Source organism: Pinus tabuliformis, chromosome 2_2 (assembly GCF_031772625.1).
Source record: "Pinus tabuliformis cultivar Carrire ecotype Pingquan chromosome 2_2, CPIR1, whole genome shotgun sequence".
Lineage (NCBI taxonomy): Eukaryota > Viridiplantae > Streptophyta > Pinopsida > Pinales > Pinaceae > Pinus > Pinus tabuliformis.
Genome location: NC_142300.1, coordinates 351,133,033 through 351,205,121, shown reverse-complemented (window position 1 = coordinate 351,205,121; position 72,089 = coordinate 351,133,033). Strand labels below are relative to the sequence as shown.

At 39.2% G+C, this 72,089-nt stretch overlaps 1 protein-coding gene across 1 annotated transcript; it reads left to right on the top strand.

Annotated features, from left to right (window-relative positions):
- The first annotated feature begins 54,906 nt into the window (after positions 1–54,906).
- On the top strand, positions 54,907–63,435 carry LOC149192702 (double-stranded DNA-binding family protein). The gene is made up of 7 exons (XM_089404673.1): positions 54,907–55,170; positions 56,847–56,912; positions 57,045–57,094; positions 57,599–57,663; positions 58,593–58,684; positions 58,906–58,977; positions 63,204–63,435. The coding sequence occupies exons 1-7, from the start codon at positions 55,168–55,170 to the stop codon at positions 63,240–63,242; spliced, it is 387 nt and encodes a 128-aa protein (XP_089260799.1). The 5' UTR covers positions 54,907–55,167; the 3' UTR covers positions 63,243–63,435.
- The last annotated feature ends 8,654 nt before the right edge of the window (positions 63,436–72,089 follow it).

Below are 72,089 nucleotides of genomic sequence, written 5' to 3'. Positions count from 1 at the left end.
CCAATAAAGATATATGATGTGGCTACCCTGAAGTAATATCAAAGTAATGTAGCTATAACATAGTGGATTTGAAGACCCTAAGGACTAGCCCATTCTGGTGACATTGGAACCCCATGATATGCAATGATCACCATGAATTTTGTCACGAAAAATGTGTTGTGTTATTAGAGCAAGCCAGAGGGATGTCTTGGCTATAACACTCCTTCAAGGCTCTTCCTCCAGGAAGAAGCCTTGCCAAGGGATGGATCACCCAAGGGACTAAGGAAGTAGATAAGGGGACACCTGAACTTGAAAGGTGTGTGACTTCCAGGAAGAAGAGACTTCAATGAACTAGTTTTCAAATAATTCATGTACATACTCATTGGGATCAAGAATGCATTAGGTGCGTCCTAGAAAGACAATGAGATAGATCTATTCCCTGTAGATGCCATGTGGAGAAATGGAAAACCAAGATGGAATTTTTGGAATGCCAAATGGTCTAGAGGTGACTATACCATGGATAATGAATGACATTGCTTCAAATGGAAACTCACGACATAGAAAATTTCGCTGACGTAAGAGATGTAATTATAAAGCTTAGTTTTTGTTTATGTTCCCTATTTATAGAACACCAAGGATGGTGTTCCATTAAGGGGGTGGGGTTCGTAACATTCCTTTCTTCCACCCCAATTTATGTAATATTATATTATGATTGTATTTCTAGCATGGAGAGCCACGACTAACTGATATATTGATTAATATTTTAAAATTGATTAACTGGTGACTAAAGGAAGGATTGCCTTATGAATCCTCAGCCTAAGGGAAGATTTATTTCTATATTGTGTGCCTTAAAAGGTTATCCATGAGTGAAATATGAGCCACTTGTTGCGGGACAATTGAATCCCCTAACAAGAATCTAGTGAGATAATATTGGGGGAAACTTATTGCATGCCATAAACCAACCATTAGTCAACCAAATTAATTGATGGAGGTCAGTTTTGACCCATTATAGCCACTTCAATGACACACATTTATAAGATGGGATTGAGCGGTGTGGGCAAGGGATCACATCCATCCCATCTCCCTCACGCATCAAGTCCAAGGATGGCTTCCTTTCGGAAGAAAGAAGCTCATAAAGAAAAGGAGGATATTCAATGGGGAAGAAGATGATGAAAAATGGGGGACAGAGAGGAGAGGTACAATAGAGTAGTGGGAAATAACAAAAACATTGGGGAAGTAAGAAGAACATTGTTTAAGGGAGGACACAAGTAGAGGAGGGAGAAAATTTTGCACTCTCTATGAGAAGCGTAGGGAATCCCCTGGTTGTAAGTTGTAAAGCACAAAGAGATATTGGAGTAGTACAGTATAAGAGTTCATATTTTGGACCTAGTTCCTTAGCCCGAGTATAATTCAAATTGCTGGTAAATCCTTGTGAATCAGCTCTGAGAAATGAGTGGGTCATTATGGTGCTTACTTCCAGAGAGAAGTTTCTAAACCACTAGGTCAATGGGTTCCACCTCTTGAGTGTCTAGCCAAGCCTTTGGCATGAAAACCCTGAGAAAGAAACCCCTCAAACTATAGATTTGGATTGGGGGTGGTTAGCTCCATGAAAATTTTTGTATCTAACCAATGGTTGGATGGAGAGTGGAATTCCCTCCTTCAATTGCCAACCATATTAACATGCTAAAATAAGTTAATGTGGCCTTATGTTAAGCCATGAGTTGAAATTTTGTATGAATGCAAATGTTTGGTATGGGCCCATGAATATGTGTTAATGTATTGACTATCTAATTGGTGCAAGCCTTCACTAAGCGCATACTCTTTATGATATTCTATATGCTAAGCAAATGATAAATGACTATATATTGTTGATTCACATTGTGCTCCTGGTGAATGTGTTAAACTATGTGTAGTGTTTCCCTGCATCTTAATTGATAATATTTCCTATGAAGAAATGGGTCTATAATTGTAGTTCTCATTAGAAAGTTGGGTGATCTAGGGTGTCCCCTGTTAGCTATTGGGTTAATTGACTACCCTATATATGTTAACCAACTTGTAATATGGTTATATAGCTTCAGATAGTGATGTGGACTCCCATATCTTGAATGTGTTAACTGGCCAGTGTTAGATCACAGTGAAGACATGTCCATATTGATAGAGTGGCATCACCTTCATCATACCATAGAGCATTGTGTTAGGAGACTAGCCACCACCAACCACCATCACTTTAATTCTTAATAATTTGTCTCGTGTGAGCTGACAAGAATAGTTCACTTTGGCCAAGGTTTCATTTGTGTAACCATGACCTCTAGCTACCATCCACCACTCAACACCTAATTCTCTAATGCTTTGCATTGACAACCTTATAAAAGAACAATTTCCATAAGGAGTTGGTCGATCCAGCCAAGGTTCTAATTGTGGAACCATGTGGTCATGCCACCACCCATCACCACATCCATTTGCATGTTAAACCTTGAAACAGGGTTACACCAATAAGGATTTTGTTGTTCATGCCAAGGTTCCCATTATGAAACCATGTAGTCAGGACCCCACCCACAGCCACACTCCTACACATGTTAAACATTGAAATGAGGGGATGCAGAAAAGGAGTTGGATGATCTATCCAAGGTTCTAGCTATGGAACCATCTGATTGAGCCACTACCCATCACCATAGACCTTCACTTGTAAACCTTGAAACAAACAATGTTGATAGGAAGGAGCTAATCTGATGAAGGTTTCGACTTGTGGAACTATACAGTCTGATTGTTACCTAATGCCATGATCTTGTGTGTTGTAAACTTAGTATGAGTGACACTCGTAGAGAAGGGTCAGTATGGTTGTGGTTTCAGTGTGGTAACTCTTCCCATCAGGAGACCACCCACTGCATGTTTCCTTTGTTATTCATTATGTGCTATGTGTGAGCACATAAATGAGCGACCATGTTGGCATGACATGGACCTAGTATGGTGGGCCCCATAAGGATGACGTATCAATGTGACACTAGCCTAATGGAGGCCACGTGGGTGTCACGTGGCAATGGGATGAGATGCCCTCTTTTAATGGGCCTAACTTTGAATGGACATCGTTTTTTATCCAAAACTTGGATTGAGGTAAATTTTATATTTCCAGAAAACTCTTGACAAGATAATGTTATGGTGGTATCAAAATTAAATTTTGTAGACTTTAAAAATGATTTTTTTCCTAACCCCATCTTCACAAAAGGCCTTAGGGATTGAATCCAACATGTAACCCTCCGACGTCCTAGGATGGCTAGGAGTATTAAGTTGAATACGGGGAAGTATTTATTGAATAGTCCCATGATTGCAATCCAAATGGGTGGTGTTGATGTTGTAGTAGGGTTCTAATGGTTACAATAATTGGGAACAATGGCCCTTAATTTTCAAGATCATTTCATGATATTTTCCTCAGAAGGAAAGGAAATTGAGCTTAGAGGTATCCAAGGGAAACCCTATAAAGTGATAAGCTCTAATAGCTTGAAAAAATTACTCAAAAAGGGATACTAAGGTGTAATTTCACAATTGTGTTCACTACATGTTTAAACATCTATATCCTCTACTCTAGTAGATCTCCAAAAAGTTATCAACAATCATTCCATGGTATTTGGAGTGATTCCTAAGGATCTTCCACCTCTTATGAGATCATAACCATGTTATTCAATTGCAACCTAGAAGTGTACCACCTAACATTAGGCCTTCCAGTGATCCAGGTGGCTCTAGAGACACATACAGGACAAAGAGGACTCAAGAAAGCTCAAAAATAAAAATATTTGGATTATGCTCAAACCAAGACCATAGCGTAGATCTCGTTGTCCTGATCGCAGTGGTGTGAACGGTTCGTCAATCCGAGTCCAGATGAGAAAGTTAGAAGCAGTCAAAGTTGGGTTGACTTTTTGCTAATTGGGTAGGCTTAAGGAGGCCACAATTTGGACAGAACCTGGCCACCAGATTCCGGCCAACCTGGGCCAGATTCCAGGCGAATTTGTGGCCCAGTTAAAATGACTCCTATGGTCAAAATTTCAGAATTTTCAAAAATGGTGTTTAGTATTAAAAATTTTAAAATATATATATAAAAGAGGGGGGTGGTGGGCCACCACCCCACGCCTCTCCACCCCAACTCCATGTAACAACAATGTTAAATATGGAGGGGGGTGGGCCATGACCCCCGACCCCTCCCCACATCCCACGGATCGCAACAATAAATACGGGGTGGGCGGCCATGACCCCGCCACCCCAACCTTCACAACGAACAAGATAAATGGGTGGGTCGGCCCTTGGGGCACAGGCCCAACCCAAAACACACAAACAAACCAACGGCCATGGAGCGTGGGTATGGTGGGCAGGCCACCCAAGGCGGGCCCGACCCAACCACTTTTTTAATTTAAAAAAACAAATTGGTTTGTGAGTATAAAAGAAGGAGGAGGCGGGGTTTGACCTCCCAACCTCCTCCCTATTAAATCAGATCACAACCAACACACCAAACCAATTTCTTGGTCAATCTGTTGAAAATGGAAACAAGAAATGCTATAAATAGCAATTCGGGTACCAGTGTTGGACATAGAAACAATGAATGAAAAATGGAAGTGCTAAAAATAACATTGCTATAAATAGCATTTCGGGGTAGATTCCAATTTTAGTTAGTCCCTGAACTAAAATTGAGAAGTAAAATTTGAATTTGATCTTAACAGTTATTTGAAAAATAATTAATTAATTCATCTTGAGTTAAATTTTAGTTGGAGAAAATCAAACATGAGGTCTATGTGAGGACATGCAACAGTTATCCCATTGATTGAGGAATTTATCCATCAATTAAGGAGATGAGGATGATATGTACTTTGAGTTGTAATTAGTGAGCTCAGTTAATTGAGTTAAGTCGAGTTAGATTAGTTCCAATAGTTTGTGGAATTAATTGTGAGTTCAGTCAGTTAATGCTTGCATGCATGTAACTGCTGCTCTCCAGATAAATGAATATTCTCTCATAGATAACTCATGCATGTCAGTTCAGTTAGAGACCCAGTTGAGATCAGAGTAAGGGACAATGTACTATCAATTGGAGGATTTTTCCTATAAAGGAAACTCATCCATGCAGAAGGAATTATCTCCTTCAGGATTGCGCAGTTACTACTGAGCCAAGTGAGCAGTGTGAGGTGGGAATTCACACAAGTGGAAACACTAGACCCCAAGAAAAACTGCGCAAGGAAATAGGAGGCTTAGAGGGCAGAGGAGAAGGTTTGTGAGAAGCCTTTGACTGTTTATGAGTAGCAGTGGGATTGTACTGAGAGCTGGATAGCCTGTGAGCTAAAGCTTTGTGTAATCCAGACATATTTCCACTTGTAAGATAATATAGAGATCAGGGTTTTTAGCTGAGGCTTTCCCCAGAGTATTCTTCTGTGTTCATGTGTGTTTGCTTTCTCTTCATCTGTTATATGTGTTCTATTTGATCTTGCTCATCTTTGATTAAGCTTCCGCAAAGTTTGTTGTAGAAGTAGATCTAGTATTATGCTTTAGTACATTGCATTATCAGTTGATCTATAGTGTGAATTTCTACATGATACCAGAGCCAAGTTCATCAAAGGAGAGAACAATATACAAATAAGTGAGAAGTTCAAAGTTTGAGGTTCCTAAATATAGAAATCGAATTCTTATCACATTTCAATTTCACCAATGGCGTTCAACGGTTTAAGACTCGAGTATGCCCTTGATGGCAGCTCGAATTATATAGCCTGGAAGGATCGCATGGAAGCAGTATTAGAGGATAATGGTCTAAAGGACTTCATTGATCAAGAAGTCCCCAAGCCCACAATGGCTAATGCTACAGAATTGGTGGAATGGAAGAAATGTGTGGCTAGAGCAAGGAGAATCCTTCTAGAGGGAGTTCGAGACCACATAGTCTCAAGTCTCCATGGGAAGGAGACACCATTTTCGATGTGGAAAACATTGAAAGATATATATCAAAACAACAACGATCAAAGGAAGTTGGCGCTGAAAGACAAGCTTCGGAAAATCAAGTGTGAAAAGGGTGACACGATCTCTACGTATCTAAACAAGCTCACCACTTGCAGGGATGAGCTTGGAAGCATAGGGATCACGACAGCCGATGACGACATGGCGAGTCTAGCTCAGTCTTCCTAAGAGCTGGCATAACTACCAAGACTCAGTAAATGGAAGAGAAAAACTGCCAAATTGGGAATGACTTTGGTTGGATCTGATGCAAGAGGAGATAAGAAGAAGCACCAAAGATGGTTATTCATACAAGGAGGATGAAGAAAATTGTGCCTTAGTGAGTAAGGCAAAGAAAGGGAAGGAGAAGGATTCTCATCCCAAATCGAGTTCTTCCCATGGTGGGAAGAAGTTTGACAAATCGAAAGTGCGATGCTTTCATTGTCATGAGGTGGGCCATTTTGCAACAAATTATCCATTGAAGAAATCCAAGATGGGATCCAAGGAAGGATCTGAAGGTGAGGCTTTAGCCTCACAATTCGAGTTGGATTTCACCCTCTTCGCATGCATGGTTTCATCCATGGTGGGATGTGGTTGGTTTCTTGACAGTGGAGCTTCATTCCACATGACCGGCGATAAGAGTTTGTTCAGTACCTTGGAGGAGAAAGATCTCCAGATACTCATAGCGATGGGTAATGATGAAAAGTATAGTGTATCTAAAGTAGGCACAGTTTTTTTCAGAGGGAGCATGGAGCTCGCATTACTTTGACTGATGTGAAGTATGTGCCAGGACTAAAGAAAAACTTGGTATCGATCGCAATGCTGGAAGACAAAGGCTATGATGTAGTCTTCAATAAGGGAAAGGTTTTCCTTCGACACATCACCACTAGACAGGTGAATCAGATCGGTTCACGAGTCAAGAACCTATATGCTCTTGAGGTTCAAGATGCATGTAAAGCCTTGAGGAGCAAGGCAACTGATGGAGACTTGGTGATTGAGAGGGAGAGTACATTACCTCTCAACATGCAGCACCAGAAGAATTCTCAGACAATTGTGGAGGAGCCACAATTAGTGAAGCAGCTTTAGGAGATTGTGGAGCAGCTACAACTAGAGAAGCTGAGAGGAGACCGAGTGGAGGCATACACTCATGCAGAGACCTCCAGTACGGGGAAATTTCTAGCCAAGTGGGCAGAGGGATCACATGCATCCATACCTCCAGGTAGGAGGTGGGGTGATGTGGAGTGACAGTCCCAAGAAGGCTGGAATAGGGGCAACATCATTGAGGTACCCAACCTCTTTGATTAGACCTTGCTACAGGAGCCCCGATGAGGAGTGGCACGACTGGCTGAGTGGGTAGAGACAGATGCAGATGTAGCGGCAGAGAGAGCTACAGTGCAGGAATCCCAAGACAATGCAGAGTTAGCAGGCTAAAACAATGCGAGAGGCATAGGAGTGTTGCACTAGTGTATGATGGCACAGAGAGGTGTGCAACGATGTGAGATGCATAAGTGTTGCAGCAACTTAGAGGTCAAAGAGGGAGCTTCAGCATCAGAGGATGTTTCTAGCTCAACTGGGAGGTCAGTTGGGAGATTTTTTTTTTGTTTCTAGAGTTACTGGAGAAACAACACTTGGGAGAAGTGTTGCATGTAGAACATTCCAAAGGTTTAGGATCAGGTTCGAGTTGAATGCCTTTCTTGTTGAGAGGGAGTGTTGAAAATGGCAACAAGAAATGCTAAAAATAGCATTGCTATAAATAGCAGTTCAGGTACTAGTGTTGGACATAGTAACAAGGAATGAAAAATGGAAGTGCTAAAAATAGCATTTCGGGATAGATTCCAATTTTAGTTAGTCCCTGAACTAAAATTGAGAAGTAAAATTCGAATTTGATCTTAGCAGCTATTTGAAAAATAATTAATTAATGAATCTTGAGTTAATTAGTTGGAGAAAATCAAACATGAAGTCTATGTAAGGACATGCAACAGTGATCCCATTGATTGAGGAATTATCCATCAGTTAAGGAGATGAGGATGAGTTGTAATTTTAGTTGTAATTAGTTAGCTCAGTTAACTGAGTTAAGTCCAGTTAGGTTAGTTCCAACAGTTTGTGGAATTAATTGTGAGTTCACTCAGTTAATGCTTGCATGCATGTAACTGTTGCTCTCCAGATAACTGAATATTCTCTCATAAATAACTCATGCATGTCAATTCAGTCAGAGACACAGTTGAGATCAAAGGAAGGGACAGTGTCATATCAATTGGAGGATTTTTCCTATAAAGGAAACTCATCCATGCAGAAGGAATTATCTCCTTCAGGATTACGCAGTTACTACTGAGCCAAGTGAGCAGTGTGAGGTGGGAATTCACACAAGTGGAAGCACTGGACCCCAGGAAAAATTGTGCAAGGAAATAGGAGATTTGGAGGGTAGAGGAGAAGGTTTGTGAGAAGCCTTTGACTATCTATGAGCAGCAGAGGGATTGTACTGAGAGCTGGATAGGCTGTGAGCTAAAGCTTTGTGTAATCTGGACATATTTCCACTTGTATGATAATACAGAGATCGGGGCTTTTAGCTGAGGCTTTCCCCAGAGTATTCTTCTGTGTTCATGTGTGTTTGCTTTCTCTTCATCTGTTATATGTGTTCCATTTGATCTTGCTCATCTTCGATTAAGCTTCCGCAAAGTTTATTGTAGAAGTAGATCTAGTATTATGTTTTAGTACATTGCATTATCAGTTGATCTACAGTGTGAATTTATACACAATCCACCCAACAAACGTTATATGAACCTATTTGCTCAGTGTGCTCAGGCGGATGGAGGAACCAGGAGAGGGCATGAATTTCGAGACAGAGGATGTAGAATCTTGGCACGTAGTTCGACGCAGCATTTTGCAAGAGGGGTGAAATTTCACTTTGTCAAATTTTGACAAATTTTATATGGTTTCAGCACTTCTCAACATCACGAACGCAATGGCACTGTCTGTGTCTCCATCAGAGTTCTACATTTTTTGGTCATTTTTAGTATGAGGGTGGAACCATGATTGCTGCAAAAACAAGGAGCGGAATCATGATCCTTGAAATTTTCCTGAGGAGGTCATTTTTCTCCATGTCGGAATATAGTCAAGTTTACAGTCATTTTTCATGGTTTTCCACATGAATCGCAATGGAAAGGTCAAATTTTCCTTTGGAGTTGCATATTTCCAGTCCACCCATGGAGCAGAATCTTTGAGGAATCTAGGGGGAATTTAAAAGATTCCTTGAGCCTTAGATTCTCAATTTTTCAGAATTCAAAAATTAGACAGTCGATTTTTCACTATTCGACGTCACAAATCTGATGGTGCATTCAAATTTTTCATTAGATCATTCTATTCTTCAGCCACTTTTCTAAGTGCAGGTGTTAGCATTCATGTGCGAGTAGCCATTTCCATGCGATTCGATTCCGTGAGATCGATGGCACGAACAGCATCAACAATTTGACATCTGCTTCTTCAGATGGCCCTTGGTTGTGAGGTATATGCAGTATGCTCATGTACTTCTTTTACTATGCATTGTGCTGCACAAATCCCTATTTGATGTTTGATGCGGGATCTTGTTTATTACTTGTTTTCATGATTCTTGCTTGATGTGATGCAGAATCGTCTATGTGATGTACTTGTTTTCATGATTCATCATGTTATGTTTTGAGATCCCTTTTTTGTATGTTGATGGGATACTCATGTTGTCGTCATGCATGTTTGCATTGAGATCCCTTTTATGCCATGTTGGCAGGATGCTCATCATGCATGAGTTTGTGTCATACTGATAGGAGTCTTTTGATTGAGAGTTCCTATAGCAGAACATCTCTTAACGCCACTCCTGCATGAGGGCATTATCCTTGTATGATAGCGACATCACCTCTTATGTAAATCATCACTATTGACAGCACTTAATGCAGCGGCCTACACCATCTTGACACTGGGGCCCGAAGACGTAGTCCCTCCTGGACGAACTCCGTTATCAACGGCTTATGTTTTCATGTGTTGATGATTGTCATGTTCCTCTTCTTTACAACATGCACATGTATTCATTTATGTTCTTTTAAAAAATGCAATTTAACACATCACGAAAGTAAAAGGTCTTGGAAGGGTCTGTTGTCACACCCAGACCTGGATCAAGTGGTATCAAAGCGGTCTTTGCATTGATGTGAATTGCAGCGTGAACAATGGAACATGCAATGACAGAGGATGAAAAAGCGATGTACGAGACCATGCTCAACATTTCCAAAAGAGTGGAAATAATGTATGAAACTCTATAGAAAGAGATCGAGGAAAAGGAGCGATTGCAGCTTTAGTTGCAAGCCACAGAAGAGGCCATGGAAGAACTGAAGCAAAACAAACATAATCTTCAAACGGAGAATGTTGAATTGAAGATGCGTCTACATGAAGAGAAAGAGGAGAAACATAGTTTGCTACAACAGCTGCAAGCAAAGGACGAGGCCTTGGAAAAGTTGCAGCGTGACCCATGGAAGGTAAAAAGTAGTTCTCCATCTTCATGTATGTTTCCTGATGATGATTTCGCTATTTTTTAAAATCATACCACGAAATTGGCTCCAAACTGTTGAAGAAAATGGGGTATGAAGGAAAAGGCTTGGGCATTAATGGCCAAGGCATTATCAACCCCATCAAAGTAGAAGAATCACTCCATCAGGAAAGACTTGGGTATGTGAGAAAAGAAGTTGGAGAATGCGTTGAGACAACAAGTGAACCACCAACAACAGATGATGAGAGGCCCTCATCAATTCTTTCCAAATCGATAGAGGAGGTAAAAGATGTTGATTTCCTTTCGGTTTTGTCGTCACATAGTATGATTTCTATGGGAGATTTGGAGATCCCAATTACAGGGACAAACATGAGGCTCCTTACAAGGACGAGGCACGAGGAGGAAGAAAAACTTGGTATTAATAACCAATGCATAACTCAACCATTGGAGGTTATGTAGAGACCTCAATTTGAAAGCTCGAGATACACTGAGGGAGAATGCTCAAAGGTGTCAGATTCTTCCGAGACATCGTCGAAATCGTCGAAGAAAGAGAATGATCGGAACACATCCCCATCATACCATGGCAATGCCCATTGCAAGGAGAGAGCTGAGGCAAGCTCTCATCGCCATGATTACACCAGAGACAGCAAGGAAAGGTATAACCACTCTCGACATTCGAATGTTCATTTCAATTATGATCATGTTGTTAATGATGAATGTAAAACATGGCATCGAAAGACATGTACCTTTTGTGGATTACATAACCATATATTTTCTAGGCGTTGGAAAAGAATGGCAACACACAAAAGGATGAGGCGTACAAGACCCTCTCAACAGCAGGTTAAACAGATCTGGAGGAAGAAAATGTATTGCAGTCATTGCGACAAAAGTGGCCATCAAAGGGCCACTTGTTGGAGGCTCCATCTAGAGCAGCGCCTTAAAGACAAAGCGTCGGTGCATGAACCAGGTGAAACAATTGTTCGACAAGCCAAGCCACCACAAGGAGGCGACCCATTCACATTGATAAGTGAAAAATGGTTTCTAGACATGTTGTCGTTTCATGGTCATGCTTTTGTGAATCATTTGTTGCATTTTAAAATGTAAAAGTGATGATGTGTTTTCCATCACTTGTTCAACAACAATGATGTCTGGTCTTATTTTGTGTTGCATGATAAACTATGAAAGTGATGTCGTGTTTCCATCACTTGTCAAGCAAATAGTGTCTGGCCTTATCTTTGTAAATCATGTGTTGCAGTGATGATGAGTTTTCCATCACTTGTTGAAGCAACAATGATATGTTGGCCTTGTTTTCGTAGCTGGGGTATTGCGCCCATCTTGTTGTAAACTTGACCACTGAGTATGTGTTATAAACTCGTGGCAAGTGTGGGACGCTTGGGTCGTTAGTTGGTCAATTAAGACAAGCATGTAATTTGCAAAACAATGTACTACAAGTTGCAGAGGTTGCAGGTGTCGGCTCATCGCTTAAGGCTCTGAAGAACAAAGGTGAAGGAGATGGAAGCGAGACCTTTTAGGACGCTTGTGATGCAGAAAAGGTACAGAGAAGTTGCAGATTATTTTTCATGCTTTTGGAGGACCAAAAGCTCCTCAATGGGGAGGATTGATCCAAGTGGCTCCAGAGACACACACAGGACAAAGAGGACTCAAGAAAGCTCAAAAATAAAAATGTTTGGATTATGCTCAAACCAGGGCCAGAGCGTAGATCTCATCACCCTGATCGCGGTGGTGTGAATGGTTCATCAATCCAAGTCTGGATGAGAAAGTTAGAAGCAGTGAAAGTTGGGTTGAATTTTTGCTAACTAGGCAGGCTTAAGGAGGCCACAATTTTGACAGAACCCGACCACCGGATTCTAGCCAACCTGGGCTAGATTCTGGGAAAATTTGTGGCCTGGTTAAAATGACTCCTACGGTCAAAATTTCGGAATTTTCAAAAATGGTTTTTAGCATTAAAATTTTTAAATATATATATATAAAAGAGGGGAGTGGTGGGCCACCACCCCCACCACCCCACACTTCTCCACCCCAACTCTATGTAACAACAATGTTAAATATGGAGGGGGGTGGGCCATGACCCCCATACCCTCCCCACATCCCATAGATCGCAGCAATAAATACGCGGTGGGTGGCCATGACCCCGCCACCCCAACCTTCACAACGAACAAGATAAATGCGTGGGCCAACCCTTGGGGCACAAGCCCAACCCAAAAAACACAAACAAACCAACAGCCATGGAGTGTGGGTACGGTGGGTGGACCACCCAAGGCGGGCCCGACCCAACCACTTTTTTAATTCAAAAAAACAAATTGGTTTGTGAGTATAAAAAAAGGAGGAGGCAGGGTTTGACCTCTTGACCTCCTCCCTATTAAATCGGATCACAACCAACACACCAAACCACTTTCTTGGTCAATCCGCCCAAAAAATGTTATATGAACCTATTTTCTTAGTGTGCTCAGGGAGATGGAGGAACCAGAGGCAGGCATGAATTTCGACACAGAGGAGGCAGAATCTTGGCACGCAGTTCAAGGTAGCATTTTGCAGGAGAGGTGAAATTTCACTTTGTCAGATTTTGACAAATTTTATATGGTTTCAGCACTTCTCGACGCCACGAACGCAATGGTGTTTTCCATGTCTCCATCAGAGTTTTTAATTTTTTAGTCATTTTCAGTATGAAAGTGGAACCATGATTGCTACAAAAACAAGGAGTGGAACCATGATCCTTGAAATTTTCCTGAGGAGGTAATTTTTCTCCATGTCGGAATATAGTCAAGTTTACAGTCGTTTTTCATGGTTTTTCGTAGGGATCGCAATGGCGAGGTCAGATTCACCTTTGGAGTTGTATATTTTCAATCCGCCCATGGAGCAGAATCTTTGAGGAATCTAGGGGAAATCTAAAAGATTCCTTGAGCCCCAGATTCTCAATTTCTCAGAATTTAAAAATTGGACAGTCGATTTTGCACTATTCAATGTAAAAAATTTGATGGTGTGTTCAGATTTTTCATCTTCTCATTCTATTCTTCAGCCACTCTTCTAAGTGTAATGTAGGTGTCAGCATTCATGTGCGAGTAGCCATTTCCATGCGATTCGATGTCGTGAGATCGATCGCACGAACAGCTTCAGCAGTTTGACATCTGCTTCTTCAGATGGCCCTTGGTTGTGAGGTATATGCAATATGTTCATGTACTTCTTTTGTTATGCATTGTGCTGCACAGATCCCTTTTTGATGTTTGATGTGGGATCTTGTTTATTACTTATTTTCATGATTCTTGCTTGATGTGACGTAGAATCATTCATGTGATGTACTTGTTTTCATGATTCATCATGTTATGTTTTGAGATCCCTTTGTTGTATGTTGATGGGATACTCATGTTGTCGTCATGCATGTTTGCATTGAGATCCATTTTATGTCATGTTGGCGGCATGCTCATCATGCATGAGTTTGTGTCATACTGATAGGAGTCTTTTGATTGAGAGTTCCTATAGCGGAACATCTCTTGACGCCACTCCTACGTGAGGGCATTATCCTTGTATGATAGTGACATCACCTCTTATGTACATCATCACTATTGACAACACTTAATGCAGTGGCCTACACCATCTTGACACCGAGGCCCGGAGACGTAGTCCCTCCTGGACGAACTCCGTTATCAACGACTTATGTTTTCATGTGTTGATGATTGTCATGTTCCTCTTCTTTATAGCATGCACATGTATTCATTTATGTTCTTTTAAAAATGCAATTTAACACATCACAAAAGTAAAAGGTCTTGGAAGGTTCCGTTGTCACACCCAGACCTGGATCATCACACCTAGACCTGGATCATCTAGGTACCCAAGAAGAGTGAGATTGAGAATATTGTTCAAGAAATATTAGATCCTGACACCATTTAACCTAGCCAAAATGATTTCTCTTCACTAGTGGCGACAATTATAAAATGTATAGTTCAAGCTATATGGTGGATATATGTGTACATATTACAAATAGCTCAACCAAATGACAATCATACATAAGTTTAATATTCCCATCATTGATGAATTTCATGGAGAATTTTTTTGATGATATACTATTCCGGAGCAAATATGAGAAGAGCATGTACAACATGTTGACAGGGTCTTAACACTATTAGAAGAGCAAAAACTATGTGCAATGCCTTTTAAATTGTAGAAAATCTTGTAGATTCACAAGCTCATGCAATTTACTAAAAAACAGGACAAGAATCTACTTCTACTTTCAACCAACAAAAGCCAATAGATCGATGAAAACAATATGAACAAGAAGAAGATAAATTAATGGCACATAACACAATATGTATATGGGGAAAGCCACTGCTCAAAACCTCGCTATCTGTATTGCATATATCATAAATATGGGTGAAGATAAAAAGCTTTTTCTCACTAGAACAATTATGCACAAGTATGCTCAACTCTCTTAGCTCACAAGCTATCTCTTGGCCAACATTTAGCCAATTCTGCAGCTCTCCAAGCTCCTAATCTCTTGCGTAATTCCTAGGATGAATAGCCCATATTTAAAGGGAATTCATGCTTCCAAAACTGCGCAATCCAAACATAGGATCAACCTTTGATGCATACATGATATTTACACTCTAATAAATAATACCAGTGATAGTACATTATCCCTGCACTCTAGTCTCAATTGGGTCTTTCTCTGAACTGAAATGCATGAGTTTCTCATGAGGGAATCTTCAGTTAACTGGAGTAACACTATTGGATGCATTAGTGCACCAACTGACTATTAACTCTCTAGTTCCTCAAACAGTTTGGAACTAATTTAACTGAACTTAAACTCAATAAACTGAGTGATCTAATTTCCAACTCATTTTAAACTCATACTGGACCCCTAAAACTTAGGGAGAACATATACATGACTATAGAAATACTTCCAACTCGAAATTCCTAAGCTAATTAAGTTAATTAAACTTAATTAACTATTTACAAGTTGCTATGAGAATAGAATTCGATTTTAATTCTCAGTTTAATTCAAGGACAAATTAAACTAGAATTTCTTATTGTCATTTCTCAACACAAATGTACCTTTGGGGTTCAAGAAGTGGAATATTTGGGTGATATTGTAGAGGGTGTCAAATTGGAACCTAACAAAATTAAAGCTATGATGGAATGGACAATCCCCAAAAACTTGAAGAAACCCAAAGGACTTTAAGGATTGACAAGATATTATGAAAAAATTGTCAAGAATTATGGTCAATAGCAACACCTCTAATGACATTAAAGAAGAAAACATATTCTTGGACTCAATAAGAAACCAAATCTTTTGGAAAAATTAACGAGGTTATGTGTACAAATCCCATATTGGCCACACCTACTTCACAAAAACATTTCTTGTGGAGTGTGATGCCTTAGGACATGGCATTGGTGTAGTTTTCATGTAACAAGGAAGGTGCCTTATCTTTGAAAGCAACCAACTTAAGAAAAGGATGTACTTATACCCATTTATGAAAAATAAATGTTTGTCATACTACATTCAATTTATAAGTGGTGTCCATAACTAACAGGAAGACACTTCAAAACAAAAACAAATCATGATAGTTTGAAGTACTTCTTGAAACGAAGACTATATTTGGAAGAGCAGCAAAAATGTGATACAAATATGCTACTTTATGGCTTTGAGATTATCTACAAAAATGGAAAAAATGATATCATGGAAGATGCACTCTCAATGAAAGAGGAAGACACATAGGCTTTCCTATGATCTATTTCCATTTCACAATTTGACTAGGTGGAACAAACAAGGATAGGACGGAAGCAAGATGAGAAGGTATTCAAGATCATCCAACGACTATAGGAGGACCCTAATGAAATAGAAAAGTTATATGGAAGAATGATTTGTTTTGGTATCAATATTACTTACACTTATGTTAGAGTTGTCAACTCAAACAAAAGGTCATTTTGGAATTACACACTTCTCCTATAGGAGAACATTTAGGGTTCTTTAAAACATACCATAGGATCAAGAAATAATTTTTCTAGGAAGGTAATAAAGTAGTTGTGAAAAATTTTGTGGTTGAATGTGTAGTTTGCTAGCAAAATAAGGGAGATAAATTCAAGACACCAAGGCTCCTACAAGCATTAGCCATACAAAGCAAGGTTTTTTTTTGGAATCTAGATGAATCTACAACTGGGATGATTTCATACTTGTGTGAAATGGGGTCAATTATTGTCATTAACACTATGAATTACAGGTGCCTACGTACACCACTTTCACAGAGACATATTAATCAAGGGGATTTGGACCTAAAATCGCAAATTTTACATAATACTTCATAACATGTCCATTTCCATTAACCTTCCCCTAAAGGACTCATACCAAGCCAATGTTGGGAAGAATTTTCAATGGATTTGATTACAAACTTACCCAGATCAATTTACAAAGTATGCCCATTTTTTTCTCTTTTTCTCATTCCTTTAAAGAAATTACAATGGTAGAAGCATTAATGGAAATAGTCCAAAGACCACATGGAATCCCAAAATTTATTGCAAGTGATAGAGATCAAATTTTCACGAGAAATTTTTAGACTTAATTATTTTCTTGTTTGGGTAGTTGGCTCATAGCTCATCTTACCATCCTCAATCATATGGGAAAACTAATATTGTGAGAAAAAGTTTAGAAGGGTATCTTTGTTGCTTTTCATATGATAAATAGACACAATGGGTTAATTGGTTTCCCTTGGAAGAATGGTGGTACAACACATCCTTCCATACTTTATCAAAAATGTCCCCATTTATGGAGCTTTATGGATATCATCCTCCATGCATCACATCACCCTTGAAAGGAACTACAAAGATTTAAGTAGTGGATGACTGCATAGAGCATGAATAAGATGTTCTAAAACTATTGAAGGAAAACTTGGTTATAGCACAAAATAGGATGAAATGGCAAGTAGAGCAACATTGCAATGAAATAAATTTGAAGTGGGGGATTGGATATTTTCGGGACTAAAACCATATAAAGATGTCTCTAAAGCAACAAAAGGGAGACAATAAATTAACACCGAGGTATTATGGCCGATATAAGGTATTGTAGAGGATTGAAAATATGGCTTACAAATTGGAGTTGCCTCTATATTCATGTGTACATTCAATCTTCCATGTTTATTACTTAAACAAGGTGTTTGGTGCAATATCCCAATCCAAACTATTTTAACAAAGATTAATGGAGAAGGAAAAATCATAATAGAGCCAAAAACAATCCTTGAAACAAGGATTATATAGCTCAAAATAGAGTAATTATTGAGTACCTCATCGACTAGAAGAACCTGTCAATGGAAGAGGCAACATGGGAAGATGATTTGTTCACACATAAACATCCACAATTATTCAAGTGTTCAGGAAAAAACTTGTTTGAAGGGTAGGGGCATGTTAAACTCTAGACAAGTCCCATGTTAACCCTAAAACGCCTTATTAATCCCTATATATTGAATTATTATATCTCTATTCTTATATTATTATGTAGGCTAGAACATTTTATTATACACTTTAATTATAAGTGTACCTTTTATATCCTAAATATATACCAAGGAGACCTACTCTTAGGATCATTTCATCTTTATCATATACATTGTATTCATTGTAAAAGGATATTCCCCTTCAAAGTGTACTATAATTATTAGCTTCTTATCATTTTTTAGGTGTATGGTTCATAAAAAAAACCTTACCCCTAGATGGATATTGAGAGATGTTAAATATTGGACCACTAGGAGGAGAAGGGTTCTATTGGAGGGGCTAGTTGACTCAATCGACTAGCCCATTTTAGTCAGACAACATATAATGTAAAGTCAATTGTTAAGTTAACTAAAATAAAATTAGTTAAGAGTCTAGTCAGACATTTAGACTACTTTAACTATCATAATGTGTTTTATATATGTCTATGTATCAACGTATTGGTTCTACTTGGATTTTAAGAGACATAATATAAAGTGTGCTTCTGTTGGTTCTCCACTACTTGTATCTCTTCTCTTTTTCTATGTTATGTGCTTTGTTATGTGAATACTTGATGTCTATGCTATTGATAACTATGTGCACTTTTCCCTAGATTACAACATTAGTTCTGTTGCCAGTAGTTTGGACTTGAGTCATGAAAATGCAAGAATAAATGTTTAAATTGGAAGAGATACAGTTGTGCTGGGACACAAAAATAAACAACTACCTGAAGAACTATGCACGAAGGAATCAAATGTATTTAGCAGAAGTCAAAGCTAATTTTTTCATTGAATCACATGAGCGGTTCATCAAAGGCACCCTGACATTGTTGAAAATGCAACAATAAAATACTGATTTAATTTTGCCCTTGAATTAAATAAGGAATAAAATTGTACTTCCACATCACAAGACAACTTGTACGAGTTAAATAAGTTAATTTGAATTAGTTGGCTCAGTGAATTCAAGTTGAGGGTCTAACTAGAGTCATGTAGAGTGTCTCCTACATTATAGGAGCCATGGTTGAGTTAATTATTTTGAGTTGTAATTAATTAATTCAGTTTAAGCGAGTTAAAGTCAGTTAAACTAGTTCAAACAGATGGAGGAACTAGTAGGAGGTCAAACAGTGGGGTGTTGCTTCATGTGTTCAACCAGTTAACTGATGATTCACTCATAAATAATTCATGCATGTCAGATCTGAGAGCTACCTAGTTGAGATTGGAGTTCAAGGGAAGTTTACTATTAGTTGTATAATCGTCGGAATTATACAAGTGGTGCATGCAGTCAGAGGAAGGCCTATGAGGATTGCACAATTTATATTGAGGAATTTCACTAATTAATAAGGGGATAATGCCCAAGGAAATAACACAAGGAAATAAGGACTTGGGCAAGCCAAAATTTGGTTAAGTATTGGCCTAGGCTTGTCTAGGAAGCAGTGAGACAAATAGAGATAATGTAAAGGTTGCTCGAGCTTGAGAAAAGCATTGTAATATTCTCATATTTTCTAACTAATGCAATATACATATAGCAAGGGTTTTTAGTTGTGGCTTTCCTCGGGAAATCATTGTGTTATGTGTTGATTGAACTCTTTCTCTTGTATGCTTCGTGTTTTCTCGATCAATTATTTATTTCTTCTAATGAGTAGAGTAAAGTAGATTGAAGTCTTTTGTTTTAGCATATTACATAAGCAGTTTGAATCTATAATGAATTTATACATGGTATCAAAGTAGAAATCACTCTGGAAGAGGGAAATATGAGTTTGTCTTTTGCAGGTGAAATCGAATTTACAGTATTATTCTTCAGAGCTAGCAGGATGTCATTCTACGGATTGAGACTCAAATATGCCCTTGAGGGTAGTTCAAACAATATTGATTGGAAGGACAAGATGGAGGCAGATTTGGAAGACAATGGGCTGAAGGAATTCTTAGACAAAGATATTCGTAAGCCTCCAACAACATATGCTCAAGATCTTGCAGAGTGGAGAAAATGTGTTGTAAAGGTGAGAAGGATCATACTAGAAAGAGTTCAAGATCATATTGTCTTGAACCTCCACAAGAAGGATACACCATATGTAATGTGGCAAGCCATGATCGACATTTTTTAGAACAACAATGACCACAGGAAGCTGGCACTGAAGGGCAAGCTTCAGAAGATCAAGATGGAGAAGGGAGGCACAATACCACAATACTTGAGCAAGTTCACCCAATATCAAAATGATCTTGGGAGCGTCGGTATTACAATGGCTGAAGATGATCTGGTCAGCCTAGCACTTCTAGGCCTTCCCAAGAGCTGGCACAACTACCAGGATTCGATAAATGGAAGGAATCATCTACCAAAGTGGGAGAATTTGTGGTCTGACTTGGTGCAAGAAGAGATAAGGAAGAGCACTAGAGATGGAACCTCATCCATGCATGAGGAGAATTGTGCCTTAGCTAGAAAGGCGAAGAAAGGGAAAGGAATTAAATTCAAATCCAAAGGAGATTCCAGTGTGTTAGGGCCTAAATCTACCTCAGGCTTAAAAAGGCAGGATCTATGGTAACATCAAACCACGCTTAACCTGGTAGCTAGCCCTACCAGGTCGGGAGAGGGCTCTCTCCTTGTCAATCTCAAAAAAGATGGCCAATGAAGCTTGAGACGACTGATGTAATGACTGATTTTAGGCTAGGTATGTGTACAGAGGTGTTTGATTGAATTTAAGATGGGTTTTCTGGCTCAATTGTGAAAGGCAGATTTGGGTCCAGGGAATGGGCATAGTCTTGCAAAGATCTCTATGGGGTGAGGTAGGCAAATGGTTTAGCACTTCAACATTGAGCGAGATGGAGAACTTTTAGACTGGTGAGGATTTGGAGAGGGCATGAAAATCTCAGGGATCCTCTTCAAACAGCTGAAAACGTAGATAACTAAACAAACCCTAGGTAGAGCACTGCAATTTCAATATATTCTACCTTTAATCCTTGTTTGATTTAGTTAAGATGAAATAAAGAGAGATAATGGCATACATAAAACACATATAAACTTGAAATTACAGAAGGAAACACAATACCAAATCAAGATGCCACAAGAATCCCATAAAGTGCTGCAAACCCTGGTCAATTCCTTAGCCAAACTGCTGAAAAGAGTGTACAACAATGCTCAAAGCATTCACAAGAGTCCAACCTTTCTCAATGACTGAAAAACTACTAGATATAGGCATCAAACAAATCATGCTAGGCTTTAGGGGTTGATCTCATGAGTTTAGGAGCTGTTTCAACAAGATCTAAACTAAGAACTGAAAAGTAGGCAGTGGAACAACATGCCTCTAAAACCTAGGAAACTGATTCATTCAGTTGCAAACTACTTTTTCATGATGAATCTACCTCTATGAGTGAAAATTTAGCATAATTACATCAAAATCCATCAAGTCACATTAAATTACATCATGAGTTTGACTATTAGAAAGAGAAAAGTCAAACTGTGAAGAAACTAGGCAAAAAACAGAGTTTTTTGGCCAAAATGAGCAAATTTCCTCCAATGCGCCGCGTTGATTTCCCTATGCGTAGCGCCTTTTTGCAGCTGATTTTGGAGGCCTTCCCGTGCACCAAATTTTCTCCAAGTGGGCTTTTTGGAAAGTTCTACCTATCTACTTTCCAAAACAAGTGGAATTTCTGAATTTGGCCTCCATTTGCCCATCCAAAATTGAGTTCTCCCAACACTGCTTCCTGTGTGTCCAAAAAGGGGCAGAAAGGTCATTTTTGAGGTGTTTTTGACCTTTTTGGAAGCTCAAAACCTGTCAAAATTTCTTGGCCATGTGAGGGAATTCATATTTTTCCATGAAAAATCCAAAAATGCAAGCCATTCTGTAAAATTCCTAGCCAAGTGAATGCGTACCGCTGGTGGCACGGCGCATTGGGCAGAAAACCCTGTTTTTTAGCCCAAAAATTTCAAAATTGCAAAAATTTTCCCAAAGTTCTTGAAATTTGGGCTGAGTGTTCCTCATCAGGTGCTGTGTTGGGCTAAGGAAGCCTCAGCCAAGATCTAGAGTCTATTTGTCTCTTTTCTCTTCCTCATGGCTTTCTTCAATTTGGCCTTCAAATTCTTGATTCTTATTTTGCACACCACATTTCTTGACAAGTAGTAGTATGTCATCTTCCTCAACATGTTTCTCTCAATTTTGGCCTTCTCTAGCATTCTTTCTAAGTGCATGTTTGTCCTCTCAAGCCAAGATTCACGATCAGCTTGAATTTCTTGTTCAAGTGTTGTCAACATGGTTTTCCTTCTCTTTGCTGCTTGCCTGGTTTTCTTTTATGTTTTGCATCCATGGATGAGTGGGACTGATGAGGGGAGGATTTGATGCTAGCTGTAGGGTTTTTAGGGAGTGATAGGGTTTAGAGATGCAAATTAGGGTTTGGGAATAGTGGGATTAGGTATTAGGGTTTTTAGTTTTAGGGATAAGGGGATAGGTGAGTGTGAATGAAAGAGGAGAGGGAAAGTGATATGAGTGAAGTGTAGTGAGAGCAAAATGAAAATGGGGATACAACAGCAAAACTGCAATTTTGCAAACCCTAGGCAATTTTCTCAACACAACTTTGCAAGGAACTAGGGTTTTGTTTTTAACCTATTGAAACACCATAAACATTGATGGAAACTCATACATTGGCAATATGGAGGTGTTAACTTACTTGTGGAATGAATAATTTGCAATTTTGGAGCTTTGGAGGAAGATTTGAATGGATTTCAGGCTTTGTAGACCTATGTGCCGCGCTGCCCCAATGCGTAGCGCCAGTTATAAAATTACACTGTAAATCACTGCCCAATGCGCCGTGCTGGATGAGTGCGTAGTGCCTTTTTGCAGACAAGTTTTGGAGGCCTTCCTGGTGTCCAAATTGGGTGTGGGATAGCTCGTTGGAAATATTATTGAGTCTACTTTCCAACCCAACTTGAATTTTTCATTTTTGAATTCATTTGCTCTATAAAAAGTCAGATCTCCCAAGACTGGTCAAAATGTGCAAAATGAGGCTGCCTCAAGGCAAAGTGTTGTTGCAGTCAACTTTTGAAGGTCTTATTCAACCCCAAATTGATCTCATGATAGCTCATTGGAAATATCTTTGTGTCTAGTTATCATTTGACTCATCCAACAAGTCATTTGGCCAACCAAGCTAGGAGAAATATTGATTTTCCCAAGGTCACTTCAAAGGTGCATCAATTCTCCTAAGGCAACTGTATTTTTGACATTTCTCTAAAACCATGACACCTATGTAAAAAGTGAAGGAGGTTTTTCTTCCTTGGAATATTTTGGACAAAAACCTCTCTCAATTTTCCCAAATTCATATTTTCTTGCTCAGAAACATCATTGGAGTAAAACCTATCCCGATGTGTGGAACAGGGGATTTGTCAAAATGAAGTGAAATGAAGGGGATAAGGGGCTTCTAAATTCTTGAGAAAATTTTGGGAAGTAGGGAGGGATGTTAGGAAGTAGGGGAAAGTGGAATTTCAAAGATTGAGTGAGGGGAAGGGGTCCAAAAGGGCAAAACACAGGTCTAGCCTAGAAAATTGTCAAGTTGTAGCACGAAACTAGGGTTTGTGCGAAAATGAGGAATTTGAGGGACATGAGTGATGGGAAGTGTTTAATAAGGTACATTAAGGATAGGGGAAGGTGTATGAACATCAGGATACAAGTTTTGCTGATGATTTGACCATCCAAGAGAAATTACCTTCAAAACCCTAGGAGAGGAAAATGAACCTTACCTAAGCACAACTGAAGCATGAACAAGGTGTAAAATGACCCATTGGAACCTGACATGATGATGAAAACCCTCTGAATGATGGTACACTCAGCTGAATGGTGACATGGACCAACATTTGGACAACTTTGAAAGGAGTGAAAACAAACCCTAGACCTAATACCTAGTGACCAAATTTTGCTTGAAGACTCACTGAAATGACAAAATTTGACCTTGACACCTTAAAATCACTTTGTAAGAGCATGTTTGATCACTGGAGGAAGGCTGCAAAGACTGACACTAACATTGGCTCCAATGGGGATGGTAGCTCCTTGGAGGTGCCAAGAATGACAGATCTTTGGGAGAGCAGACCAATGCCTTATCCATTGGGCAATGGAATCAAAAACTCAAGCTGAAATGCATGACTGAAAATTGACGACTTGACGACACAAACTGACTCTCACTCAACTAAAAACTGACTTGATACTTAAACACAACCGACAAATTGGAAATGATGCTCAAAGTGGAGCTTATTCATTACAACCTACTCTAGTTGTTCCATTCATAACCTGATCAAGTGAAATGAAACAACCAATGCAACCAAGTAAGTATTCCGGCTGCTATTTGAATTCTTCGCAAGTGCTTGCTTATGAACAACAAGAGAGAACTACTGAAAGGCAACTCCCATGAAAACTTGGAAACAGATCCGTTGAATGATATGGATTCTCTATCCACCTCCAAAAACACTGCATAAGGATCTTGAAGTTCATGCACACTGGGACTTAGCTCATCCAATGGATTACTTCTCTTCTCCTCATACCATGAATGCAAACTTTGATCTGAGTTTTGTGACGAGACTCCTACTGAAAATGACAAAGAAACCAGCTACCGGGTCAAGTTTATATCAATACACGTTTCAGGCTCACATGTAGTCAATGGAGAAGGATTTTGACTGCAGACATCATCCAACACATCAACTATTGGATCATGAAAAACTTGAAAAGATTGCTACAACCCATTTTCTATTGTTTCCGATGAGATTACATGATTTCCTACAGGCTGCTCATTTGAAGATATACTATGCAATTTTCCCTTCAAAAACTGAAATGATTCAAAACAAAATGGTACAGAATCATCTTGCATCATTTGATCATATGGTCCAGCTTCCATGTCTTCATCTGCAACTTGACAATCAATGGGATTTGGGGGCTGCAACTCTGGATATGAAAAGTCTTGAACAAGGTTTTCATTGCTCTCAAGATGGTCCAGATCAAGACTTGTCGATAGTTGATTTCTAATTGCATGAAAGTTGTCTCTGATGAACTGAAACGAAGCAAAACAAAAAGGCAAAGATCCTTCACTTACTTCAAAATTTGCTGCACTTTCCTCGTCATTTCCATAGCTGATATGCAATGACTGATCACTGTATTCAAGCTGTTGAAAGTGAACTTCTTCCTCCCACATACTAGCTACTGGTTTGTCTACAAGATTAGCTTTTTTTCGGAGAACATAATCATCATCATACTGATCAAACTGAGGCAAATCATCAGTATAAAACACATCATCAAGCATACATGTCATATCAACAGATCTCTCTTCTCCAAGATGATATACAAAACAATCATTATCAGATCTATGACAACTGGGATAAGAAACAAAATGTTTTGGATCAGCAACTTGTTCTTCTTCAATCATCGAGCGACGGGCTTGAACATTATACTCATTTCTTGTGGTGATACTTTGCATCATCTCTTCCACTGCACTTACCAAAATGTCAAGTTTTACCTCTAGAGATGTCGATTCCTCCGGATCTATGTTTTTCATCTCTTCTTCCTTCAACTTTGCCCTTCGGATCAGCGAATGAGCCTCTACATCTATTGTACTATTCTGCATCTCTTCAAGTGTTGCAAGATTCCTTTCTCTCAGCTGAAACTCCATTTCCGTATCAAAAGCACCGAGGTAGTGAAAGAGAGCGAATCCAAGAGGAGGGATTATATTAACTGGCATCGTATAATAAACTTGGTTAAATCTGGAAAAAAAATTGTTGTATTGTCTCCCCTGGCAATCTTTTCAACTGGATATACTCTTCTATAATCAAGAAAGGGTTTTGTCTGATCATCCACCTGTCGAGGAAAACTTTGACGAACTGCTGGAAATCTGAGATGCTCGCATCAGGAAGGGTTTTGAACCAACTCTTCACTTTGCCTTGCAAAGAAAGAGCAAAAAGCCTAATACTGACATCTTCTTCATTAACTTCAAAAAGGTCAAGAAATGACTCAAAATTCAATACATGTCTCTCAGCAGTGATATTGTCGCGTTCACCATCAAATCTTGGTAGATATAGGTCATGATTTTTAGGGAAATCATGGGATATAGGAGGTAAAATCAAAGGCTTGTATCGATCTGGAATTTTACAAGGTGTAGGAGTATATACATAAAGTATAGAATCAGTCTTGATCTCTTGAGGCTCATCAGTTTGAAGACGGTCATCATAAGATTCATAAAAAGGGTTTTGATCAAGCTCAGAGGCATGCAAATCTTTGATATTCACAATCTTCAAAGGGAAGGAACCAAATGCAGGTCGAGGATCTTGTCTCAAATACAATATACTTTGCAAAGCCCTCTTAACATTCTCGGGAAAAGAGAAGAAATAATTTATGAAAAAGAACAAAATTTCTTGGATGAAATTCCAACTTGAATACCTGATCTTTCCATATTGTACTTTCATGTTTCTGTTGGTTAGGTTCATCCTCCAGTGGAGTCCTTGGATATGATCTCGAAACTCAGTTAGAGTCACCTGGTGAATATTTTCAGCCTTGCGGTGTCTGATCGTTGTCCACCATCAATAATTATATCTGAACTTGATTATATTTTGCTAAGGAAACCAGATGTTCAGTTCATAAACTAAACCGGAGATTGACTGAAGCAGCATTCATCTACTATGCACTTGCAAAGCAAGAGCAGTTCGAAGGCTACCTGGCTAACTTCAGGCTCCGTCTGTAGTCTACAAAGCAAACAACAAACTTTTCATTTCCCCAATTGAGTTGCCACTATGTTAGGGCCTAAATCTACCTTAGGCTGAGAAAGGCAGGATCTAGGGTAACATCAAACCACGCTTAACCTGGTAGCTAGCCCTACCAGGTCGAGAGAGGGCTCTCTCCTTGTCAATATCAGAAAATATGGCCAATGAAGCTTGAGATGACTGATGTAATGACTGATTTTAAGCTACGTATGTGTACAGAGGTGTTTGATTGAATTTAAGATGGGTTTGCTGGCTCAATTTTAAAAGGTAGATTTGGGTCCGGGGAATGGACACAGTCTTGTAGAGATCTCTATGGGGCGAGGTAGGCAAATGGTTTAGCACTTCAAAATTGAGTGAGATGGAGAGCTTTTAGACTGGTGAGGAGTTAGATAGGGGATGAAAATCTCAAGGATCCTCTTCACATAGCTGAAAACGTAGATAACTAAACAAACCCTAGGTAGAGCACTGCAATTTCAATGTATTCTACCTTTATCCTTGTTTGATTTAGTTAAGATGAAATAAAAAGAGATAATGGCATACATAAAACACGTATAAACTTGCAATTACAGAAGGAAACACAATACCAAATCAAGATGCCACAAGAATCCCATAAAGTGCTGCAAACCCTAGTCAATTCCTTAGCCAAACTGCTGAAAAGAGTGTACAACAATGCTCAAAGCATTCACAAGAGTCCAACCTTTCTCAATGACTGAAAAACTACTAGATATAGGCATCAAAAAACTCATGCTAGGCTTTAGGGGTTGAGCTCATGAGTTTAGGATCTATTTCAACAAGATCTAAACTAAGAACTGAAAAGTAGGCAGTGGAACAGCATGCCTCTAAAACCTAGGAAACTAATTCATTCAGTTGCAAACTACTTTTTCATGATGAATCTACCTCTATGAGTGAAAATTTAGCATAATTACATCAAAATCCATCAAGTCACATTAAATTACATCATGAGTTTGACTATTAGAAAGAGAAAAGTCAAACTGTGAAGAAACTAGGCGAAAAACAAAGTTTTTTGGCCAAAATGAGCAAATTTCCTCCAATGCGCCGCGTTGATTTCCCTATGCGTAGCGCCTTTTTGCAGCTGATTTTGGAGGCCTTCCCGTGCACCAAATTTTCTCCAAGTGGGCTTTTTGGAAAGGTCTACCTATCTACTTTCCAAAACAAGTGGAATTTCTGAATTTGGCCTCCATTTTCCCATCCAAAATTGAGTTCTCCCAACACTGCTTCCTGTGTGTCCAAAAAGGGGCAGAAATGTCATTTTTGAGGTGTTTTTGACCTTTTTGGAAGCTCAAACCTGTCAAAATTTCTTGGCCATGTGAGAGAATTCATATTTTTCCATGAAAAATCCAAAAATGCAAGCCATTTTGTAAAATTCCTAGCCAAGTGAATGCGTAGCGCCGGTGGCACGGCGCATTGGGCAGAAAAACCTGTTTTTTAGCCCAAAAATTTCAAAATTGCAAAAATTTTCCCAAATTTCTTGAAATTTGGGCTGAGTGTTCCTCATCAGGTGCTGTGTTGGGCTAAGGAAGCCTCAGCCAAGATCTAGAGTCTATTTGCCTCTTTTCTCTTCCTCATGGCTTTCTTCAATTTGGCCTTCAAATTCTTGATTCTTGTTTTGCACACCACATTTCTTGACAAGTAGTAGTATGTCATCTTCCTCAACATGTTTCTATCAATGTTGGCCTTCTCTAGCATTCTTTCTAAGTGCATGTTTGTCCTCTCAAGCCAAGATTCACGATCAGCTTGAATTTCTTGTTCAAGTGTTGTCAACATGGTTTTCCTTCTCTTTGTTGCTTGCCTGGTTTTCTTTTATGTTTTGCATCCATGGATGAGTGGGACTAATGAGGGGAGGATTTGATGCTAGCTGTAGGGTTTTTAGGGAGTGATAGGGTTTAGAGATGCAAATTAGGGTTTGGGAATAGTGGGATTAGGTATTAGGGTTTTTAGTTTTAGGGATAAGGGGATAGGTGAGTGTGAATGAAAGAGGAGAGGGAAAGTGATATGAGTGGAGTGTCGTAAGAGCAAAATGAAAATGGGGATACAACAGCAAAACTGCAATTTTGCAAACCCTAGGCAATTTTCTCAACACAACTTTGCAAGGAACTAGGGTTTTGTTTTTAACCTATTGAAACACCATAAACACTGATGGAAACTCATACATTGGCAATATGGAGGTGTTAACTTACTTGTGGAATGAAGAATTTGCAATTTTGGAGCTTTGGAGGAAGATTTGAATGGATTTCAGGCTTTTTAGACCTATGTGCTGCGCTGCCCCAATGCGTAGCGCCAGTTATAAAATTACACTGTAAATCACTACCCAATGCGTGGCACTGGATGAGTGCGTAGCAGCTTTTTGCAGACAAGTTTTGGAGACCTTCCCGGTGTCAAAATTGGGCGTGGAATAGATCCTTGGAAATCTTATTGAGTCTACTTTCCAATCCAACTTGAATTTTTCAATTTGGAATTCATTTGCCTTGTCAAAAGTCAGATCTCCCAAGATTGGTCAAAATGTGCAAAATGAGGCTGCCTTAAGGCAGAGTGCTGTTGCAGTCAACTTTTGAAGGTCTTCTTCAACCCCAAATTGATCTCATGATAGCTCATTAGAAATATCTTTGTGTCTAGTTATTATTTGACCCATCAAGCAAGTCATTTGGCCAACCAAGATAGGAGAAATCTTGATTTGCCCAAGGTCACTTCAAAGGTGCATCAATTCTGCTGAAGCAATTGGATTTTTGACATTTCTCTAAAACCATGACACATGTGTAAAAAGTAAAGGAGGTTTTGCTTCCTTGGCCTATTTTGGACAAAAACCTCTCTCAATTTTCCCAAATTCATCTTTTCTTGCTTAGAAACATCATTGGAATAAAACCTATCCCGATGTGTGGAATAGGGGATTTGTGGAAATGAAGTGAAATGAAGGGGATAAGGGAATTCTAAATTCTTGAGAAAATTTTGGGAAGTAGGGAGGGATGTTAGGAAGCAAGAGAAAGTGGAATTTCAAATATTGAGTGAGGGGAAGGGGTCCAAAAGGGCAAAACACAGGTCTAGCCTAGAAAATTGTCAAGTTGTAGCAAGAAACTAGGGTTTGTGCGAAAATGAGGAATTTGAGGGATATCAATGATGGGAAGTGTTTAATAAGGTACATTAAGGATAGGGAAAGGTGTATGAACATCAAGATACAAGTTTTTCTGATGATTTGACCATCCAAGAGAAATTACCTTCAAAACCCTAGGAGAGGAAAATGAACCTTACCTAAGCACAACTGAAGCATGAACAAGGTGTAAAATGACCCATTGGAACCTGACATGATGATGATAACCCTCTGAATGATGGTATACTCAACTGAATGGTGACATGGACTGACATTTGGACAACTTTGAAAGGAGTGAAAACAAACCCTAGACCTAATACCCAGTGACCAAATTTTGCTTAAAGACTCACTGAAATGACAAAATTTGACCTTGACACCTTAAAATCACTTTGTAAGAGCATGTTTGATCACTGGAGGAAGGCTGCAAAGACTAACACTAACACAGTCAAGGCGGCAAGAAGAAGGACTTATCAAAGATTAAATGTTTTCATTGTCATGAGTTGGGACACTATGCCACGAAGTGTCTACACAAGAAGGCCGATAAGAAGCCCTCAGGAGGAGTGGCAGGTGAAGCTCTTGCTTCACAATTCGAGTTGGATTTCACCCTCATTGCTTGCATGGTGACATCGATGATGGGTAATGTGTGGTATCTAGATAGTGGAGCCTCATTCCATATGACCGCTAACAAGGAATTTTTTAGTGACTTGGAGGACAAGGACCTCCAGATGCACATCAAAATGGGAGGTGATGGAAGGTATATCACGATTGGCATCGATACTGTTACTTTTCAGAGGGAGTCTGGTTCTCCTCTCACATTAAAATATGTCATGTATGTTTTGGGTCTGAATAAAAATTTAGTTTCAATTGCTATGTTGGAAGACCATGGCTACGATGTGATATTTAGCAAAGGAAAGGCTTTCCTTCATCACATAGCCTCGGGACAAGTGAATCAGATTAGGGTTTGGGTGAATAACCTCTACAAATTGGATGTAGAATATTGTGCAGCATTGAGCACAAAAGCATAGAAGGTGTAGAGTGGAGACATCGGTGAATTATGAAATAGAAGATTGGGCCACTTGCACCACAGAGCTATGAAGATCATGTAGCTGATTTCTACAGGACTTCCCAAGGGTGCACTAGAGCAGAGAGATACATGTAAAGGGTGTACATTATGGAAGTACACCAAAGCCACCTTTCATGATAAGGACAGTCGAGCACAAGTGATCCTTGAAAGAGTTCACTCAGATGTGTGTGGACCATTCTCGACAACCTCCATGGCCAAGCACAGGTATTATGTAATATTTGTAAATGATTTCTCACGTAAGTACTAGATTTTCTTCATGTAGAAGAAAGATAAGACGTTCTCTAAATTTTGTGAATTTAAAGCACTTGTTGAGAAAGACACTGGTAGGAAAGTGAAGGCTCTCAGGAGTGATAATGGTGGAGAATATGTGTCGAATGAATTCAAGAACTTATGTGCAATAGAAGTCATTCGACGAGAGTTAATAGTACCTCATAACCCACAACATAATGGGGTGGCTGAAAGGAATAACATAGGTATTGTGGGAGTTGCATGGGAGATTTTACATGATTAGGGCCTACCATTGCACTTGTGGGATAAAGCATGCAACACAACTATATATGTGTAGAACATAAGTCCTTATCGGATTCTCGAGATGAGTGCACTAAAATAATATTTTTCAAGTAAGAAACCAGATGTGGCACACTTTAGTATATTTGGTTCATTAGTTTACTGTCATGTTACCAAGGATGTAAGGAAAAAGCTAGAACCGACAGCTAAGTTGGGCATATTTTTGGGGTACACTGATACACCTCACAACTATCGGATGTACCTGTCATCTCACAGGATGATAATGGTTTGTAGAGATGTGAAGTTCAATGGAGAGAAGGCCATGAGATTTTCCCTTGAGAGGGAGATTCAGTTACATGCAAATGAGGAGCTTTTAGCTCCAAAGGAAGAACCTCAAGATGATGTGGAGCAACCATATGCAGAGGAGCAGAAAGTGGAAGTACCCACTCATGCAGAGACTTCCAGAGATGGAAGGAAGTGCACTAGAGAAGCTGACATATTAATGCATGATGCTAGAGAGAATTTGGGAGCACTCACATCACAACGTAGGAAGTCACCAGATCGGTACACTCACTACATGGCTCTTGTTAGTGTCAGCCAGTTCAACCTATCACAAGTGATCAAATATGCTCTTACAAGGTGTTGTTAGGGTGTCAAGTTAAATTTGTCATTTCAGTGAATCTTCAAATAAAATTTTGGTCACTGGTTATTGTGTCTAGGTCATTGTTGCTCCCTTCACTTACTCATGGTCTTCATCACTCATCATGGTAATTATCTTACCTGAGGTATCATATCTTCATTTAAATGTCTTGGGTCATGAAATGGTTAAATTCTTCATTTTAGGTCATAGTCTAGGGTTTCACTCCATTTGTCATCATGATACCATATGTCAAAACAAAAACATGTCCATCATGTGATTCAGTGAGTAAAGGGAGTTAGCAGCTTAGGGAAAGAAAAATAAAGATAAAGGTAATGTTTTATTTCAAATAAGACAATGTTGTAGTACACTACCTCGTCTCATCATTTCTCATAGGGCCATTTTTGCTTCAAAATATGTTTCTGACCAAATGGAGAAGAATTTTACAAAAGTGAAGGAGGTTTTTGTTCAGAAATTATTCTCCATTTGGTCAAAAACATATTTTGAAGCAAAAATGGCCCTATGAGAAATGATGAGATGAGGTAGTGTACTGCAACATTGTCTTATTTGAAATAAAACATTACCTTTACCTTTATTTTTCTTTCCATAAGCTGCTAACTCCCTTTACCCACTGAATCACATGATGGACATGTTTTTGTTTTGACATATGGTATCATGATGACACATGGAGTGAAACCCTATACTATGACCTAAAATGAGGAATTTAACCATTTCATGACCCAAGACATTTAAATGAAGATATGATACCTCAGGTAATACAATGACCATGATGAGTGATGAAGACCATGAGTAAGTGAAGGGAGCAGCAGTGACCTAGACACAACAGCCAGTGACCAAATTTTTATTTGAAGATTCAATGAAATGACAAAAATTTGACTTGACACCCTAACAATACCTTGTAAGAGCATATTTGATCACTGGTGATAGGCTGAATTGACTGACACTAACAGCTCTGATGAGCGAGAGTGTAGAGATTGAGCCATCCCCATTCAAGAAGTAGTGCAGAAACCTGTATGGGTTGATGCCATGGTAGAGGAGTATGAATCCATTATCAAAAACAGTGTTTGGGAAGTTGTCCCAAGACCTACAAACAAGTCAGTGATGAGTTCAAGATGGCTTTAAAAGGTAAAGCAAGCAGCATATGGGAGTGTCGAGAAATAGAAGGCCAAATTTGTGGCCAGAGGGTTCTCTCAAGTGGAGGGAATTGATTACGAGCAGACATTTACTCCAGTAGCAAGGTACTCTTCAATCAGATCTATTCTAGCACTTTCAGCACATATGGGATGGAAGATACATCAGATGGATGTGAAGACAACATTCCCAAATGAATTGATTAAGGAAGAGGTGTACATTGAGCAGCCAGAAGGATTTGAGACCTTCAACAGGCAGTCACATGTGTGAAGACTCAAGCGAGCATTGTATGGATTGAAACAAGAACCCCATGTTTGGTACTCTAGGATTGATCAGGTGCTCAGAATTATGCTCAAAAATCAAAGTGTCAGAATCTTGTCAAACTCAACTTTAGATTGAAGAGCTCATCATTCTGAATCCAACGGTGCAAACGATACTCAAATCTGAGTTCGTATGCAGAAGATAGAGCAAGTCAATGTTCAAGTTTGACTTGTTTATGTGGCAGGATTGGATGACATGACAAGGGTCCCAAAAAATGGGGAAGCGTCAAGTGGCAGGTTTCCACTGGGTCCTGCATATCGCATATAAAAAAAAAGAGGCGCAGGTTAAGAATCAACCCCCAAAAATTGCGCTGAAACCCTGATGTTATTATTTGTTACCACTCATAAAGTGCCGATTACAATAGACTGTCGGATGCAGGATTTTATGTGTTGCAATTTAGTGTCCTATTGGGTCCATCATATTGCACTGGTTATGTCCCTGCAGCTAATTTTCGATTGCGATGAGCACCCCGAACGCGGAAATTTTATATGACATAGTTTAATACCCTGCGGGTCCACAATACCGCTGATATTATCGTAGTGTGCCGCCATGTTGAACTTCGCCGATTGCGATGAGTGGGAGGTTCCAGACACAGGAATTTTATATGTTGTAGTTAATTATCCCGTTGGGTCCACAATACTGCATCACAACATTTTGTTGTGTTAAGAGGTCGCAACACTTGCCGATTGCGATTGTGATAAGGCTAACAAAATATAGCTTGTCGAACGACGAATTTTTCGCTCCATTAGCGGATTTTGGAGTGGAAATGGGGTTTTTGGTCGGTTTTAGAGCAATTTGTGGAACAAATAGTGGAGGAACTAGGAGAAGTCATAACTTCTTCAGTTCTTATCCAAATTGGATGCAAAAAGAGGCTAGATGGCCATTTTTGAGTATTTTGAACTCATTGAGACAAGTTTTAGAGGTATTTTGAGCATTGTAAACAAACTTTTGTTGTAATTTGAGCATAATAGAGAGGCCCAAGCCATTAGAAGTTGGACCGAGGAGACGTAGCCCAGGAGGGGTGAACTCCTTTATCATGTGCTTGTTGTGTGTTATATTTTGATGTTCTTTGTTGTTATTTTGTTGTTGTTCAACATATATTTTTATGTTAAATTGTTTATAACATTTACATAAGAAATTCTTATGGGAATCAGTTAATTAAGGAAAAGCATTGAATCCTTAAGCACTTGATAAGAAAATGATAAGCATCTTGGGTTTTATTCTGAATGGGGAATTAGCACATCATTACTAATCTACTCCATTTCAGATCAAGGATCGACAATTATTTCACCAGGTTGGGCTTCACCAAAAGTGAAGCAAATGCAAACCTTTACCATATTGTGGTTGAAGGTAAATTATTGATTATAGTATTATATGTCAATGATTTAATTCTGACAGGTGATAAGAAGCTGGTAAAATCTTATAAAGAGGATCTTGCAAGAAAATTTGACATGAAGGACTTGGGGGTCATGCATTATTTCCTTGGTATGGAAGTATGGCAAGGAGATGAGGAAATGTTTGTCTCTCACGGCAAGTATGCCAACGAGATACTGAAGAAGTTCCACATGGAGAGCAGCAAACCCATGGAGACTCCTCTAGCAGGGAATTGGAGGAAGGACAATGTTACTTAAAGTTAAGTAGTGGAGGTTACTATTTACAGGAATCTTGTGGGTTCACTTATGTATTTAGTGAACACACGACTAGACATATGTTTTGTAGTTAACCAACTTAGACAAGCAATAGTTAAGACAACCAAACTCTATTGGAAGGTAGTTAAACATGTGTTGAGATACCTCACAGGAACCACTCAGTTTGGTATTTGGTACAAATAGGCAGAGGGAGTGAAGCTTCAAGGCTTTACAAATGCAGATTGGGCTTGGAGTCCATTTGACAGGAAAAGCACATCAAAGGAAATCTTCAATATTAGGTCAACAATAGTTTCTTGTTATTGCAGGAAGCAAAGATCAGTTGCACTCAATTCGGCAAAAGCATAGTACATGGTTGTTAGTCAAGCAACTTGTGAGGCTATCTGGATGAGAAAGATCCTTGTTGAGTTATTTGGTAAACAAATGGATCCTATAGTGGTTTACTGTGACAATCAGAGTTGTATCAAACTCTTTGAGAATCCAAATTTTCTTGATCGGTCCAAGCATATCGACATCCAGTATCACCATGTACGAGATTGTGTACAGAGGAGAATCATGTTGTTGGAGTACATTCCTACAGAGGAACATGATGCAGACATCTTGACTAAGGTAATGTCAAGACACAAATTCAAGTTCCATAGAGGCAGGATTGGGGTATCTGATAATCCCTTTCTAGTTGAGAGGGTGTCGAAAATGCAACAAGAAAATCATGATTTATTTTTGTCCTTGAATTAAATTAGGAATAAAATTGTAATTCCACATCACAAGACAACTTATATGATTTAATAAAGTTAATTTGACTTAGTTGGCTCAGTTAATTCGAGTTGAGGGTCTAATCGAGTCATGTAGAGTGTCTCCTACATTATAGGAGCCCTCGTTGAGTTTATTTTGAGTTGTAATTAATTAATTTAGTTTAACTTAGTTAAAGTAAGTTAAACTAGTTCCAACTGTTGGAGGAACTAGTAGGAGGTCAGACAATGGGGTGTTGCCTCATGTGTTCAACCAGTTAACTGATGATTCACTCATAAATAACTTATGCATGTCAGATATAAGAGTTACCCACTTGACATTGGAGTTCAAGGGAAGTTTACTACCAGTTGTATAATCATCTGAATTGTACATATGGTGCATGCAGTCAGAGGAAGGCCTATGAGGATTGCACAATTCATATTGAGGAATTTAACTAATTAATAGGGGGTTAATTCCCAAGGAAACAACACAAGGAAATAGGGAATTGGGTAAGCCAAAACTTGGTTAAGTATTGGCCTAGGCTTGTCTAGGAAGCAGTGAGACAAATAGAGATAGCAAAGAGGTTGCTCGGGCTTGAGAAAAGCATTGTAATCTTCTCATATTTTCTGATTAATGCAATATACAAATAGTAGAAGTTTTTAGTTGTGGCTTTCCCCAAGAAATCATTGTATAATGTGTTGATTGAATTCTTTCTCTTGTATGCTTCGTGATTTCTTGATCGATTAATTGTTTCCACTAATGAGTAGAGTAGATTCAAGTCTTTTGTTTTAACATATTACATAAGTAACTTGAATCTACAAGGAATTTCTATAGACATAAATCAAGAAATTCCTTGATCGAGTTGCTTATGAAAAAACCTTCAAATGAATCTAATGCTTAACTCTTATAAAAGCTCTCAAATGGTGGTCAGATGAATCTGAACGAGTGGGTCGAGTTAATTTTTGTCAAGAACGAGCAATAGAAGAATGAACATCTATCGACTGTGTCAAAGCTAGATTCTTTGACGACTTGCACGACAACTTATTTTTCTCGATTCCCACCCTTTTACATAAGTTCCTCCTCAACAAGGGTGCGGGTCATATCGTCAAATATTGGCCTTCATTGTAGACACCAATAAATACTGATTAACAGAAGCAACAAAATGACTAACACGACTTTATGATCTATATTTTGATATTAAAGCCTCCTTGGTTTTCAGATATACTATGAGGAAGGATTTTTTTAGATGATTTGCCAGAAGCTTAGAGATGATTTTATATGAAACATTACAGAGGGAGATGCGCGAAATCTATCAAAAGAAGAGGGGTTAGATCCTTTAGGTATTAGGGCTAGAAAAGAAGAATTGATGCCCCCACCAATGCATAGTTGTTTTAAGGAATAATCTTTCCATTCTACACATATCTCTCTTGTTAACATTCCAAAAATGTTTGTAGAAGTGAGCACAGAATCCATTTGGATCAGGGTTTTATCAGGATGAAAGGAGAATACCACCTTACTTATTTTTCCTTGGTGGGATGAGTAATTAGTTTGTGATTCATGCCTTTAGTGACCAACGTTGGGATTAGCTCAAGCATGTAGGATTCATCTTCTTCTGAGGGTGGATCACTCTATTTGTACAAATTACTAAAATGAGTAGTAGCTTCCTCTTTGATGTTTTGAAAGTTGTCTATTTTGATTCCCTACACTTTTATTTCAGAGATATTATTTTCCTTTCTCAGTTTTTAGCTTGCTTGTGAAAACAATTAGTATTTTTGTCACCCGCTTGAAACCATGTACTATGTGATTTGAGCCTCCAATACTCTTCTAATTCTTTTAGAAGCGAATGATATTTACTAAAGGATTATTTTTCCTAAAATAACATTTCCTCCTTGACTAGCTCATTTTCCATGGAGGTTTGGATTTGCTCTATTTTCTGTTCCATATCCTGTATTGTTGTTTGCTGGTCAAACTTGGATTCCACTAGCCAAAGTTTGATGTTGCTTTTGAGTCTTTTGATTTTGGATGCGTATATATAGATCAGGCTTCTCTGAACTCAAGGGAACCATGAAGAGGCGGCTAAATCATGAAAGTTGAGGGACAAGGTCCAGAGCAAAGAGTATCTAAAGGGGATTGAGCCATAGTTAAGTGGGGAGGAGAGGTCTAGCTTATTAGAGCAAGGGTCTGAGCCATTCCCGGGGAGAATGGAGGAGTGCAGACAAAGGTTAAGGGCTAGGGAATCATCAAAGGCTAAGAACTGATCTAACCTTGCAGTGATATGGCCCGAGCCAGGTCTTTTATTGTTCCGTATAGGCTAAGAACTGATCTAACCTTGCAGCGATATGGCCCGAGCCAGGTCTTTTATTGTTCCAAGTATAGCGATAGCGAGAATGTTTAATGTCCATCAGATGAAGGTGGCTTATAAAGTCTTTCATGCTCTCTTAGAAAGGGTCATGAATAATGGATCCCCCTTTTTCTCTTTCTGATGGAGGGTGGTATTGAAGTCCCCTCCAAATATGAAATTGGTGCCAAATTCAGTGTCTTTAAGCCCCATAAGAGAGTTCCAATAATCTTGATTTTATTTAAAATGAATAGGCATATATACACTAATAAAAACACACTTGGTTTGATGCAATAATTCAGAAGGATGTGACAATCCAATGTGTTTTCTTGAGGGGGTTTAGAAGCCATAGTTGATTAGGATCCCAAAAGGTGCGTAATCCTCCTGAGGCTCCCCTGGAGTTGACATAGGAGATGTCACTTTTGTTCCAAATCTTGTTATGCCTTGATAAGATCTCATGCTCCTCTAATTTCATCTCCTAGAGTATGGCCAAGGGTTTTACATATTTGATGAGTGACTTTGCTTCAACTATTCTTTTTTTCAGATATGAGGCCTCTACAATTCCAAGAGACAATGATAATTACTTAATCTTAGATTTGGTTGGCCATTTAGGAGGGGATGCTACAACTCCTTTCTTCTTACCTTTGTTGTTGTGTTTTCTGCCAATTGATAGGGGATAGTATGCTAGTGGCCTAACTCCTTTTCCTTTTCAGTCTTTTTGATACATAATTCTCTATTTGTTTTTCTTCCCGATCTGCATGAATTACGCTCAAAATCTTTATTTTTATTTGCTTCAGATATTTCATCCGCTAAGCTTATGAATACAAAGGCAGTTGCAATATCCCTTGGAGAGAGGAAAGCCTCTTCTTCTTCTGACTGGTCCTCTATATTACTATTTGGATTTGGGCTCATCCATGGTTTCCAACTCTAGACCCCGATGGGAGGGTTGCTCAAGTTGCTTGTTTGGATCCAGTATTTCTTGATGTGGGGTTTCCCCTTCCCCCTCTTCCATGGATAGGGCTTCAAAATTGTTCTTGTTGCCTCCTATATTCCTCGATTTACTCATCCCTTCTCTACTACCAGAGCCTTTATTCATGGGGGAAGTGGGTCCTTTGTCATTTTGGCTTTCCTTTTCTTTCTGGGGCTTGGTGGGAGGTTGTTAATTATTAGGGCCACACCTCTTATTTGCTTGTTGCCATTGCTCCCCTGGATCTCCTTGTTTTTCTTGATTCTCTTGCATTTTAGGGAAGTTTATGGAAAAGTGTCTGTATTCATGGTAGACTTTACATTTGAAGGGGAATTGATCATATTCAACTTCTTGAATGTGGGACCAATTGTCTATGCATAGATTAATTGCAGCAAGGGATCCCTTTGTCAAGATCAACCTCAACACAAATGCAAGCATATGAGAAAATCCCTTTATGGGGCTCCCATAGTCAATATATTTTCCAAGAGCATTACTGATACATCTCAAGGTAACATCATTCTAATAATGAAGGGGAAGAAAGGGAAGTTTGACCTAAACAAGGACAAAGGTAGGAACATCACAGTTGGGGTTGAAATTAGGGCTTAAACAATCAAGACAAAAGCCCTGGGCACCCATGAAATACGATGCACTCCTGAAGATCAAGTCCTTGTCTGACTTATTTTCAAAGTAGAATGTGAAAAACCCTTTTCCGCAGAAGGAGGAAGTGACCTCACCTGTGATAAAAGGTTTCCATTTTTTTTCGATCCACACACAAATAATTCAAGGAGAGGAGCACAATCCCATGAATTGACCCACAAGCCCCCTTTCAACAAGTTAGAGGGCGCATGATCTAGCCTGGGAGGCAGAGACTTCAACCTTCAAAGTGTCATTAAGTTTCTTGACAAATATAGATGGAAGAGCTTTCTGAAACTTGGGCCATTGGTCACCAGGGCACTCAGGGCAACTATTTCCTTGGCCCAAGGGGAATCAAGGGCTGGATTGGTCATGGTTGATTGACTGGATAAAAGGGCATGATGCAGCTAACAGAGATCAGTGCAAAGAGCGGACGAAATCAAAGCAATAGATTTGGAAATGAAAGGAAAAAATCAAATGCGAGGAAGGCAAGCCTAAGAAATGAAAGGGTGATCTTCAACGAGCAGAGACACATAGGGTAGCCGACCTCTAATACGCCAGGGATAATGGCGAGCAAAAACGCTTAGGGCCCCCGAGCATAGAAACATAGGAAAAAAGCTTACAAAAATGACACTCATTTGCTCACATTTCAAAACATATAAAAAATTAATAAATTTAATGAATAAATATATAATTAAAAATACAAATATTGCTAAACGTAAAAATGTAAAATATCTATAAAATATAAATAATAGTTATAATTTAAAATTCAGTTGAACATATAAATTAAAATAATGTTTCATATTTGTAACTCTGATATCTTCATATTTAAATTTAATCAATAAACATATAAAAATTTAGGTTTGGATGGTCACATTATTCACTCACACCCAAGTAATAACTTGTTAGTTGGTTGCTAGGTTAGGATAGTCGCAATAAGGAAAAATTCATGCGCAGTTGGATGGACCAGTGCTACCCAAGAGTTGGTGTTATGCCTTTTCATGGGTTTTATTGCAATTTACAAAGTTGGTTGGGCTCGGGTGGGCGACTAATGTATCAACTAGAAACTCTTCCATTCATTCATCCCTTCCACATAATATTTTGACCATATAGAGAACGAAACTTCCAGGACCAATGTCAATCTTTCTAGTACCGATTCAGAATAGGAGCTCTTCTTGCGATCAACTCATGGATTTGGATCATAATTCACAAATAAAACAATTAAATGATTCCTTTTCGAAAAAAAAGGAAAGGGGGGGAAGGGGAAAGTGATTCATTTCATAATTGTTGTTTGAGTTTGGTTGTGTCATATCTACATACTTCCTTTTCCTTTAGTATAGAGTTTATTTCATAAGATGGGAGTTACCAGAGTATTGGGTGCTGCTCTTTTATGTGCTATTCATGGTGTTACCATGGAAAATACTTTATTTGAAGATGGTGATGGTGCAAATATGTTTCGTGCTTTTAACCCGACTCAATCTGAAGATACTTGTGCCATAAAAAGTGACCTTATCCACATAACTAATCAGATTGAACTATTTCTATTTCAATGGATATGGGAATTACATGAATTGGTCTATAATTTGGTTGGTTGATAATAGACTAAGAGACAATGGTTTCCATAAATTCATGACCAAAACCCAATTGATCATGGATTTTGAATCATATCTATGAAAAACACTTTGGATACTTTTGGAGAGTTATGAGAATCATTTCAAATCTTTGAGATACCTCTCTTTTGTGGAATATTCAAAAGAAATGTGTGACAAGAGATATTATCAAGGTGGTAACTTCCATTTTTTATTTCCTGATTTGATTGACTCAATATGTAACATTTTTGTCTGCATGATGAGAATATATGTTACACTAATCTGCGCGCGGAAGAGCTCTGCGAAACGAGCTAGGTCAGAGTGCGATCAGGGTTGTCGGAGAGGCGCTCAGACCCGGGCCTGAGGTTGTCTGCGCTGCAGGTGCTCAGCTGCTCTGGTCGGTGTTGTTGGAGTTCTTCCTGATCTGATCGGGGGTGGCCCTCTGCCCCCACTTCTCTGCGTCTCTGCCATCTACAGCGGTGAGAAAGGATGATCGTACCAGTGTAACGCAGCTCTGTTTGGTCGGATACGTGTGGATCATGGATCCCCTGCCACCGGAGGTCCTGGCCTTCAAGTCGTTAGTGGCTTCTGGCCCCACACGTCCTCCTTCTGCGACCATGCAGAAGTTTGTCAAAAAGATGGACACTATCCCATCAGTGGCTCTGCCGGAAGAAGATACTTGCAAAGCTGCCTTGAATCTGGCTGAAAAAGGCCTCATAGGCCAGTTCACAGGCCTTTGGCCATCGCCAAAAACGGTAGAGGAGTGGACTCAAAGGAATTGGAAGCCTCTCATTAAAGAGGGTGTCAAAAGCTACTTCGTGGGTAAGGGATTCTTTGTTTTTGTATTCGAAAGCCCTGATGATAAAGGATTAATCTTCAGAAATGGACCTTACTTCATGGGCCCTCAGGGCCTTTACCTAAACAAATGGTCGCCTGACTTTGATCCTACTCAAGACGTTCCTTCAGCTGTCCCGGTTTGGGTCAGGCTTCCCCATCTGCCCCTCCACTGTTGGAATCACCTCCAGATCATAGGGAATGCCTTGGGAAAATACATAGATCAAGCAGCAAGGAAGGACCAATATTCCTGTGCACGCATCTGTGTCGAAGTGGACCTAGAAGAAGGGCTCCCAGAAGCCATCAAACTTACAGTAGCTGGGTGGATGTATGTACAGGAGCTAGACTATGAGCAGTTGCCGTTTAAATGCAGACATTGCCATGGTCATGGTCATTTCGCAAAGCACTGCAAGAAAAAGACTGAGGATCAAATGGGCAAACAAAACGGGGATCAGTGGACCCTAGTGCAGAAAAATGCAAATGCAAAAAAAGGCACAGGAAAAGGCAATAGGAATGGAGAAACCAGCAGATCCAAAATAAATCAAGAGGAGGAAGAAAATCCAAATGAGACACAAAGTGAACAGCATAGGAATGGAGAAACTAGCAGACCCAAAATAAACCAAGAAACAGAAGCAAGATCAAAAGGGATAGAAGGCGAACAGCAGAGCCACCAAGTGAACCCAACAAAGGAGCACGAGGAGCAGGAAAATAATACTCCATTGCACAAAGAGGGAGAGGAAGCAGAACTGAGCGAACCCAATCAGGGCAGCCCCACCAACCTATCATATGCTGATATGGCAAAGAAAAAACCAAGGGAGAGCTCAGATTCTTCGGAAGATGAAATCTATGAGCGCCCATCAAAAAAAGCAGGAAGGAAATCCCGAAAGGAAAAAAGGGAGGAGGAGGCAGAAAGACACAAAACATAAGGAAGTCAGCCCACAATAGAAATGTCTATAGGGTGAAACACCAGGCCAAAGCCCTCCAAGGGAGGACTCATCAATCAAAATAATAAATAATGAAATTAGTCTCTTGGAATTGTAGAGGACTGGGGAATCCCTCCAAAATCGAGGCCGTCAAAAACCTATTGAAAGATGAACCCTCAGAAATTCTCATGCTCCAAGAGACAAAACTAGAAGGGCAAGCCCTTTTAGAGATCAGTAAATCAAAGTGGAATAAAAAAGCAGGTAAAGCAGTCAGTGCAAGAGGCACCTTCGGGGGCTTGGCAACCCTTTGGTCTGAAGAGCTCTTCCAACTAAATAACTTCCAAGCAACCCAGCACTGGATCTTCACGGAATTGAAACACAAAGCAAGTAAGTTAACTATATCTCTATTTAATCTTTATGTGCCAGTTTCTTATACTGAAAAAAGAGAATGCTGGAACAGCCTCTCTGCCTTTTTAGAATTATCATCTCCCAACAATATCATTATAGCAGGCGATCTAAATATTATTATGAAAGCAAAAGAGAAGAGAGGAGGAATAGACAGCAGGGACCCCTTGCTACCCATGGTTGAGGAACTCACCCAAACCTGGGACCTATTGGATTTCAATCCAGTACGGGGTATATATACCTGGTCCAATAACCGGACTGGCTCGGATCACATATCTGCAAGACTTGACCGCTTTCTAGTGCAAAGCTCCATAATGATGGCAAAAAAAATCATCATCACAAAAATTTTACCTAAACTTACATCAGATCATAAGCCAGTTCAGCTCCTCCTAGAAGAAGAAGAAGATCTGGGACCAATCCCATTTCGTTTCAGTCCCCAGTGGATTGAGAGAGAGGGTTTCTTAGACACGGTAAAAGAAGCTTGGTCCAAACCCATCAATGGATCAACTAGTTATGTTTGGGAACAAAAGTTAAAAGCTACCAAACAAGCCTTGAAAGACTGGATTAAGAAACCAATCCATACGCCAACAGAACAAAGAAAAGAAGCAGTTCAATCATTACAAGCACTGCAAACTGACATGGAAATTAAAGAGATCACAACAGAAGTGTTGGAAACAGAAACTCAAGCACAACGATCAGTACATCAGTCATTCCGAAAGGAGGAAGAATACTAGAGAATAAAATCTAGAAGCCTGTGGTTAAAGGCGGGAGATCGGAATACTGCTTACTTCCACAGGCAATATAGAGCAAGACTGTCAAGAAATTATATAACAGAAATTAAAACAGCAGATGGGCAAGTCTGTAAAGGATACAATCAAGTCAAGGCAGCTGCTGAAGCACACTTCCAGAATCTCTACAATTCAGATGCTCAAAATAACGAAGAGGAAACTGCTGCATTTCTTTCAAATATCCCCACACTCATCAACCCTGAAGAAAATGCAACCCTCTGCAGACCCATAACAGAAAAGGAAATCATAAATGTAATTTGGGCCATGGAAGCGGACAAGGCACCGGGGCCCGATGTATTTACAATCCACTTCTATAAAACATGCTGGCATATTATCAAGGAAGACCTGCAGAAAATGATAAGAGGGTTTATGGCAAAAGCCAAGATAGGTGGAGGTACCAACTCTACTTACCTAGCTTTAATCCCCAAAGGCTCCAATCCAGAAACTTTTTCCAGATTTCGACCAATATCGTTGTGTAATGCGTCTTACAAAATATTGGCCAAATTGTTAGCAAACAGAATTAAGCCACTGCTAAAAAGGGTGATATCCAGCTCCCAAAGTGGCTTTGTAGAAGGTCGACATATTCTGGATAATGTAATCCAGGTTCAAGAGACAATCCACTCCAGCAAACAGAGGAAAGAGAAAGGAATGGTGATAAAATTAGACATGGCAAATGCGTTTGATAGAGTAAACCGCAATTTCCTTAGCAAAGTGCTTCTCACATTTGGCTTCTCGCCTACTTTTGTTCAACTCATCAAAGCCTGCATTGACAATCCATGGATCGCGCCCCTTGTTAATGGTCGACCAACAAACTTTTTTAAAGCTAAGAGAGGCATACGACAGGGATGCCCACTCTCCCCTTATCTGTACATTCTTATGGCAGACTCTCTAAGCAGAAAGCTCAATGCAGAAAGAGATACAGGTATCTTACCAGGCCTCAAAACAACAATAGGAACTGAGCCTTCGAACCATGCACTTTTTGCAGATGATTCACTCCTCCTAGGTGGAGCATCCACAAGAATAGCCCGAGCATTTGACTCGGTCCTTAGAAGCTATTGCAGAGTCACTGGAGCGGCAGTTAACAACAACAAGAGCGAAGTTTTTAGTTGGAATATAAATCAGCATGAACTAGCTGGTATAACATCCATTCTTGGGTTCAAAGGACACACAGAATGGGATAGATTCACCTACCTTGGCCTGCCTATTATCTCTGGAATCAATAAAAGAGCCTTATGGAGTGGAATAATCTCAAAAATGAAAAACAAGATCGCAGCATGGGGGGGTTACTGGTTGACTAAGGGTGGCAAAGTTGTCTTGATCAAATCGGTGCTGTCAGCGTACCCAATCTTCCAGGCAGCTTTCCTCTTGGCCCCTCGCAATGTTATGGAGCAGATCTCCAAACTACTCAGAGAATTTTTGTGGCAAGGAGGGAAAGGCAGTGAAAAAAGATTTCATCTGGTGAATTGGGATGTTGTAAAGAGAACGAAGGAAGAGGGGGGATTACAGATAAGAGACCCTCATCTTGTGAACCTGGCCCTGGGAGGAAAAATCCTGTGGAAATTGATCCACGATCCCACCCATCCTGTCAGTAGCACTCTGCGGTCAAAGTATGGAATAAGCAAAGACCTCAGCAACGTAACTCATATATCCACAGCTAAAAGCACGCAACTCTGGAACCTGTGCTGTAAAAGCAGTCAACACTTCAAAAATCACCTGTATCGTATCCCTGGAAGTGGCAAGCATATCAATATATGGACGGATAGTATAATGAGGAACACCCCCTTAGCAGATAAAGTGGATATAACAGAGCTGAGAACCTGGTTAGAGCGCGCGGGAGTCAATCGCCTCTACGATCTATCGAAGTGGAATCAGCGAGGCGAGTGGGAGGGCTGGGACCTCTTTGGAGTCCCGAACAGGTTGAAAAATCAACAAACACTGCTGGAAGAATACCTGGAGGACGCCGCCCCTGTTCATAGAGCCGCAAAAGACTGCTGGGGGTGGGGTCAAACTGGAGTTTACTCCACAACAGATGGCTACCGCGTTCTGCAGGGGATAAGAAATAGCAATCATTCTTCAACTTTCTGGAAAAGCGTATGGGATTCGTTTGCCACTCCAAAGGTAAATTTCTTTTGCTGGACACTGATCCATAACAAAATTCTCACGGGAGATAACCTGGAGAAGCGGAAAATAGCAGGGCCTCATAGGTGTGCTATGTGCAAAAACAACTCAGAAACAGCCCATCATCTATTTATGGAATGCAGCATAGCTCAAGAAGTTTGGGGACTCATATTAATGGATTTGTAGACAACTGTTCCTTCTTTTAACTCCGCAGCTGACCTGTTTGCCTCATGGAAGCATCATTACCCACATCAAATTCCCCAAAAATCCTTCTGGAATAGAATATGGACAACGATTCCCAAATACGTTTGCTGGCAGATCTGGTTGGCACGCAATCAACAGATTTTCAATGAGGTGAGACACACATCGCTGCAAATAGCTGCAAAAGCTAAGGCCTTTTTGATGGAAGCAGCCCAACAACAGTATATAAAAGAAGATTCCTTGCTTCTGCCAGAAGAAAAGAGGTGGTTAGGCTCTCTAGTGCCTTATTCGAGCAGAAACCATCCTAAACCACAAAGTAACAATCAGGAATGGCGATTAAGAGATAAAGAGGACTACTTTCAGAATTGGTGGAGATCACAAAAAATACACACAGCCTTCTTTGATGGGGCGTCAAAAGGGAATCCAGGGACAGCTGGAGCAGGGGGAGTCATCTACTCTCCGGACGGTGACTCAAAAGACATCTTTTACTGGGGATTAGGACAGAAGTCCAATAACCAGGCTGAGCTGTTAGGACTTCTCAAAGCCTGTCAAATTGCAAGACATAAAGGAGTGAAAAAGCTGCAAGTCTTCGGAGACTCAGAATTGATAATAAAAAATTTAAATATGGGGGATCGATTCAACAATCCTAGCCTCAACAAAATGCTGGAAAGACTGAAAAGAGTACTCCAATTCTTTGACAGCTGCAAATTCTATCATATTCTCAGAAATTTAAACAGTGAAGCGGACAAAATGGCAAACAAAGGAAGTGCAATCATGAAAGGGCTTATCTTCGTTAACGAAAATAGTTTTATGCAAATGCCCTGAATTTTGTAATAGAGGAAAAAATGCAGTATCCAGAGAAATGCAATGTAATGGAGGACAGCAAGAAAAAGTCCCATTTGTTTCCAGATAAATAAAAATCATATAACCGTTTTAGTTAAAAAAATATATATATGTAACATTTTTGTTATTGATGATATTAGCAAAAATCATATTTATATATTCTTCATGGAATCTAGAGTTGCTCCAACCCAGCTCCAACAATACACTTCTCGGGTCGAAAAAGTGGAACTGCTTGACGCTGCATATCAGAACCTAATCATTCATGTTAGTGGAGCAAATTTAAAGGCAATCAATTATTTCTGTGAGTAGAGCATCAAGCAAGTAATTCTCAAGGGATTACGAAGATCCATCAACAATCCAGAATAAAAAAGGTATTCATTTTTATATTGTAAATATACTCCTATAAGATGTCGACAGGATAAAATCTAATTTTTGAGAACATTATGGAAGAATACCATTAACTTTGAGTCAAACATTCAATAATGAAAACAATTTCCCAATAAAAGAAATTCTCATTCTCCAAAAAGGTATTTATAAAATTTATATATATATATATATATGAGATTAAAAAATCAAATTAAAAAAATTGTAAAAAATATAACATATCATGGTTTTAATAAAATAAAATATACAAACAAGAAATTTATATAAATATAAACAATATTACTAACAATGAGCATATATTTGGATAATAAGATTTTGGATTTTTCGCTGGAGTCCATGAAACCCTAGCTGCGATTCGGCGCCTACGCCCTTGCTGCTCCCGGGGCTTTGGGCCCTCTGCCCTCCTCCTTTGCGTTCCCCTTTGTTTCTCTGCGGATTCAGAGTGCACAACCTCTGCTGGGTAGGACGTTTAAGCCGGGCCCGCCCTCATGGATGCCCCGAGCTCGCCCTAGGCAGGCCCGCCTTCAGGTGCCGAAGCTTTCTCTCGACTCTTGGCCGGCTTGCTGCAGAAGAAGAAGAGCGAAGCAACCAAGTTTGTCAAGAGGCTGGATGACATTCCTGAAATCTCCCTGCCGCCAGAGACCCCGATTCAAGTTGCCCTCTCCTTAGCTGAGCGGGCTCTCGTGGGCTAGTTCACAGGTCTTTGGCCTTCTCCTAAGACCACAGAGTCCTGGGTAAACAGGAATTGGGCTCCTCTGATCAAGGGCAGCGTCACTTCATATTTCCTAGGGCGAGGGTTTTTCCTCTTCGAATTCTCCTCACAGGAAGATAAGGATTTGATATTTAAAAATGGCCCCTATTTCATGGGTCCCCAGGGTTTATACCTCAACAGATGGACGTTGGATTTCGACCCTGCAGTGGATGTCCCCTCGGCTGTTCCTGTTTGGGTCAGATTCCCTAATCTCCCAGTCCATTGCTGGAACTGGGATTCGCTGAAACACATCGGAAACACCCATGGGAAATTCATAGATAGGGCAAATAACAAAGATCAATATGACTGTGCTCGTATCTGCGTAGAAGTAGACCTAGAGGTGGGTCTCCCGGAAGCCATCAAAATCAAGGTAGGAAACTGGACCCATTTGCAGAAGTTGGATTACGAGCAACCGCCTTTCAAATGCCAAAAATGTCATGTATATGGCCACTTCACCAAAGGATTCCCAACCAATGTGGAACCAGATAAGGGAAAAGAAGAAGGATGGAATCAGGTTAAGTGCACCAGGAAAACCCAAAAGCAGGCTGGCCCAAATGGAAAAGGTACTCGGGCCCCCCCTCAGCAACCCCCTCCTAGAAAGGATCAAGAAAACAAATATGCCCCTCTAAGCTTGCAAATAGAGGAAACTCAAGAACCAAAAAATAAAAAATCAACCCCTCCCTCTAAAGCCCCCTAGATTTTGGAAATGGAGTTGACCAAGCTAGAAGTGGTGTTCGAGCAACAGAGGCAATGGCTGAAAGTGGTGTTCCAGCAATAGATTTGGCAATGGCTGAGAGCTCCAAAGGAAACACTACCGCAGCAGAGGAAGAGGAGCATGAATCGAAGTGCTCGGAGGAAGAAGGGGAAATAGGAGAATCCCAAGCTTCGATAAGGAGATCCACAAGAGGCCGCAAATCAGACCGGGAAAAAAGAGAGCAGGAAACCTTTAAGGATAAGCTTCAAGGTAGCCAACCAACTCTTGAGAAGCTCCTAGCATCAAAAGCAAAGATGGCGAGAAACCAGCCCCAAGGCTCCAAGGGAGCCAACCAGAAATATAAATGATGAAGATAGTCTCCTGGAACTGTAGAGGTATGGGGAGCAGAATCAAAGAAGAAGCCATCAGAAGTTTAATAAGAACAGAAACTCCTGACATACTTCTCATCCAGGAGACCAAACTGGAAGACTCCGTCTTCCTTCAAGCAAGCAAGAAACTTTGGAGCAAATGTGAGGCGAAAGCTATCTCAGCTCGAGGGGCTTCCGGAGGGCTGGCCACTCTTTGGAATGCTAGCAAATTCTCTTTCGTTTCTAAATCCCTCAATACTCATTGGCTGCTCTTAAAATTGCAGCACTTAGACTCAAAAGAGATTATCAGCCTCTTCAACGTGTACATCCCTGTGAACGCTGTGGAAAAAAAGGCCTGCTGGGACTCCATAAGAACCCAAGAAGATCTAGTTAATCTGGAGAATATCATCATAGCAGGAGATCTCAATCTTACTCTCCTTTCAACAAACAAGAGAGGAGGCAACATTGTTCGAGATCTGGCAAGGGAATGGGCAGAGGACCTTATGCAGGACTGGGACCTCCTGGACATCAAGCCAATCTCTGGTAAGTTCACTTGGACTAACAAAAGAATTGGTCCTGGCCATATTGCTACTAGATTGGATAGATTCTTAATTCAAAGCTCTTTTCTTCTGCTTGGATTAGAAGCTAGAGTTCATATGCTCCCTTGTAGCACTTCGGATCATAAACCCATCAAGCTGGAACTGGTGTTTCAGCTTGACCTTGGTCCAATCCCCTTCAGATTCAGCCCGCTCTGGACTAATGAATCAGACTTCATGCATTTAGTTAAGGACATCTGGAGGCAGCCGGTAAAAGGCTCCCCCTTTTTTGTCTGGGAGGAGAAGCTCAGAAGAGTGAAAAGGGCTATCAAAAGCTGGGTCAAAACTCTACCCAATCCAGCAAATGAAAGAAAAATTCTTCAACGCAGTCTGGAAAGTCACCACCTCCAAGCTGAAACAGCTGAAATAACCAAAGAATTTTTAGACAAAGAAGCCCAGCTCCAGCAAATCTTCCACAAGGCTTGTCTAGCAGAAGAAGAGTACTGGAGAATTAAGTCACGCAGTCTTTGGCTTAAAGCAGGGGACAAGAACTCTTCCTTCTTCCATAAACAAGCCCAGGCCAGGAAATGCACCAATGCCATTTCCGAAATTAAAGATGGCACTATTACTCATAAAGACAATGCAAGCATCAAAAAAGCTGCCTCCCTTCATTTTAAAAGCCTGTATAGCGAAGATAAAAATCAGGATCAAAGCTCTGATATGATTGACGTGGTTCCCTCCTTGATTACTGTTGAAATGAATCACCTTCTTGAAGCTAAAGTCACTAAGAATGAAGTCAAGGATGCCCTCTTCGCCATGGACCCGGACAAAGCCCCTGGACTGGATGGTTTTACAGCCAGATTCCTCCAATCTTGCTGGCAGATTGTGGAAAATGATCTATACAAAATGGTTATCAAGTCCCAAGCTTGCCAGAAAATTGGAGGCAGCACGAACTCTGCTTTTCTTGCTCTCATTCCCAAAGAGAAAGGAGCCAATACTTTCAACAGGTTTCGTCCGATATCGCTGTGTAATATCGGATATACACTGATTATTAAAGTTATTGCGAATAGACTTAAGCTCATCCTCCCCAAACTCATTCCAGAAAGCCAAGGAGGATTCATTCAAGGGAGACAGATAGTGGACAACTACATGCTGGTCCAAGAGGCAATCCACTCAAGTATGAGTCACAAGGAAAAAGGTATGGTTGTCAAGTTTGATTTAGCAAATGCTCTTGATAGAGTCAAGCACGGTTTTCTGCTGAAAGTCTTACAAAAATTTGGATTTGGGAAGAACTTTATAAATTGGATCCGGGCCTGCATTTCGGAGCCTTGGATCGCTCCTTTAGTAAACGACAGAGCTGCTGACTTTTTCAAAGTCACGAGAGGACTCAGGCAGGGGTGCCCATTCTCACCCCTTCTGTTTGTTCTTCAAGCCTCTGTCCTCAGCTTCTATTTAGACAAAAAAATGATGGATCAGGAAATTGCTAGGCTCTGTATAGCAAGAGGTGTTAAAAACATCAACCATGCCCTCTTTGTGGGTGACACCTTGTTATCAGGAGCTGCCTCTGTGATTATAGCCTCCAGATTTAAAGGAGCCTTGGACGAGTTTTGTTTGATTTCGGGAAGCAGTTTAAACAATGGAAAATGCCATATCTATTGCTGGAACACCACTTCCAGCATGCTCAATTCCATTTCCAGAACCTTTGGTTTCGCAGCCCCCTCAAACTAGACTTCCTTCAAGTATTTGGGCCTTCCTGTCTTTCTTAAAAGAGCCTTCAGCAGAGATTGTCTTCCCCAACTGGAGAAATACAAGAACAAGCTACTTGCTTGGGGCTTTTCCTGGTAAGTCTGTCCTCATTAAATCTGTGCTTAACATGCTTCCCTTGTTTCAATTTTCCGTTCTTCTTGCTCCCTCCGAGATTCTCAAAAAAATGGAGGAGATCATTCGGAAATTTTTTTGGAAGGGGGGCAAGCAGAATGAGAAAAAGTTTTCGGTAGTCAGCTGGGATTCCATCTCCAAACCTATCTTGGAAGGAGGTTTGAATTTCAAAAAACTTGGATTTCAAAATATCGCCATGGGGGCTAAGCTCATTTGGAGAATTATAGCGCTGAACCCTGGCTGGGCTCATCTAGCTCTTTGGAAAAATATTTTAAGGGCAAATGCTCCCGCTGTCTAGACCATCCTCCGCCGCTCCTAAATTCGCCCTTCCAGAAGCTCTGTTCAAAAGCCTGTCCACTTATAAATACTCACGCCTACTGGGTCCCTGGCAATGGAAAAAGGATCAACCTTTGGACAGACATAATTATGAACAAGGAGCCGCTGGGAGACTGTCCCTCCCTCCAAGGGTTGCCTAGGTGGATGAACGATGCTGGAATGCGTTCCTTGTAGGATATCTCAGTCTGGCAGGAATCTCGCTGGGCTAGCTGGAAAATTGAAATCCCCCTAGATTTGGCTATAGAACACGAGGAACTGCTCTCCATGCTTCATGGATTGGCTCCATCACGGATGCGAAGCAGGGATACTAGAGGCTGGGGTGTGCAGGCTGGTGGTTATTCCGTTGCTCAGGGATATTCCAAGCTATGCGAGCGCCCCCATGTGGCCATGAATCCAGAGCCTTGGAAAGGGATTTGGTACCACCCTTCACTGCCAAAAATTGATTTTTTCAATTGGCTGTTATGCCATTCCAAAATCTTGACTGACGATAATTTGCAGAAGCGTGGCTTCCACGGCCCATCAAGGTGCAGACTTTGCAAGACAAATCAGGAAAGCGTTTCACATTTGATGCTAGATTGTTCCTTTACTTTGCAGATTTGGTCCATGCTGTTGAATACTCTGAGTCCCAGCTTCGAGTTGCCTTCCTCCACTGCTGATTTTTTTGACAGATGGCTGCAAAGGTACCCTAGTCCTCCTCCAAAAAACAAAATTATTAGAGCTGCTTGGTTTATTCTCCCTAAAATTATCTGCTGGCAGATCTGGCTAGAGCGAAACAAAAGGATTTTCCGAAACTGCGAGCAGGACGTCAAGCTAGTGGCAGTTAAAATAAAATGCCAGTTAAAAGAGTGCCTGAGAGACCACAAAGATGATTTAAATCTCACCTAGCAAGATAAAAACTGGGGCTCTTCTCCCGACCTACAGCTCCAAAAATTAGTAAAGAGTATCTCCCTTCCAAAAGTTTGGCAAATAAGGGTTACAGCAAACAGGCTCCAGGGATGGATTGCAAACCAGCAGAGGCACTCCTTATTTTTTGATGGGGCTGCTAAGGGAAATCCTGGAAGAGCTGGTGGTGGAGGAGTTATTTTAAACCCAGTTGGCTTTAGAATTCATAGCTTCGCCTGGGGCTTGGGCATCGCTTCTAGCATCCAAGCTGAGGCTTTGGCTCTTCTTCATGGACTCAAGATTCTGAAAGTGCTGAACATCAAGGAGGTTAATGTTATTGGAGATTCTCAGGTTATTATCAACACTATGGTTACTTGTTCTAAGCCAAAGGACCTAAGGCTAGCAGGGCTGATACACAGAATTTCAGATCTTGGTGACTCTTTCCAGAATTTAAACTTTTATCATGTGTTGAGAGCCAATAATAAGGAGGCGGACACTGAAGCTAACAAAGTAGCCCTTCTTACGGCTGGTGCTCTGCTCAGAGGCGGTCAAGAAATATGGGAACCAATTCCTTAATTTAGATCATTGTCATGTTTTATTGCTTTCTGTTAAATCAGTTTGTTTGTACCCACAAGCTTGGGAAAATCTTTGAAATTGACCATATAGTTGCAACTAAGAAAAGATGTGAACTAATCATAAATGTTACGGTCTTGCAAGGCTGTTCGACACTTATCGTTTCAGACTCACCCTTTGTAATATTCTCTTTGGCATTAAAGCCAAGTTTCTAATATATCCACTACCCGTTTCTGTTAAAAAAAAAACAATGAGCATATATTTATCTAACTCTGAATCTATTGATTAACAAGAGGAATACAATCTCTAGAGATAACTTTTTCTGATGTAAAGAGGTTTGTATCTTGAAAATTTAATCTTTCTTGACGCTTTGTAGATTTAAAGTTAAGATGGATCTAAATTGGTTAATTAACCATGGGAATTAACAACCTATTGGAGTGATCTAAGATAGATCTAGGAATGAAGATCAAGATCAAACTTACTAGCTACCACTATAACCAAATATACCACTAACTTATGACTTAATAAGCACCGAGACATCCCGAAGTACATCAAAATAGACCTCTATCCTAGAATAAGAGTATCTACCCTTTTACCTTTATCACAACAAAACAACATATTACTTGTGAAAAGTGAATCGAGTGAAAAAAAAACAAATAACTTGCTCAATAATTTATACCATAAACATGAAAAATAAAAACAAATAATTATTAATAAATAAAGCCAATTATTAATTAAATAACACCTAAGAACGTTGAGTGTTAAATACTCCATAGTATCACTCCCAAAAATATAAAAAAAAATAATTAAATACAACCAACATTGCTTTTTTTAAGGAATATGGGGCAGGATTGTCCGTGTATTCCTTCAGCTACACGTAGGTGCCACTTCAAAGCGCTGATGTGGCAATTTACCACCTAAGTGGACCTCAACGGTTGGTTCACATCTCGGATCTATGACACGGTGGATTGGGTCCCTTACGAATAACCCGATGATGAGCTTAAAATGGACTAATGTTACCCAAAGGGATCGAACCTCTGCTTTATTGAGGGAACCGTCTCCTCTATTCATGTACTCCACTCCAGGTCTATTATTTATTTGCCAAGGTTTAGTTCAGATTCAATCTATTCCGATTCATCCTGTTAAGACGAATCTGAAAAAGTGCGAGGGGCACAATATTTTTTTTTCATTTTTATTGCTTGAGTTCAAATAGAATTCCGAGACACTACATCAAGTTCGTCTCTCCGCCAGCGGGCAGAGAAAGCAAAGGAGAAGAGGCCAAAAGGAAGAAAGCGTGTCAGTGCCTGCAGCCATGGTAAGTGCATTCAATCACTTCATTTTACTTCTGTAAACCGATTGTTCAGAGGCCATTGGTTTCGTTCCACTTAACCCCCGCCAGTTTCTCCTGTTTTGCGTTCCGGCCGTTTGGGATTATTGAATATGGGACTGTATTGGAGTTTTTATTTGCATATATTGTCACTGCAAGTGCCGGCACTGTTTCTTCTTTTTAGATCCTTATAATCGGATCGTAATTTGTAAGATATGCAAGTCTGCAATTTTGTTTGGTTCGAACTGCTTCAAGAAACATGCCTCAAGGGGCTGTACCATAGCGGACGGTCTTCGTTAGGTTTAAGTACCAGGTCCTAAGGGTAGATTATTCGGGGAAAATCACCCGGGCCTTTCACTCGGCCATATCCCTTGTAACTCGTGCCGTGCTTACATAATTTTCTAGATAATATTATTAATGCCCACGAGTAACCAAAAAAATTAGGTCAATGGGGTTCAAAATCATAGCCAGTAACAACATACCGTACTGCCAAGGTTATTCCTGAACTGTAGAAGTAAATATGAGGATACTAACAAGTATGCAAGTGCAAGTAAATAGCAAAAAGAGAAGGCCTGAGCAGTTACAGGTCTCTGTTTAACATTTTCATGGGCTTGTGAAAATTCATCAGAAATTTTAGTAAGATTGCAACACTCCTGACTTTTTTTAATTAAAAAATATGAAATTTTTACTGTGAAAGATAGTAGAAGAGGATTTCCACTCTGGAAAGGTGTTGGTTAGAAGCTCCAATTTCATCCCCTTTCAAATTCTAACAAAGTTTAAGAAGTTTGTACTATGCTCATCCTGCATGATGGCTAAATCATTTGCAAAGATTTATTTTTGTGATCACCTTAAAGTAGGCAAAGTAAATGATGGATGACATTGATAGATATGACCAATGAGGTGGTTGTGTTTGAGCCTCTTTCAGGATGCTTCTGATTATTAGTTAGACCTTGAAGTAACTTATGGTTCTTGCAAAGAACCAACTATGGGGGTAAACTAATTGCATCCCTTACTTTTGAAATCCTCACTTTCTTTTCACGTAAGGCTTATTGCAGGCCTGTAGTGACTATTACATGAAAGTTTCTAGACACTTATGGATCATATTAACTGAATATTCACAACTGGGTAAATCTTTACATTGACAAGGATTAAAGGGATAGACTTATTGCATCCCTCAATTTTGAAAGAAAAATAAATCCTTATTTGATATTTTCAAGGATGAAATCAAAACATACATTGTTTTGTCCTGAGAGCGCTCAGAGACTGTTCCATATGCAGCCTATGCAAATGAAATCCTCACTTAATACCTCTGGTAAGACTTATTGCATATGTATAGTGACTATTACATGAAAGATTGTGGTCAATTATAGATCATATTGTCTGAAAAGTCGCAAATGGGCAAATCTTAACATTGACAAAGATTAAAGGGATAGATTTATTGCACCACTCACCTCAGGTAATGAGTTAGCAGCTTTCATGGTATTTGTTCAAGTTTCATGGTATTAATGAGTTAGCAGCTTTCATGGTATTTGTTTGGAAATTACTAATCAGTGTAAATAATGTTCTGCAGCTTATATTTCCATATTTCTATTCTTAAGGGGTTTTTTTTAATATAATTTAAGAAATATTGTATATCTCTGATCGGTAATTTATTCATTAACCAGGATGATCCAGAGTTGGATGCAATTAGGCAAAGAAGAATGCAGGAGCTAATGGCACAGCGAGGCCTTGTATGTACCAAAAAACTGCTGGTGTACCATACAGTCCATCTTTAAAGGACTGCTACTATATCATCTTTACTTTGCAGTGTGGTATCTACATTTCTTTCCACCTTTGTTTTATCTGTTCCATGTCTCTTGCAGGGAAACCAGCAGAGTGCTGAGAATCAGCAAGCACAAGAGGAACAAAAGAGGTGAATTGCACAACAAATTTCAGCCTCGATCATTAGTTTTTTTTTTTGATTTGTTTCTTTCTTTGTTTTTGTTGTTTATCTTATTGGTTCGCTGTGGTTCACGGACACCCTGGTCAACGGGTGGCGCTATGTCCATGGAAAAATCTGGGCTGATCAACCCCGAAGGGAATCTAACCCCGCGGCCCACTAGGAAGGCCTGACCCCAAGGGCTTTGGGGAGATTGGACCCTGTGACCTCCCGATGGCGAGGCACTGATTTTGACCAACTGAGCTAACCCTTGGGGCTTCCTTGATCATTAGTTCTATATCTTGATTAGTTTCATATAATCAAGATTCCATATTTCATATAATCAAGAGCCCATATTTATTTTAGGAGTTTGGTTTCTGAACCTCTACGAAAGCTTGGTGGTATTGCTAGCTTTGCAGGACCTCTTTTGTTTGATCTTTTTCTTTCGTTTTGTTTCAAACTTTTTGATTGTAGGACATCTATCTGATGTTTGTTCAGGGAAGCAGATGAAAGGAGACAATTGATGTTGAGCCAGATTCTCTCTTCTCAGGCTAGAGAACGAAGTAAGTGCTTGTTAAATATGTATTGTGCTTACATGTTTCTGTTTTATTCTATTTCAGCAAATCATCGTTAAGGTCGCTTATCTTGCATCCCTTGTGTGTTCTTTATGATGGCAAAATTGGAGACAATTGCCTTCTTGTGATGTGTTGCCTCTGTATATCATCATTGTATACATACTAGGTCATGTTGCAGAGGTTATTATTCTATGCAACTCAACAATAGCAGATATAGGACACTGGTATATTCATAAAGTCTGTGCATTATCTCAAGAATAGAAGATGCATATGGTTCTGGGATTGAAAGCCAAACCACTATCAAGGTGTTTCAAATTGACACAGCTGTTAGGTTCATGACTTTGGTGAATATTTTATTTGATGATATAGCTGCCAATGCCAAACAGTTCATTGGTTTTTTTCCTGAGGCAGTACCAGTTTGATTTGAGCTGGTGGTGTTCAGGGTTTAAAGCCTTAAACATAAAGCCATGCATTTTTGGTTGCTCCCATTCTCATTATATCTTGAGATGTCTGTACTGGCCATTAAGAGAAATGAGTGCAGTCCATACATTAAGGAGTAGCAGAATTCAAAGGCAAAGTGCATTCCAATGAATGCTGGTTTTGGACAACTAATACCTTCCATGCAATTGTGGTTTTGGAAAGATGTTCTTTTGACACTACTATACCCTTATACACCTGGTTTGGCAGAACTGATTGTGGTTTTGGAAAGATGTACATTTTACACTACTATGCCCTTTACAAATTCTATTGCTTGCATTTCTTTATTGAAAAAGAGACATACTACTGAGGGCTATTTGCATGAAGAATTTCTTCCATCTAACAATTTTAGTTCCAGTGTTCTATTTGAAACATAGTGGATGAGGCTTGGTCATGTCACACGTTTTGTTCTGAATCATCTCTGTTCTGTGTATTGGCAGTTGCCAGGATCGCTTTAGTGAAACCTGATAAGGCCAGAGGAGTTGAAGATTTCTTGTTGCGTGGTGCGCAAATGGGCCAGATAACTGAGAAGGTCAGAAGAAGTATGCATGAGGAAAATTATAATGATAAAACATACATGTGTAATTCAGCATTGAAATTCTATATAGGTCACTTAAGATCATGTTCGAGATTGATATGGTAATCTGTAGCTTATTACCTTTTCTCTTGGCTTTTCAACCTGGTGTTAGTTTGGTAGTGATGTTGTATGCTGTCTAGCTATAATTAATAAATGGTTTTTTAATTTATCTACAGGTTTCTGAAGAGAGGCTTATAGCATTGCTTGAACAGATTAATGAGCAAACTAAGAAGTCTACTAAAGTAACTGTGAGTTAGAGCAGTACGCTTTTTTATTTACATTTAGATTGCCTTGTAATATTTTATTCTTTTCATTCATGTTTCAGGCCCTATGGTATTACTACTAGGCTTTTCACTGTTGTGCCATTTTATAGACTTTAATACCTTAAGTGTCCCATTTCTGCACAAGTATCATAAAGTATGAGTTGATTTATAGAGCTTCCAGTAAGTAATATTCTTTCCAGTTCCCTTCTAACTGGAGATGCTTGCAAGAGGACCTTGAATCATTGTTGAAAGCCAAAGTACTTTTAAATTTAATATCATGCCAAAACATGACTAGGGCTGGTTAGATTTAAAAACATTACTAGGTACCGCCTTCTCAGACGGAGTGTCTATTCTTATATGAATTCTGTAGGTTTATGACTGAAATATCTTTACCTATATCCAAGGAATTGATATCTGCATCAAGTTCAAAGGAAGCAGTTAGATTGAAGGAATGGTTCCAGCCTGGAACATGTCTCCTTGATTTGCCATTTGAATCCAGTGACAAGATAATTTCCACTTTTGATTCATCCCCAAAGTTTCTTGAAATAAAATTAAATCTGGCTTGTAGATATGAATTTAATTTGTGGTGTGCCCTGCTCGAATGGCCCTTTTAATTGATTTGTTATATGGTAATATAACCTCTTGCTTTGCTTTTGTTTGTGCCTTTTTGATAGGAAGGATTACCTTCTAGAAGTATTAGTTCTTCCTATATGTCCAGGATCTAAACATCCACCAAATAACATGGAGTTCAATCATTCCACAGTTCAAGTCACAGTGCATATAATTTCACCCATATGGGTTGAGTTGATGCTTCCTCAAAATGAGGTTTAAAACATAGTTTCCAATCTTTAATTGAAAACCCCATCACTAATGGCCAATTTTGACCTTTTCTGCATCCATATTATGCTGCAAACAAAATCTAACCACCCTTTTGTTAAATATCCATGAAACTCTGCAACTACTTAGATTAATAACTGAAAACTGAAACTAGTTAACTTTCACCAAGATACAGTGCCTCTTAACAACTTATAAACAGCGGAATAAAAACAGAGATAAAAACACATCACACAGATTAACACACTTATTTTTTCCCAGGAATCCCAACATGGAAAACTTGCTTGCTTGATGTGTTATTTTGTTGATTGTTCTGGAGCAATTGATTCTATTTCAAAACAATCTGTCTCTCTCAAGAAAGCGTGCTGCTTCTCACACAAATCTCAGCTAATACAATTGATATTTGGCCTCCCTTGATCAGATTTTGATCTCGGTTCCTGCACACAATTGTTCCCCTGTTGAAGACTTGACTTGCCGTTCTTGCTTGATCCCAACTCTTTAACTGAAGCTCCAACTCTATGCATGCTAACTTGATGATTATTCCAGTAAACTGGAAATAACTCATCCTAACTGAGGACAACTCGCGCAAGCCAGAATACCTTGCTCGCTACATTTTTAACACCTTTTTGGCTAACATATTGAAAACTGACATGTGACATGGTAGGCTTCTTCATGACTTGTCAATCCAAAGAACGTCCCTATCACAACTCTTTCAGGGATGGGTAAACTTCTTCCATCATTATGTCAGTGCTGAGCACCATTGTAACTTTCTCCTTACACCTCTAATATTTTTGAAAAGCTTGATGCTCATATTTCCTTTGAAATCGCCTTCATTATATTTGATGGTTGTTAGCCTACACTCTACCCTTGAAAAGAACCCTAGATCAGTGGTCTGGGAGGTTTTGAAATTGGGGAGGTTTCTAATGAGACAAATTTTGGCTTTACCTTGATCTTCAAAACACCTCTAGTACAATCCATATTGACCATCTATGATGCCTTTGCCACTGTACTGCCTGACATGTGGTGATGGGTGGTACCACATTAATCACTAGACTCTGACAATCCCTGTTGGACGATGGAATTTGAAATCCCAATCACTCACGAGAATAAAATTACTTCTTTTGCTATTTTCTATTTTTTTTCTGTGTTTGTGGGGGTTGGTCATTTATGTCCCTTACTCTGTCGTCCTCATGTAGTTCCTTGAAATTTTGGGGGGTCTCTTCAGCTATCTGTCAATTTTGTCCCCCCTCCTTGTGCCCCCGTCCCTAACCTTTAGCAAACACTCTGAAATGAAGATTGACATGATCTCAAGTAGGAGGCTGTGTGACAGGCCCCTGTGTTAAGTGGGCGGCAGTTGAGTTCAAGTAGCTTGCTCTCCTTATTTCATATTCATCTATGACAATTCTGTATGTATTATTAGTTCTTGCCTTGTCCTTAGGTATGCAAATGGGATGCAAGTGTTTTTCTTGTCATAGGATATTATTACTGAGCAAAACAGAATTTTTGAGATTCCGAGAGCCAAACAATTTGGTAGCACAATGATATGCATCAACAACCTCCGAATGAGCTTTGATATTGTAGAATATCTCAAAGTAGAACTATTGGGACCATCAATGTATTGTTATTGATAGAAGATGGTGTTTGAGCTGGCAAAAACCTCAATTAATTAAGGGTCTTTTGTACAAAGTTTCCAGGTTAAGGATCAATCGACAATGGCAACCTGAACAACCCAGTCTCACAGGAATTTGTTACAACATTAAATCCTCTCACACTACAGCATCTGCAGCCCTGCAACTTGTGCTTTTTTGAAAGTAACAGGCAATCCACTTAGGTAAACCACATTTGCAGGATCACAGTTGAATTGTTGAAATCAAACCCTTGGTATAGTAGCAAATTCTCGTGAGATGCCTCTATCAGAATGTTTGCAGAGCACTCTGATGGCTTTGAGAACACATATAAGCTACGCAAATTAGCAAATATAGCCAAGCATTTTTCTCTCTGTAGCATTTGGCAGGCAGAGAAATTTGTACTTGTCCTTTTTACAGCGTATGCACAGCACATTGATGCCAACTCTGAAAAATTCAATGACCAAAGGACCACCTTTTGTGAGGGATAGACGACCTATTCTAACTTTATCTTATTCTGGAGCCAATGCTTGATAATCAACTTGTACATAGAACCTCACTATGCTAATGGATCCTTCTCATAATGCCTAGGTGTTCTTAATGCATCGATGATGGAAACCACCCCATTTCATAGCATTCAAAGAAGGGTGCTAAGGTCAAGGATTCTCCTTAAAACGAGTAAAACATAAAGCTGTATGTGATAGAGATCATACTTGACGTTTTTCAGTTGAATTCGTACCCTTGGAGAAGGCACATGTGTTACAAACTTACATATGCACATTGCTATTTCATAGATATAGAATCTAGATTCTACTCCCAGGGGATCTACGTTTTGACATCTCCACCAAAATAATGTGGAATAGGCAACTCACAGCACATTTAATTGGTGTACCCTGCCATAGCAAGCTAAATAGATTTCAGAGTACATTTGAAATAATAATTGTCTTCACCAGAAATTGCGGACAATAAGAAGAAATTATATATATATATATATATATATATATATATATTTGTTAGGCTGTGGTTCATAGACACCTTGGTCAATGGGTGGCGCCACGTCCACGGAAATATCTGGGTTGATTGATCCCAAAGGGAATCTAGCCCTGTGGCCCACTAGCAAGACCTGACCCCAAGGGCTTCGGGGAGATTGGACCCTGTGACCTCCTGATGGCGAGACACTGATTTTGATCAACTGAGCTAACCCTTGGGGCTAGAGCAAATGATATACGTATCAATATATTTGTACAATTTTCCTATTATGTGGGGTATGAGTAGCTACAGTTTTATTATCTCAGGCATCATAAACGTGGCTGTAAGGTAGTGAAAATTGTATTATTCTCTTTAATATAAATTAGATTACTCGTCTTGTGCACTCGTTTATCTTTATCATTGAGGATCTCAAAGATACATATCACAATGTCTCTATTTTAAGGCTAGGACCTTTAATTGGTACTATGACAAGGCTCCACTTTCGTTATCTCCAAGGCTGGCCGTGACAGTTTTAATACGCTATCTAATTCCTGGAATCCCTTGACGTTTTTATTTATGTGAATGCAGTTGACCTGAGTGCATTTGAAATGTTTTTAAGATCCATCACATTTAAAATTGTCATATGTTTTTTTATAAATCTGTCCCTTTGACATTTTATTTTTTTAAAGGCGGGAAAACTAAAGGCGGGAAAACTGATCTTCCTTTCCTATTTTTAGTGTTTGCAACTATTAATTCTCGATTGTTTGCAAATTCCAATGGCAGATCCAGAGGCGACGAAGTGTTCTTGATGACGACGACTAGGGATCTGATATCAAGATTCTTGCTAAAATCCGGAGCCTAGAATTAGCATATTGTTTAAGTCGATTTCATGAAGAAATGCACATTTATTATAGATTTAGTGCTCGTTTGTGTTTTTGCAACAATTCCAGAATTTGTACTATGTATAAGCTTGCTCACGAAAACTGCTTTGTATTAAAAGATGCAGTTATGGCTCGAGCGTAATTGGTCTTATGAATCTCCTCGGATTTGAGATGTATGTTTTTTGGTTTTATCTTGTGATTAGACTCTGATATTATTTGAGATGTATGTTTTTTGGTTTTATCTTGTGATTAGACTCTGATATTATTTTCAATCACACTAGTAACATATTTACAATTGTGTGGATGACAGCACATTTCTTTTAACAATTGTTTCTCTCAGTGCATTCTGTAGCTCAGGGCGAATAGATGTGTCGCGTGTCTATGTAACTCTTGTAACCCAAAAATAAATAATTTAAGGTCTACTATTTCGAAAAGAAAAAACAAAAACCACCGTGGATTATCATGATTTATAAAATAATACATAACAACAAAATGATTTGGGATTTATGTCTTATTATTATTTTAAAGATGTTATTAGTCTGATTTATAAAATAATACATAACAACAAAATGATAAATAAATAATTTAAGGTCTACCATATCAAAAAGAAAAAACAAAAACGACCCTAGATTATCATGATTTATAAAATAATACATAACACCAAGATTATCATGATTTATAAAATAATACATAACACCAAAATGATCTATCTTGATCTTGGATATAAGCATTGAGGGATTTGTGTCTAATTATTATTATTTTTAAGATATTATTAGTCTGATTTATAAAATAATACATAACAACAAAATGATTTAGGATAGATCTATCTTGATCTTGGATATAAGCATTGAGGGATTTGTGTCTTATTATTATTATTTTAAGGTATTTTTAAGATATTATTAGTCAGAGTCTCTCCGTGCTGGACAGATTCAGAGTTATAAGGGATCTTTATCAAACAATTGGAATCGTCGACCTTTATCAAACAATGGTAAATGGAATGAAATAAACATTTTACTGCTAATAGGTTTAGCAATAATTCACCTTGCCTTAGCTAGTACCCCAAATGTCAAATGAATTCAAGGCTTATGTGCTGATTTGATTTGTGACACCCTTGTATTTTGTGCCGAGAGGTACAATATTCTGGAGGGGGGTTGGGGGATTATTGAAAAAAAGCACCACAATGTCTCTGGCAGATATCCATCTTAAACCAGGGTCTCTTAAGCATCAAGAGATTGTATAGATCTATTTTAAACCTACTTGATGCTTGTCACCAACAAAAGGCTTCTCAATATTAAAACTGATATCACACTTACAAAACATAAACCACTTAAGTCTCTCAATTCATTCCTAATAGCTTTAACGTTAAATGGATCTATGCTAGTGTGAATATAAATGATTTATTTAGACTAACCATGACATTAACATTTCTTATTATAATATATCAATATGATTATATAAAAGCTCATGTCTCTTTTAACAATCTCATGATGATCATAATATTTCATGGTTCTAAAAAAACATCATGTCACACTGATATTATAATGTATCAATATGATTCTATAAAAGCTCATGTCTCTTTTAACAATCTCTTGATGATCATCATATTTCATGGTTCTCAAAAAAGCATGATGTCACATTGATTTGAACCTTGTTGGAAGGACAACAATATTCCTTGCATCCATATCACATAGACCCACCACATGACATAGACCCACTGGTGTAGAAGGACAAATATTTAAATAAAATTATTGTTCACAACGTTTGTCTTTTATTTTTTTTATCACTTGTATTCAATTTTGTTTTTTCTTTTCTGGGCTTTTCTTTAATGATTTTAATATTGATATTGTGTATAATTTTTATTTAGATTTTTTAACATGTAAAGAAAACAAACCAATGAAAGTTAATATTCTTTTTGCATTCTTTTTCACATTTTATTCACCTATTAGTGTAGCTGATCACTATTTAATTGTTTAAATTGTAACCAAGCAAATTTTTTTTGTGATGATTTTGGTTCCAACTCAATCTATCTCTATTGTAAGTGGACTGCTGAATTGTTTTAATTGTGATTAATTATGTAATTGATATTTTTGATTATTTTGATTTCATTACTATTCGTTCCTAGTATAAGTGACTACATACTTACTAGTCATTTCTCTCTTGTCAAAATTTCACTTTCATTTCTATCTACTCATTTTTTTTTGTAACAATGTGTAAAATGCATATAAAATTGGTTGAAGAGGAGAATGTATCTCTCATCCTTAGATTTAGTCATTTTTTCCTAAAGATTATTTAACTTAGGTGACGTAGCCATGAGGTATATTTGTCATTTTTAGCACCAATTTCATAGAAACTTTTAAAAAAAGAAACCATCCTGTATGTGTGTGCTTGCTGCACCTATAAATGGATAGAACTAATTAATATGGGCCCAAAATGGCACAAGGAATGTGATTTGATTCCCATACAATTAACAATGTTTTATTGGTCTATGTAAACCATCAATGTTTTCTTCTAAAAAACTTTTTATATGTTTATTTTTGAGATGTGTATGTGATATTATAAAAAGTTAACAATCATATCCAAAGAATAATCAACTTCTAAATCATTTGGTACATAGCAACAATATTATTGTGTAAAAGCCTAGATATAATGCTTTTGAGAAAAGAGATTATTCAAATGTTTGTCTTCAAAGGAAAGGTTGTAGTAATGTTGTCCTTTATCTCAATGGTGTCAAGAATGCCTTCACAACCATCTGTTGTATGTTTTGATACCATCTTACTCATACAGTCAATGCCTAGCACATTGTCAGGGGAAGGGCCTTATGGCTTGTAACTGATCTATTCTCCATTCAATTCTTTAGGGCCTCCTCAACTAAACCCCCTTCTTATTCTCCACATCCTCCTAATTAGATGGTAGTTGGTCTCATTGTGATTCCTACACAAAGGGAATGTACCGGGTCCTTACCATGTTAGATATGCCAACCACATTTAAGTGCCTAGTTTTGAAAGGAGCATTAAAATTCTAGATCTTGGATTACAACCAGTAGCCCGTAAAAACATCAAAATGTATCCTAGACTATTGTAGCTTCCACATGGTTTTAGGACCAAGCTAAAGAGTCGTCCTCTAAGTAAATTTCAACAAAATTTGTGGACGTGTCTATAGAAATCTATTCAATTTCAAAGTTTGTTCTCCTTTCATCCCTAACTTTGTGGATGTATTACGGGAATGAGAATCTACTAAAGTGAGAATGTTAATTTTAAGAGAGATCAACAAGTTAACATTAAATTTCTTCCTATCTTGATTCCTTTAAGGCCTCCAATGGATTGCATGGATCATGTATCTATTGAACCCTTCTCCTACCATTAGGAACAGAAGAGAAGATAAAAGACAATTCCTCTGATCCCTTAGTAGACCGGAAGAACGTAGTAGAGCGATTAGTAAGGAGAAGGAAAATGTGGAATAACAACCCTTGACCTAGTTGACAAAGTCAAAATTCAAACCAACATTCATAATCAAAGGTAAGACTAGTTGACCTTATCAAAGCTCTAGAGAGGCCAAGCTTTATGATAAATGATGGCATCTTCCTTAATTAAGTGGAGACCTTGCAGGGAAATTCGAGTTACTTAATGGGTTTGAGCCCTCTTGTTATGACACTAGAAATAATATTATACACAATCCTTCAACAACTTTTTAGATTTATGAGATTCTTCAACAACCATAAGTAAATCCTCTCCATTCAAATCAGAGAATCCAAATTAGAATTTTGTTGGTCACCCATCTATCTCAAGACTCTTCCTTTTGAAATGAATCCATGTTTGCCTCCATTTCCTTCATCAAACCTTGCTTCTTTTCTTGATCAATAAGTCTAGGGAAATAGGATGATGGTTCAATGTTCAACTTCTTGTCCTCTTTAGGTGTTTATTGAATTGAAGTGCCATTGAATCATTACGGTTCTCATTTATATGCCTCTATTATGAAGAGATACAATTAGTAATTAAACATTGAAGATATATAAGGTTTTCTGAAGCAATTGTTGCCATAGATAATTTGAATTTAGATATTGGGCTTAAATGCTTGGGCCTCAATGCAACCAAATGGATGTAACAAATAGGATTGGCCATATACTATCCTTTTACTTGTGAGGTATGGTTAGATATTAACCAGACTTACGATTTTGGAAATGTTTAGTTTGGGCAAGTATTGAACATTGCTCATAGATATAGGTTCCAGAGGTTGCAACTCAAGGAGTCGAGAGATTCCAATACTTGTACTTTAGGGCATATATTAGTATAAGTTTAGGGCATGTTTGGGCATTAGATCTAATAATTATGTTGAGCTTACACTCAAATAGTTAATGATGTTGTCAAGTGCAAAAGGGCACAATAGGTTGTAATTTTTTCATGATTCTATGCTCATGATTACGTGGATGAATAAGTACCAACATATTAAAGATATTACTCTTCATCCTTTGGCCATATTATTGAAAGAGAGTAAATCATAGTTTAAATTTCATCACTTTTACTCATATATATACAGAACACAACTTTGTAGCTGACACATTATCTAGGAAAGGTCTTTCTTTCTACTATTTGTTAAAGGTCCATTCATCCTCAACGTTTGCATATAAATACAAGGTGCCTCCTCATTTGGACACTTCATTCACTCATATTCTCTCTCTCTCTCTGCTACGCATAAAAGGAGCCTCTCTCTCTCTCACATGTGTGAATGAAAGGAAGATGTCCTAGGGAAAGGAAGACGCAGAAAGAAGGACGCTAGAGCAGCAAGTCATCTCTTTGACCAGCGTTGACAAAGCATTGACCATCCAGAGGTGCGGATTGGGTGTGGCTGCCCCTCCTAGGCAGGCCACAAATTTTGGCACAAAACCCGAGGTCTGACCTTTGGTTTGACCGGTGTTGATTGCCCTAGTTTAGGGCTGCAAGTTGACTTCAGAAATCTGCAAATTCGTTGTACTTTTGGGGTTGTTCAAGGGATGTTTCTTTAGGCTGTTCGAGGACAAGTTGACCAAAAATTGACCAAGCACATTAGAGGTCAATTTAAACTAGTTTGACCAAGTTTGACTTTGCTGATCTAGGGTTCGCTGTTGCTGATATAAAATTACAAAATTCAGATTTTGTACTATTTCTCTCTGCTGAACTATTGAAGATAAAGGAAGATTTGATCAAAAGGTTTCCCCGCATTGGGGTTTGTCCTTGGCTAGCCGCCACATCTTGTGTCTCTTGTCTTGGCTTGTTTTCTGTTGATAATTAATGTTCTATTTGCACTTTACTTAATGTATATGTGATTGCTAATCTGTGACTAATAAGAAGAAAAATAAGTAAATTGCTCTAAACATAGAACATACCATAATTTAACATGGTATCAGAGCTGAGGTGAAGACAAAGCCCAAGCAAGAGCAAGAGCAATCACTGATGAGAAGGTTGGCAAGGCTATCTTAAAGAAATCATGGGGTCCTCAACACACTTCCCTGCTAAAGACAAACTCTGTGAGAAGTCTGAGTATCATAGATGGAAGATGTCTCTCGATCTAACATTAGAAAAGCAGGAAGTGTTGGACAATGTGAGAGGCGGAATTGTTGAGCCTCCATCAAATGCATTTGCTGCCGCTAGGAACAAATGGACCAAGGGAGATGTCAAAGCAAGGAATATCATTCGGGATTCTATCGACAAGCGCTTGGTGGCCTATGTTTCTGAGCTGACCACCTCCAAGGAAATCTATGATAGATTGGTGAGTTTATTTAAAGTTAATGATACAAATCAAGTCCTGTTTCTTAGACATAAGCTCAACGAAATTAAGAAGGGAAAAGATGAGAGTATTCAAGCATATTTCTTAAGGATCACTGAGATCAATAACGATCTCCTATCTATTGGGGAAGTAATTCCTGACAGGGAAATGACACTCACAACTCTTGGAGGACTGCCATCTGAATGGTATATATTCAGGACTACTCTTCTCAACAATAACGTAATTCCTGGATTTGAAGAATTGATGGCCAGATGCATTCAAGAAGAAACAAGGATGGAAGAGCAAGAAATGTCCATACTTAAAGGTCATCCCTCTGCCTTTTCTTCTCATACTAAAAGAAGAAACAATTCCAGGGTTAAATTCAAAGGAAAAGCTGGACCAAAGGGTGGAAGAAAAGGACGATGTTACAATTGCAATAAAATGGGCCACTATGTAAGGGAGTGCCCTGATAAAAGGGACTCACACCGGGACGATGATCAAAACCCCTCTCAAGGCAATCAAAGGAATGACAGGTCAAATGGCAGAGGTAAAAGAAATGTCGGAAATCAAGGAAGATGACCATCATTCAAGAAGGCAAGAAACTCCAGGTATGAATCTAACACTGTTAAAAATAAGCAAGATGAATATTATCTACTAGCAGCTCTCTACTACTGCTCCCCCGGACTCGCTAAGAAATTGGATTATTGATAGTGGTGCCTCAAGGCACTTCATTGGTTACAAAGAAGCTCTCTCTATAATTTGGTAGAGAAGGAAACCAACCTGGAAATTTTTCTTGGAGATAATTCAAAATATCTCGTGAAAGACGTAGGAACTTTTTTCTTCAATTGAATCAAGGATATACAATCCATTTACAAGATGTATTATATGTACCTGATCTAAAAAAGAACTTGGTGTCCATTTCAGAAATGGAAGACAAAGGCTACAAGGTGGCCTTCAACGATGGCAAGGTACGTGTATGGAAAAAGAACTTTAAAGATGCTTTTACTCTTGGGTTTCGAGTTGATTCATTATATCTGGTCGGAGGAAGTCCGCTGGGTGTCATGTCTTGTGACACATCTCTTCAGTCCGAACTATGGCATTGTAGGTTTGCTCACCTTCATTATAAATTTCTACCCAATGTGAGAAAAATGGTGACGGGATGCCCGAGTTCATATTAGAGCAAGAAGGTGTATGTCTAGGATGTGCCGAAGGAAAGCTCAAAAGGAGACCATTCCCCTCAAGCCAAAGCAAGACCTCCGATATGCTGCAGTTGGTTCACTCAGACATATCTGGTACGATGCCTGTGAACTCCTTAGGAGGATATTTATATTACCTCACTTTTACAGATGATTATTCTCGCAAGACTTGGATATACTTCTTGAAAAAGAAGGATGAAGTGTTCTCCTGGTTTCGGCACTTCAAAGCCTTGATCGAGAATCAAACCGAAAAGAAGATCAAGAACTTAAGGATTGATAATGGGATTGAATATGAATCCAATGAGTTTCATGACTTTTGCAAAGAGGCTAGCATTAAGAGGGAGACTACAACACCATATACCCTGAGCAGAATGGTGTGGCGGAAAGGAAGAATCGTACAATTGTGGAAGCTATTTGTGCTATGCTCCATGATCAAAGATTTTCGAAGTTTCTATGGGTTGAAGCTACAAATACTTCTGTATATGTACAAAATCGATGCCCTAATCAAGCATCGGGTTCCAAGACTCTCGAAGAAGAAAATTGACGTATCTCATTTTAGAATTTTTGGAAGTCCTGTATATTTTCATGTGCCGAAGGAGAAAAGGAATAAACTGGGTTCATTTGGAAAGAAAGGAATCTTCTTGGTCTATAGCGAAAATACTAAGGGCTATAGAATCTATGTAGCTGGTCAAAGGGAAGTCGAGATTAGTCATGATGTCACCTTTGACGAATATATGGCTCTTAGCAAAGTAGACAATCTTCCTACTTTAAGGGGATCTAAAGATGCTAACACCGGGGAACCGAAGGAAAAGGAAGATGAGATGGTGCCCGATGTGGAAGAACCTATGGATCTATTGATCCTCCTCCGCAAGAGCCTTCCTCTTCTAGGAAGAGGCCTTCATGGCTTAGGGGGACACTTGATGATGCTGAAGGACACATTGCACCTTGAGGAACCTTCTGTGAAAGTAAGAAGCCGAACAGATATCAGGGGTACCTGACCATCATGAGCACGATCATCCAAAATGAGCCTTCATCATTCACAAATGTTGTCAAGCATCAAGTATGGAAGGATTCTATGACTGAGGAATATGAGTCCTTCATGAAAAATGATGTTTGGGATGTGGTCCCCAGACCCCAGGGCAAAGCAATTGTCACTTCAAAATGGATTTACAAGATAAAGCATGTAGATGATGGAAGTACGGAAAAATATAAGGCTCGTTTTGTCGCTCGTGGCTTCTCCCAGAAGGAAGGTATAGACTATGACGAGATATTTGCACCTATTTCATAATATACCACCATCCGCTCGATCATAGCCCTTGCTGCTTCGCAAGGATGGAACCTACATCAGATTGATGTCAAGACTGCGTTCGTACATGGTTCGATCAAGGAGGAGGTCTATGTAGAGCAACCCGAAGGATTTGAGATTTATGATTGAGAATATCATGTGTGTAGGTTGAAGAAGGCCCTCTATGGGCTAAAGCAAGCACCCCGAGCGTGGTATGAGAGGATCGATAGCTACTTGATGAAGCTGGGATTCACTAGGAGTGAAGTCGACCCTAACCTTTACTTTAAGGTTATAGATGACAAGCCTCTCATACCGATGTTATATGTTGACGACCTCTTTCTAACAGGTGCAGACCCTCTCATTCACAAATGTAAGAGGGAGCTGGCTTTTGAGTTCAAGATGAAAGACCTAGGACTTATGCACTACTTCCTAGGACTAGAAGTCTGGCAGAAACCAGGGGAAATTTTCCTATCCCAAGGAAAATATGTGGTGAAGATATTGGAGAGATTTGCCATGGTGGATTGCAAGCCCGTAACTACCCTGATGAAACTTGACTTCAAGAAGTTAA

Excerpts from the sequence above, each read along its gene's own strand:
- LOC149192702 (XM_089404673.1), top strand. Across the intron at positions 56,913-57,044 it reads TAATGGCACAGCGAGGCCTT|GGAAACCAGCAGAGTGCTGA; the intron begins GTATGTACCAAA and ends TGTCTCTTGCAG. Across the intron at positions 57,095-57,598 it reads GCACAAGAGGAACAAAAGAG|GGAAGCAGATGAAAGGAGAC; the intron begins GTGAATTGCACA and ends ATGTTTGTTCAG.